Source organism: Mustela lutreola, chromosome 12 (genome assembly GCF_030435805.1).
Source record: "Mustela lutreola isolate mMusLut2 chromosome 12, mMusLut2.pri, whole genome shotgun sequence".
NCBI lineage: Eukaryota > Metazoa > Chordata > Mammalia > Carnivora > Mustelidae > Mustela > Mustela lutreola.
Window position 1 is genome coordinate 76,547,675 of NC_081301.1, and position 72,089 is coordinate 76,619,763.

Consider the following 72,089-nt stretch of genomic DNA (forward strand, 5'->3'; position numbering starts at 1 on the left):
TATTGAGCATGAAGCAGTGATGGATCTGGACAATGAGTGCTGCCCAATAGGTGGCCATGTGAGATTTCAAGAGTCAGAACATCGGTCTCCTGACTTTGTGAAAGCTCTGTGACATCATGGATCCTTAGGAGTCTTCCCTGTCCTCTCTGCTTCACAGAGGTGGTCTGATCATCACATGGATAATTTACATGAAAGTACTTTATACAGGAAGCTGGATTACTAACCAGCTTCACATCATTGGCCCGTTGCCCTCATCTATTGATTATTGGGGCTTTCAGAGTCCCAGTGTCCCGAGGCTGTCCAATAAGGGGACTCCTGTATTAATACCTATGTTTCTACTCTCATTACATAACTCATTCTACTATTTCTTCAGACGACAGATGGTAATAAATAGACATGGAGGAGACCCAGAAGCTGATCTCTATTTTAACAAGGTGACCAGATTTCCCCTCTACCCTGTTGCCTCTTAGAGCATGTTTTATGCAATTGCAGGATTTATTGCTGTCTGTCATAGCCGTAGTCGGGGGTTGCCATAGCAACAGATATGGGGGTGAAGGCTGCTGAGTACACTGTCAATTCATAAAGGTGGGGCATTGTGAAGGGGAATGAGGCTTCAGGTGGCCCCTCCTTTATCAGGCCTGCATGGCCTCCTCGCCTTGTTCTGGGCCTGGCTGCAGTTTTGTACGTCCTGTCTCCTGCAGCTCCCTCGGCCAGCATCTCGGTCTGTTATCACTAGACCCCTCCTGTGAGGTGTGTAATAGCACAACTGCTGAGATCAATTGCTGCTGTTCCTGTAGGTCCTGGAAGAATCTACTCCCTTGGCTTCCACAGCTCCTGTGACTTCTTCGTTGTTCACTTTCGCCTATGACTTCTCAGCAGTCCCTCCAGGAGAGCTGGCTTCACTGCCTGAGCCTTCTTCACCACCTGGCTCCAACTTCTCACCTGACCCAGTGATCCCTGTGGCTGATTTCTTTTTTTTTTTTTTAAATCTTTTTAAAAATTATTTCTTTTCAGCATAACAGAATTCATTCTTTTGCACCAACCCAGTGCTCCATGCAATACGTGCCCTCCTTAATACCCATCACTGGCTCCCCCAACCTCCCAACATCCGCCCCTTCAGAACACTCAGATTGTTTTTCAGAGTCCATATTCTCTCATGGTTCACCTCCCATTCCAATTTCCTCAACTCCCTTCCCCCTCCATCTCCCTACGTGCTCCATGTTATTTGTTATGCTCCACAAATAAGTGAAACCATATGTAAATGACTCGCTCTGCTTGACTTATTTCATACAGCCTAATCTCTTCCAGTCCCATCCATTTTACTACAAAAGTTAGGTATTCATCCTTTCTGTTGGAAGCATAATACTCCATAGTGTATATGGACCACATCTTCCTTATCCATTCATCTGTTGAAGGGCATCTTGGTTCTTTACACATTTTGGTGACCGTGGCAATTGCTGCTATAAATATTGGGGTACAGATGTCCCTTATTTTCACTACATCTGCATCGTTGGGGTAAATACCCAGGAGCACAATAGCAGGGTCATAGGGAAGCTCTATTTTTTATTTCTTCAGGAATAACCACTATTTTCCAAAGTGGCTGCACTAACTTGTATTCCCACCAATATTTTAAGAGGGTTCCCCTTTCTCCACATACTCTCCAACACCCTATGGCTGATGTCTTTACACCCTGACAACCAGGTGATTCTTTGCCACCAGAGAACTTTACTCCCTTGGATTGCAAAATCCAATGGACGATTTGCCAGCCGAAATCTGTCTTTCCAACTACTACCCCAAACCACCATGCCAATTCAGTGGACTGTAGTGTTCAACAGAGAGTGTGTCTCTAAAAACAATCATCTCTATGGACTCTACCCTTTCCCAAGAAGTCAGCTCAACAGAGATGTCCCAGACATTGAATCACACTCCGGCCTATGCTCGTCACCACACACGAACCCGGTCTGCTTCACCACAGCCACACTACAATTTGACGTTGACTCCATCTAAAATAATTTCCATCCCAAGGACGCCTGTTCCAGACAGCTCACCCCCAGAGAGCTATGGTGGGTTATCTACTTAAGTCCAAAGAATCACAGGCATTGAACCATCCAGCTTGTCAATTTTAGACCTCCCTTGGTGGCAAACTCGTGCCAAAGACTTCTTCCCTTCAACCCTGGCTCCACGTGATTTCCATCATGAGTTTAGGGGCCTCCATTCTTCCGAGGCTTCTTCCAGGGGAGACCCTGCAGCCAACCTTGTAGAGCCTGTTACCCTCTCACTTCTCAGCCCCGATGCCCTGGCACTTGGAGAGAAACAAGTCCAAAACAGGTGTGACTTCCTCAGATGGAAGGAAATAAAGCGTTCTTTTCCAAAGCAAAGAGTTGCTGATGAGCATGGTTTGGCATCCTCCCTTCCTTTCTGCAACAGCAAAGACCAATCAAAGGAGCTGCCTATGCAGCAGCAGCGCCCATATCCTGCAACCTTGGAGGAGGGCGATTAAAGCACACCCCCCGTCCAGCTCTTCTGGGGTCTCCCAAACTACGCATAGTGAGTCCTTCTATCCTGCTGCCGATGCCTCAGAACAAATCCCAAGTGCCTCCACAGAGCAGGAATGCCCAGTAGTTTCCCATCCACTTCCTACATCCTTGCCGAGAACCCACCTCAACTCATGGCTCAAACCCATCCCAACCCCTCCCTCATCACCAGCCCCAGAACAACCTTCCATCCCCACTCCCAAGACTGCCATCCGGTCCTCTACCCGACATCAAGATCTGTGCAGTGTGTTTTCACAGACCTCAGAATGAATCTGAGAGTCATGTCAACCGAAATGCAACATCTCGAATTGAAAGGGTTGCTCAGGGGCAGGACCATGTGTGGGGTTTACACACTGTGCTCTGTGCCAGCAAGGACCACGCTATAATCACTGTCACCAGTGCCCCAAGGCCCGAGCTGCTATCTCTATCCCTCACGCACAGTTTCCTCTCAGTGACGAGATCCGAGGAAAACAAAACAAAACAAAACAAAACAAAAAACAAAAGAACAACTAGAGAAGCATCTTCAAAAGAGGCCCATCCCTCCTTCCCAAGGGACCTGCCTTAAAGGTTCTACCAGTCTCTCGCAGTGTTGAGCGATCTGAATAATCTTCCAAAGCGTCCCGATCTCAGGACAATTGTGGAAGCTCAGGGAACTTTAATTTTTAACAGTGAGATCAAATTGCGTGTGTCTAAAAGGGCGTACATGGAGGACCCAGAAATGCTTCAGCTAAGACCAGTGACCTGCCATAGTACAAGGATGTCATGGAGAAGGATAACAATGATTTGGAGAAGGACCAAAATCGGGAGAAGGAAAATGATGACCGGAAGAAGGATCAGGGTCGCATCCCAGAGAATGGACCAGAAGATTATCTGTTGAAGGACCCAGTTGGCCCTTCAGATAATGAAATGGGGTAGGATTCTGAGAAAGCACCTAGGAGCCCGTCAGTGAAGAACTCCATGGTGTATGCGCAGACAGAGACAACTTGAAAATGCCCCGAAGATAGATTTAAGCAGAAAGTCTGAGGAAATTGACAAAGGCCAGGGGGCTGGGACTGTGCGGAATTCAGGGTACACTAAGAGACAGACAGCACCTGTTTCTGAGAAGTCCGCCAGACTGAAAAAAAAAAGAGAGAGAGAGAAGATTTCCACATCAGAGGTAGAAGACTAACCCTGAATACCTTTCAGAGTTTCCCTTTGTTGAATCTAATGCAGAAGAGGAGCTGGAAGACCCTATTTAAAGATTCCATAAGACGAGGGCATGGGGCCTTCCTCCTAGCGAAATCATACAGCTCTTCTAATCGCAAGAGTCCACATTCCATTCTAGCCTTTCCTGCCCAAACAACGTGACTTCTGGGGCAAATTGTAAACCTGGGAGCTTCAACTACGTTGATGCAAGCTTGAAATGGCTCCAAGAAGTAAATGCAGGAACAACAAACCCAGCCCCCATCCCCGATCGTCCTCTGCCTGCCACTTTATCTCTGGGCTAGGACGGACAGAAATCCCCGTGGGAATCAGCCTCTAACATTAACCATCAGTTGGTAGAACATGTTCCGAAAACTGAGAACGGCAGCCAGACTCTCCTAGCTGTCACACATGACACCGCAGGCAGCAGACAGCCGCCAGGCTGCCTACAAGGCAAGGTGCCTTCAGTCTTGAGCCAAAGGGTAAGGGTGAAAATTCCAGTAGGTACAAGAGGAGGGCAACAGGGCACAAAGATGAAGAATCCAGAATCTGTTGTAACCACAGAGTCCAGGGAGATACTCACGACCAAGGAATTGCATACACATCAATCTCAACCTAGGGTCTTGACAGCCAGCAAGCCAGTTAGCTCCCAAATTAGAAAGGGGAATAAGCATCAAGTCAAAACCACCATCCCAGCAAACATACCAATTCCGCAAGAGCCTAAACCACTGAATCTCAAAGAACTACTCTTGCACGAGTTAAAGGTTATGCTCGAGAACAGGGAGCCTAACCAGGCCCAATGCGAATGCGCTGGCCTGCCCCAAGCCGCAGATCATTTGACTAAAGAGGGTCTCACTGACTCATGCCCAGGGTGTCTCCAGTGGGGAAACGAGAGCTTCCCAGGTGCTGCGTGTCCATCCAGAGGACACAGGAATTACTATGGAACAACAGCAGGAGCCCTGGGTCCCTAAGCATGTCTTAAGGAAGTGCCAGAATAAGAACACCCCCACCGGCTGCCATGACCATGAGGCCTCTGGGTTCCAAGGTACAAGAGCGTGGTGGAGGGGATGCAGGACTGGGAACATGCCAACCGAGAACAGACAGTTTCCCTACTCTTCAGTAGGGAAAGGCGTTGAAGAAGAGGTTCCCTCCTCAAGGCGCGGTATTGAGGGTAACTGGGGACGAGAGCCTTCCCAGACCTTATCCCAGAAGGTTTATCTGCCTCCTGAAAGCCATTCACAGAAGGGTCTGCTGCCTCCTGAAAGCCTTTCAGGAAAAATAAATTAATAAATAAATAAAAATAAAAATAAAAAGTGAAGAATTTTGATGCTGGGTTACAATGCAAAAGGTGAGTAAACTCCCAGGAGAGGCATAGTCCCCTAGCATTGGGGGAAAGCAGAGGCCTACTTAAAGGCAGAGCTGCCTTTTCCAGGACGCCCGAAGCTCAGAAAATCATGACCGCCGTTGGGAAGTTCCAAGAGGAGAAATGGGGCGTTGGCATGCAATAGGCAGCACCTACCCTCAGCAGCCCATTCGGTCCTCCACCAAGTTGGGGAAAACTGAGCAGAAAGCACAAGTGCAGGCCCAGGCGCAGCCTGTCCCGGGGTATCCGGTCACCTACAGGCGTCCCGCCCATAAGGAGACCAGTACCAGGTCCTGCCAGCAAGAAGCCGTCTTTGCTGGCCAAGGCCTTACTGCAAGTAACAGACAGCTCAGAAACAAGGACACACAGCCCCAGAAAGCTGTGGCATTTCAGGACCAGCTACCGTGTCAGAGGTATCCCCGCTCCATGCCCCACAGGGAGCCTGCGCCCCACCCAAAGGACACCTGCGGGCATCAGGCTGCCCCTTAGCCTCGGGCCCCTCTCACGACTCCCAAAGGCACTCTGTGCAGAAATGTGTTCCCTACTCTTTCCACAGAAAACGTCTCCAGCATTTCCAGTGAGACGGATTTGGGGGGCACATCCTACCCCGAAATAATCCCTTGTGAGGAGTCAATATTTCTCTAATTACGTGTTGTCTGTTCTGTGTACTGTCTTGGGAGCATGGGTTTTGGGTAACTCGGTTCTGCCGTCTGTCCAAACAAAGTGTCTCTAAATAGCATCTTCTCTCGGGACCCGACCCTTTCCCACGAAGTCAGCCCCTTAACGCAGCTGTCCCAGACGGTGAATCCCACTGAGGCCTTTGCTCGTCATCACGCACCCCCAACCTGGTCTGCTTCACCACGGCCAGACTGCAGTTTGACTCTGACTCCATCTAAACCGATTTCCATCTCAAGGACGCCTGTTCCAGACAGCTCACCCCCAGAGAGCTTCTGTGGGTTGTGTACTTATGTCCCAACAATCACAGGCATTGACCCCTCCAGCTTGTCAATTTTAGACCTCCCTTGGTGGCAAACTCGTGCCAAAGACTTCTTCCCTTCAACCCTGGCTCCACGTGACTTCCATCATGAGTTTAGGGCCCTCCATTCTTCCGAGGCTTCTTCCAGGGGAGACCCTGCAGCCAACCTTGTAGAGCCTGTTACCCTCTCACTTCTCAGCCCCGATGCCCTGGCACTTGGAGAGAAACAAGTCCAAAACAGGTGTGACTTCCTCAGGTGGAAGGAAATAAAGCGTTCTTTTCCAAAGCAAAGAGTTGCTGATGAGCATGGTTTGGCATCCTCCCTTCCTTTCTGCAACAGCAAAGACCAATCAAAGGAGCTGCCTATGCAGCAGCAGCGCCCATATCCTGCAACCTTGGAGGAGGGCGATTAAAGCACACCCCCCGTCCAGCTCTTCTGGGGTCTCCCAAACTACGCATAGTGAGTCCTTCTATCCTGCTGCCGATGCCTCAGAACAAATCCCAAGTGCCTCCACAGAGCAGGAATGCCCAGTAGTTCCCCTTCCACTTCCTCCATCCTTGCCTGAGAACCCGCCTCAACTCCTGGCTCAAAACCAATCCCAACCCCTCCCTCATCACTAGCCCCAGGCCCACCTTCAATCCGCACTCCCAATCCTGCCATCTGGTCCTTTACCTGACCTTAAGTCATGTTGAGTGTTTTTTTTACAGACCTCAGAATGAATCTGAGCGTTATGTCAACTGAAATATAACATTTGGAATGGAACGTGTTGCACTAGGGGCAGGAATAAGTTTTGGGTTTACCCACTGTTTTTCAAAGATCCCAAGAGGATTACTGTCCTTCTGCTCATAACCATTCTCCCAAATCCTGTGCCACTAAGGCCCAAGTTGTAATCTGCCCCTCCCAGGTCGTGCTTTTATCTCTATCCGTCATGCACAGTCTCCTCTCAGTGACAAGAATCGGGGAAAAAAACAAACAAACTAGAGAGGTTCCTCAAAAGAGGCCCATCCAACACTGGTGGGTTCTTCCCTACAGGATCTATGGGTCTCTCGCAGTGGTGATTGGTCCGAGTACTCTTCTACAGCTACCTGAGTCTCAGGGCCATCATGGACGCTCAGGGAACTGTAATTTTAAAGAGTTAGGTCAAATTGAGTGTCTCTAGACGTTTGTATGTGTAGGATCTGGAAATGCCTCAGCTAGAGTACAGTGACCTGGCAAATTACCAAGATGACCTGGAGAAGGATAATAATGATTTGGAGAAGGACAAAAATCTGGAGAAGGAAAATGATGACTGGAAGAAGGATCAGGGATGCATCCCAGAGAATGGTCCAGAAGATAATATTTGAGTGTCCCAGTTCACTCTTCAGATAATGTAATGAGGTTGGATTCTGATAAAGAACTTAGGAGCCCATAAGTGAAGAACTCCACTGTGTTTTGGGGCACTTTCTACCTTAAAATAATCCATTTTGAGGAATAAATATTTCTCTAATAAAGTAATTTCTCTTCTGTCTACTGTGTTGGGAGCCTGGGGTTTGGGTAAATCAGTTACGCTGTTACCGATTTCTTCCTGCGGCTTCTAAAGGGTGACCAATTTCCTGGACCTCCTAGGACATATGTATCATGTGCTGTCCAAGACCCTCAAAAGCCCATTCCCTCTCTTATGCAGTGTGAAGAGTTGGGCTCTTTTCCTGTCCCATGGCTTATCCTTACTGAAAATATATAGTAGCTCACACCTCTCCCCTTATTGTGTTTTACACCCTTTACAGCAAGTCTTTTGTATCCAAGGAAGATCAAAGACAGGTATAGTTTTCAGAAAATAATGATTAAGCCACTGCTGTTTCTTCACTGTTATTGTGTTACAGTAGCTTAATCATTATTTAGAAGTCAGTGATCAGGGGATCCCACAGGTGGATTTACTCTGAATCAGAGCATTTTTTTGGGTGCAGGGTGTTGTTTGGGTTGATCTTGGGCTGGTTGGGATAGCATCAAAGAATACCCTAGATGATGCTGAAGAATCTGTCTTGTGAGTCATGTCAAAGTTGACACTGAGGTTTCCACCAGAAGTGCTTCCCTTCCCTGGGTGTTTCTTCAGGCTGCTGGACTGAAGGTGTTTCTTGCAGAACAAAAGCATCACTTAGCTGTTAGTGGTAGGAATGTTGACAAGGCAGATACCACCTTCCAGGATAAGAACCTTTGAAGAAATGAAAAGGTGAAAGAGAAACCTTGCTGGTAAAACAGAAGTTTATGTCTAATAATCCTCTTCTCAGGACCCTGTCCCACTCCCCTCCTTCCTCAGTCTGATCCAGGCACCACCACTTTGAAGCAGACTGGAACCTGGCACTGCATACTGATGACTTAAACCAAAAAGGAATGGCTCTGTTCCTTGAGTATGCAAGCAATACCTGCAGGCTGTCAGGCATGGCATCCCCTTTGGGGGAATGTGATCTTGGTGCCTGTCTTCCATCCAAATTCGATGACAATATATAAGATACAGCATTTACTATGGCTAGGATGGAGGTCTGCCACCTTTAATATTCATGGCTTTAGTGGAGCCATGGTAGCTCATCCCGTGCAACTTATGAACCAGAGGTGAGTTCTAGACTGTGTACGAGGATATAGATGTTTGGGGGCTTACCATGGAACCCCATGGAATGTTTTTTTTTTTTTCCAAGATGGCACACATTCCCACACTTACAATGGGGCTCTTGAGGGAAGGCAACTCCACCTCAGACTAGGACTCAGAATGCGGTGAGTGTGCTAGAGAACGCTTGAGGTAGTCTTCTGGACAGTCTCAGGACTGCTCAGGGCTAAAACAAAACAAAACAAAAAAACAAATGTCATGACTTCTCTCACTACCACATTTGTAGCTTCTTGTCCAGGTTATCATTGACCCTACACTATTTGAATGTTGGGGTCACTGAAAGCATGCAGACTTGACGTTGTGGAGGCCCTGAGGGGGACAATAGGTGGGAAGGGGCCCTGGGCAGGGAACCTGAAGAGGTGAGGGGGGAGGGTAAAGGAGGCTCTAACATCTACGTGGACAGATCAGCCAGTAACTCAGCCTGCCCGTTCCTACATAATTTCAGTTTAGAGTCCATTATGGCCAATCCAGTGTACTTCCCCCCACCCTGCAGAACTTATTACCAGGAATACTTCTGCCATCAGGAATACTATAGTCTGACATTTTGTCCCTCTGCCTCATGCCCCTGTCCTTCCAGCTTCTATTCCCCATTAATTTTTCTACTCCACATCATCCACTTTCCACTTCTTGCCTATCCAGCAAGGCCTTGTTCTTCCTTTCCTCACTGATGGCTTGTCAGGTAATCAGCATGTAAAAAACACCAGTCCAGCATAGGAAATAGAGTCCATAGTACTGTAGCAACGTTATCTGGTTATGTGTGGTAGCTGCAGTTGTGGTGAGCACAACACAGCATGCCTGACACTAATGTGATATTGTATCAGCCATCCGTTGATTAAAAATAAACAAAACAGGCTCTAGTACAAGTGGATGACCCTATCTAATCCCCTTCAGTCCTTCCTGTCTGGCAAAATCTTATATCTCTGTCTCTTTTAGAAATGCCTTTCTGTATGTAACTGATTACTGTTGGATTAAATCTCCCATGTCAAAACTGATGCCACATAAAATCCAGCCCCAGCACTACCTGGAAATCATTCATTCATTCCACAAATACTTATCCAAGACTGACTTACTAGAACAAAATAAATGGGGTTAGATCACTCTTTTCATAGTACATTCTCTCTTCAGTGTTCTCATATATAATTTTATTTTATTTTTAATTTCATCTGAAAGAGAGCAGGAGCACAATCAGGGCGACTGGCAGAGGTAGAGGAAGAAGCAGGCTTTCTGCCAAGCAAGGAGCAGGATTCAATCCCAGGACACCAGCATCATCACCCGAACTGAAGGCAGATTCTTAACTGACTGAGTCACCCAGGTGGCCCTCAGATCTAGTTCACATTTTCTTTACTTCCCTCAAACTTAGGCCATCTTCGCTTGCCCAGCATATGTGCTGGACCACAGCTTACAGAGGAGCAAGAAAGCAGTGATGGAGATCCTCACAAAACAAAACAAAACAAAACCCTTCCAAAAAAATCTCCCCATTCTTCATTTTCCTCTTCCTTCTTGTTATATGGAAAGAGGTTTCCTTCCCAATCTTAAAGGAAATATATTTTCTGAAATGTCTTTATTGAGAGAGAGCTAAGTTCTAGTCCTAATGGACTGATCTACCCTTGTCCGGTCTCCTTCTGACTCCTCTCTGTCCTTATGAGGCACCCAACATCTTTTTTTTTTATGATTTTTACTACAGAAATGATTAAACATGTCTAAGAGCACATAGAACAATATAACTTCCCACATATCCATTACCGAACTTGCTCTGTTATCATTGGGTGGGTTTGATACATTGTGATTTAAGTGCAAAACCCCCTTTTAAAACACCTTGCCATCCATCTCTGAGACATACGCTATGTGTCCACGTTGAAGCTCTCACATTTCTTTGGTATTTATTACCTGTGCTATGCACGTATTCACAACAGGTGTATGCAGCATTGGTGTTGAAAAGGCACTGGGCTTTAGAGGCTTTGGCAATCAGTTCTGCTCTGCCTTATACTCAACCCTAAGGAGCCATTTGAATGAATTCCTGAACTCCACACAAGAAGTAATCCTATGGAGCAAATTCAGGGCACAATTTCACTTTCCCTTAATCTCTCAGTAACTGTAATATGCAAAAAGTATAGAAGAACACTGTATATGTTGTTAAAGACTTGACACTATGGGTTTTCAAATATTTAGAAGGAAAATTTGTCCTGTTACTTTTCAAATAAACTACTGTGTTTCACCTATAATGGAGAAGATCAAACACTCCCCTCTTTCCAAAATGGCATTAAAAGTAAAAGATTAGATGAAAACTGCTCAATATCATTAACCAACAGAAAAATACAGATCGAAATCAATATTTGCCAAAATTTCATACCCACAAGGATGGCTAAAATCAAAAAGAATACAAATGTTAGTGGGAATGTGGAGAAATTAGAACTCCCACACAATGTTGGTGAGAATGAAAAATGGTACAGCTATTTTGGAAAACAGTGTGGCAGTTGCTCAAAATGTTAGACATAGGGTTAACATAGGACCCAGCAGTTCCACTTCTTGGTATATGCTCCCCAGAAATGAAAACATATGTCTATACAAAAACTTTTAAACAAATATTTGCAGCTATCTTATTAAAAGGTCAAAAGATGGAAACAATTCAAACATCTTTCAACTGAGAAATGGGTAACATATTCCCATAATATAATATTTTTTTGGAATAAAAAAGACCAATCCATGTCAAAACAAGGATGAACCTTGAAAACATGTTAAATGAAAGAAGCCAGTAACTAAGGACCACATATGATTCTATTCATATGAAATATCCAGAATAGGGAAATCTAGAAGCAGAAAGTAGTTCAACTTAGAGCTAGAGGGAGGAGAGGAGAGGAGAATAATAGCAAAGGTTGCAGATTTGTTTCTCTAAATTCATTACAACGTTTTAAAATTGACTGGTAAAGTATATACTGAAAATCAAGGAATTATACATGTTAAAAGGGTAAATTTTATGGTATGTGAACTGTATTTCAATAAAGCTGTTAAAAGAAAAGATTTAAAAGTGGTTAAAGATGACAAGAAGGGGAGCATAAAGGCCAAAGGATGTCAACACATTTTTGGAAGATGGAAATCCGGTGGAGGACTGGTAACTGACTAGCAGAGCAAACAAAGAGCTGGCAAATCAATTCACACTGCAAAATCCAGAAGAAGAGCAACCTGGTGGCACTGGAGAGAAAGGAAATTAGGTGTCCCATGTTAGTAAGCAATGTTGATGTTGAATTTTTGTTCTTTGTTTTTTGTTTTATATTGCATATAATTTCAAAAGAATTAGTGATCTGGAGGACAAACAGGGAGAGAGGATCAGAAGGAAGCCTGGAACAAACAGCTTAGAAACCACGAAAACAGAATCAGGGAAATAAATGATGCCATGAAGTGTTCCAACGTCAGGATTATTGGAATCCCTGAAGAGGAGGAGAAAGAAAGAAGTCTAAAAGATATAGTGGAACAAGTCCTTCATGAAAATTTTCCCAATCTCGCGAACGGAACCAGCGTTCATGTACTAGAGGCTGAACGGTCTCCACCCAAGATTCTACATTCCAAAAAAACGTCACGACACCTGATAGTCAAATTGAGGAATTATAAATGTAGGTATAATCTCTTGAAAACTGCCAGGGAAAAGAGGCTCCTTACTTACAGAGGGAAGCCCATCAGAATAACGTCAGACCTGTCCACAAAGACCTGGCAAGCCAGAAAAGGCTGACAAGATATATTCAGGGCACTAAATGAGAAGAACATGCAGCCAAGAATACTTTATCCAGCAAGACTGACATTCAAAATAGATGGAGAGATAAAGAGTTTCCAAGATGGGCAAGGCTTAAAAGACTATGCAACCACCAAGTGTACACTGCAGGAAATATTAAGGGGGGTTCTATAAAAGAGGAAAAATCCTAAGAATAGTATTGAACAGAAATATAGAGATAGTCTACAGAAATAAAGTCTTCGAAGATAACTCAATGTCAATAAAAACATATCTATCAATAATCACTCTCAATTTGAATGGCCTAAATGCGCCCATAAAATGGCACAGGGTTGCAGATTGGATAAAATGACAGGACCCATCCATATGTTGTCTACAAGAGACCCATTATGAACCTAAAGATACACCCAGACTGAAAGTGAAGGGATAGAGACGCATATTTCATGCCAACGGGCCTCAAAAGAAGGCAGGGATAGCGATTCTCATATCAGATAAATTAGACTTTAAATTAAAGACTGTAGTCAGAGATAGAAGGACACTACATAATCCTTAAAGTGACTATCCACCAAGATGATCTAACAATTGTAAATATCTATGCTCCCAATATAGGAGCATCCAATTAATTAAGAAAACTGTTAATCAAGATAAAGAGTCATATTGATATGAATACACTAATCGTAGGAGATCTTAACATGCCTCTCACAGAAACAGACATATCATCGAAGCAGAAAATCAATAAAGAAGCAAGAGCATTGAATGACACCTTGGACCAGATGGACCTCATAGATATATACAGAACATTCCACCCTAAAACAACAGAATACTCACTCTTCTCAAGTGCACATGGAACCTTCTCCAGAATAGACCACATACTGGGTCACAAATCAGGATTCAACCGATACCAAAAGACTGAGATTAGTCCCTGCATATTCTCAGATCGCAATGCTTTGAAACTGGAGCTCAATCACAAGTAAAAGTTCAGAAGGAACTCAAACACCTGGAAGCTAAAGGCCACCTTGCTTAAGAATGCTTGGATCGATGAGGAGATCAAAGAAGAACTGAAAACAATTCATGGAAACCAATGAGAATGAAGACACTTCGGTCCAAATCCTATGGGATACAGCAAAGTCAGTCCTAAGGGGGAAATACATAGCCATCCAAGCCTCCCTCAAAAAATTGAAAAAACCAGAATACACCAGCTGTCTCTACACCTTAAAGAACCGGAGAATCAACAACAAATCAAACCAACTCCACACATAAGAAGGGAAATCATCAAGATTAGAGCTGAGATCAATGAGGTAGAAACCAGAGATACAGTAGATCGCATCAATGAAACTAGAAGCTGGTATTTTGAAAGAATCAATACGATCTCCCTGATATGAGGAAGTGGTGATGCAACATGGAGGCTTAAGTGGGTAGAAGAAGAATAAATGAAACAAGATGGGATTGGGAGGGAGACAAACCATAAGTGACTCTTAATCTCACAAAACAAACTGAGGGTTGCCGGGGGGAGGGGGTTTGGGAGAAGGGGGTGGGATTATGGACATTGGGGAGGGTATGTGATTTGGTGAGTGCTGTGAAGTGTGTAAACCTGGTGATTCACAGACCTGTACCCCTGGGGATAAAAATATATGTTTATAAAAAATAAAAAATTAAAAAAAAAAAAGAATCAATACGATCAATAAACAATTGGCCACAGTAATCCAAAAGAAAAGAGAGAAAGCCCCAATTCATAAAATTATGAATGAAAAGGGAGAGATCACAACTAACACCAAGGAAGTAGAAACAATCATCAGAAGTTATTATCAACAGTTATATGCCAATAAGCTTAGCAACCTAGATGAAATGGATGAATTCCTAGAAAACTATAAACTACCAAAATTGAACCAGGAAGAAATCGACAACCTGAATAGACCAATATCTAGTAACGAGATTGAAGCAGTGATCAAAAACCTCCCAAAAAACAAGATCCTAGGACCTGAAGGATTCCCTGGGGAATTCTACCAAACTTTCAAAGAAGAAATAACACCTATTCTCCTGAAGATGTTTCAAAAAATTGAAGCAGAAGGAAGACTTCCAGACACTTTTCATGAAGCCAGCATTACCCTGATCCCCAAACCAGGCAAAGATCACACCAAAAAGGAGAATTTCAGACCAATATCACTGATGAATATGGATGCTAAGATTTTCAACAAGATCCTAACAAACAGGATCCAACATCACATTAAAAAAGATTATCCACCATGACGAGGTGGGATTCATCCCTGGGTTAAAAGGATGGTTCAACATTAGCAAATCAATCAATGTGATAGAACAAATCAGTAAGAGAAGAGAAAAGAACCACATGGTCCTCTCAATTGATGCAGATAAAGCATCTGACAAAATCCAGCATCTGTTCCCCATTAAAATGCTTCAAAGTATAGGGATAGAGGGAACATTCCTGAACCTCATGAAATCTATCTATGAAAGACCCACAGCAAATATCATCCTCAATGGGAAAAAGCTTGCAGCCTTCCCGTTGAGATCAGGAATAAGACAAGGATGCCCACTTTCACCACTCTTGTTCAACATAGTATTAGAAGTCCTAGCAACAGCAATCAGACAACAAAGAAAAATAAAAGGTATCCAAATTGATAATGAAGAAGTCAAACTCTCTCTCTGCAGATGACATGATTCTTTATATTGAAAACCCAAAAGAGTCCACCCCCAAACTACTAGAACTCATACAGCAAATCAGCAATGTGGCAGGATACAAAGTCAATGTACAGAAATCAGTGGCTTTCTTATACACTAACAATGAAAATACAGAAAGGAAAATTAGAGAATCGATTACATTTACTATAGTACCAAGAACCATAAGATACCTGGGAATAAACCTAACCAAAGAGGTAAAGGATCTGTACTTGAGGAACTACAGAACACTCATGAAAGAAATTGAACAAGACACAAAAAGATGGAAGACCATTCCATGCTCTTGGATCAAAAGAATAAACATTGTTAAAATGTCTATACTGCCTAGAGCAATCTATACTTTTAATGCCATTCCGATCAAAATTCCACTGGTATTCTTCAAAGAGCTGCAGCAAATAATCCAGAAATTTGTATGGAATCAGAAGAGACCCCAAATCATTAAGGAAATGTTGAAAATCAAAAATAAAGCTGGGGGCATCATGTTACCTGATTTCAAGCTTTATTACAAAGCTGTGATCACCATGACAGCATGCTACTGGCATAAAAAGAGACACATAGACCAGTGGAGCAGAGTAGAGAACCCAGATATGGACCCTCAATTCTATGGTCAATTAATCCTGGACAAAACAGGAAAAAATATACAGTGGAAAAAAGACAGTCTCTTCAATAAATGGTGCTGGGAAAACTGGACAGCTATACGCAGAAGAATAAAACTCGACTATTCTCTTACACCATACACAAAGATAAACTCAAAATGGATAAAAGACCTCAACGTGAGACAGGAATCCATCAGAATCCTAGAGCAGAATATAGGCAGTAATCTCTTCGATAACAGCCACAGCAACTTCTTTCAAGATATGTCTCCAAAGGCAAAGGAAACAAAAGCGAAGATGAACTTTTGGGACTTCATCAAAATCAAAAGCTTCTTCACAGCAAAGGAAACAGTCAAAAAAACAAAGAGGCAACCCACGGGATGGGAGAAGATATTTGCAAATGACAGTACAGACAAAAGGTTGATATCCAGGATCTATAAGGAACTCCTGAAACTCAACACACACAAAACAGGCAAACATATCAAAAAATGGGCAGAAGATATGAACAGACACTTCTCCAATCAAGACATACAAATGGCTATCAGACCCATGAAAAAATGTTCATCATCACTAGCCCTCAGGGAGATTCAAATTAAAACCACATTGAGATATCACCTTACACCAGTTAGAATGGCCCAAATCAACAAAATAGGAAACAACATGTGTTGGAGGGGATGTGGAGAAAGGGGAACCCTCTTCCACTGTTGGTGGGAATGCAAGTTGGTGCAGCCTCTTTGGAGAACAGTGTGGAGATTACTCAAGAAATTAAAAATAGAACTTCTCTATGACACTGCAATTGCACTTTTGGTTATTTACCCCAAAGATACAGATGTCGTGAAAAGAAAGGCCATCTGTACCCCAATGTTTATAGCAGCAATGGCCATGGTCGCCAAACTACGGAAAGAACCAAGATGCCCTTCAACAGACAAATGGATAAGGAAGATGTGGTCCATATACACTATGGAGTATTATGCCTCCATCAGAAATGATGAATACCCAACTTTTGTAGCAACATGGACAGGACTGGAAGAGATTATGCTGAGTGAAATAAGTCAAGCAGAGAGAGTCAATTATCATATGGTTTCACTTATTTGTGGAGCATAACAAATATCATGGAGGACAAGGGGTGTTAGAGAGGAGAAGGGAGTTGTGGGAAATTGGAAGAGGAGGTGAATCATGAGAGACTACAGACTCTGAAAAACAATCTGAGGGGTTTGAAGTGGTGGGGGGGTGGGAGGTTGGGGTACCGGTGGTGGGTATTATAGAGGGCACGGATTGCATGGAGCACTGGGTGTGGTGAAAAAATAATGAATACTGTTTTCCAAAAATTAATAAATTAATTTTTTTAAAAGCCTTTTTTTTTTTTTTTTTTTTTTTTTTTTTTTAGTGTGGGTGGTCTTTGCCAATTTTGTAAAACCTTGTTGAAATGTTAGCATGTTTCAAATGTGCAGATAAGATCACACGTTTCTTGTATTGGACAGAACTTGAGACAACTGTTTTACAGTTGGCATTGCACACAACTGGTGTTGGGGTATGGTGGAGGCTGTAGCTTCTCAAATCAAAGACAGAAATCTCAAAGGTTGGGTTAAATTCATTTTTAGAATGTATTTGAAAATAAAGTTGTGGAAAAGTTGCATAGATGGTAAAGCCATAGATGGTAAAGCCATATACCCTTTATCCAGATTTACCTATTAAGATTTTGACTGGTTTACAATCTCTCTCTCCTTTTCTCCTTCCCCTTCTCTACATATAGGAAAACATATATATGCATATGAAAATTATGCATACATTCTTAAATATTTGAGAGTACATTTTATGCATCACACACTTTCTCCCGGAATATTTCATAGTTTATTTCTTATGAAAAAGAATATTCTCTGATAGCACAGTTATCTTTTTTGGTAAATTTCACATTGATGTAAAACTTTTAACTATATTCCCACTCAAATCCATTTTTATCAATTTATCAAGTAATGTCTTTTCTGTGCATGTGCGCGTGTGTATGTGTGTATGTGTAAACCTCCTTACAGGATTTAGACTGGAATCACATACTACATCCAGTTGCTGTGTATCTTTAGTTTACTTTAATTGGGATCAGTTTCTTAACCTCTTTAAGAACAAGGCCAGGTTTGAAAAATCAATTCAATGGGCCATATTTATAACCCCTTCTCACCTGAAAATTTTTTTGAATGGAGCTTATCTTGCTCAGACTTTAAAGGACATTTTTATAATTGTGAGTCCTAGGGGCCTACTTAAAAACAATTCCAGAAATTCAAAGATATGTGGAGGGATTTTTCTTAACAGACATATGTCCTGCAGTCAAGGTAGGGTATGTGAAATGGGGCGGGTTAGAAGTCTACTTTCTTTTGGGAGAGACATTGGTGAAGCTGTGGACAGGTTAAGAGAGAAAAAGAAGGCTGTCTTTACTGGCAAACCCTCCTCATATGGGAGGGAAAGGATTGGATGTCTAGGGCCAAGACTGATTCATCAGCGAGGGAATGTAAGCAAGTCAAGTAAGGAAATGATACAGGGCTTAATTTCAACAGTTTATAATCTAAATAATGAAGCCATAAGGGTTCCAATTATTATATGACTAGGTAGCATGGGAAGAAGAAATAAATACATATAACCATCAACAAAAATGACATTATTATTTAACATTGGTAGAGATGACAATAAGGTATTTTGGTGAAAAGGTAGAAGCTATGTGGGAAAACAGTTTCCATGGAAGAAATAAACATAGGTGTCCTTCAAAAAACCAAAAGGTATTGCTAGGTGTAGTTACAGTTGTGCTCATTAGACATTAAGCTAGAGGAGCCCACTTTCCTAAATCAAGGTGAGCTTGGTCTGCTGTGATGCATTACCCTTGCTCTGTAAAATAAAGGAATCTTTAAAAATGTTGGGGGGAGAAGGGGGACTTGACAGAGAGGGAAGAGGGAGCAGCAGGGAGAGACACTATAGGTGTGGGAGAGAACCTGTAGGGCATGAATAGCCTAAGAGGGATTTGGGGAAATGAAAGAATTACTAAAAGCTTTTAAGTTGTTTGCCTCAGTTCCATGGGTATGTCATGTCCTTGTCTCCTTCTTTGTCATGCTTTCTGTTCCTTGGTACAGGCTATTCTGCTTTCCTGTGCTTTTTAGTGAACTTTTGAATACTTTTTGGTATTCATTACTTTGGGATACTTTTGAGGAGCTATGGGGGTGGGGCTGCTTCTGAGTCTATTTCTGGCTTCATACAGGGAAAGATGTATGAGGGAGAGCTCAGCTGAAGGCAGAGAATATCTTGAGGATGAATTCCCGCGGTAGAGCAATCCTTCAGAAACGAATTGAGGTCCAGAGTGAGATCACCAAGTAGAGAGAAGGGTCTCAGGTAATATCAGGGCAACAGGGGACCGAGAACATTTCACTAAGATAAATATATGATACGTGACCAGGTGGAGCAGGAAGATAGGCTGGAGGCATCTAACATACCAGGAAGGATGGACACATCTGCTGGGCTGGATAGTGGGGGAAGGGTTGCATGTGAGTTTCTCTATCCTGTGCTGTCCCCTCCCCAGCACTCAGGAAACTTTGGTGTCTGTTCTAATGCCCTGTGTTGTGAGCCTGGAGCTCTATTCTAGCACATGGATTCTCCATGCCCAGCTGCCTGAGGCAGCAGTGCATTTGCAATGGTGTGAATCATCTTCATCTGAGAAGCCTTACTGCACCATGGCTGAACTCCAATTACACTTGCTCAGTCTTGCCTTGCTGGGTCAGTTGGGGCTCCTTCTTCTGGTGCTGTGCTACCAAAAGAGGAAACCGTGTTTACCAGTACTTCAGAAACAGAGATGTCAATCAGGTAAGTAAAGTCTCTCAGAAATACTAAATCTTTCTTTTCAAATAGATGAATTCATAACAACTTCCAAATGATGCTTTTGCTGAATCTTACAAATTTTAAGTATTGTATTGTATTGTATTGTATTGTATTGTATTGTATTGTATTTTTTGTATTGTATTTTTTGAGTCTCTATGCTCAGTGTAGAGCCCAAGACAGGGCTTGAACTCATGACCCTGAGATCAAGACCTGGGCCGAGACCAAAAGCCAAATGCTTAACCGATTGAGCCACCTAAGTGCCCCTTCAGTTGTATTTTAATTTTCATCTAGTTTAAAATATATTTTTTCTTTTGAGTCTCCTTTCTTGGCCTGTGTATTAGTAGTGTGTCATTTAATCTAATCTAAACATGTTGGGATTTCCAGTTATCTTTCTGTAGTTGATTTCTAATTTAGGTCTACTATGGTCTGAAAACATACTTTGTGTGATTTCTATTTTATATTTGTTAAGGTGTGTTTTATGGCCCTGAATATAATCCATATTAGCGAATGTTCCATGTGAGCTTGAGAAGTATGTGTATTCTGTGGTTGGATGAGGTATTCTACAGATGTCAATTAGAGCAAGTTGATTGATGATGTTTGTTTGGGGTGACTATATCTTTACTGGTTTTCTGCCTGCCGAATCTGCCCATTTCTGATTAGGACTGTTGAAATCTCCAACAATAACAGTGGATTCATCCATTTTTTCTTGCAATTATACCAGTTTTTGCCTCACATATTTAGACACTATGTTCTTACATGTGTACCTGTTAAGTAGTGTTCTGTCTTCTTGGAGAATTGACATCTTTGGTGTTACGTAATGCTCTTCTTTACTTCTGATAATTTTCCATGTTGTGAAGTTTGTTTTGTCCAAAATAATAGAATTACTCCTATTTTCTTTTCGTTAGTGTTAGCATGGTACATTTTTCTCTGTCTTTTTGTTTTTATTCTGTCTGTATCATTATATTTTGAGTATTTTATAGACATAATTAGGTCTTGTTTTTAATGTGCTCTGACAGTCTCCTCTTTTAATTGGTGAATTTAGACTACTTCCGTTTAGTGATTTTATTTATTTTTTAAGATTTTATTTATTTATTTGACAGAGAGAGGGAGTACAAGTAGGCAGAGCAGCAGACAGAGAGCGAGAAGCAAGCTCTCCACTGAACAGGGAGCCCCATGCAGGGCTCAATCCCAGGACCTTTGAATCATGACATGTGCAGAAGGCAGCCACTTAACCTACTGAAACACCCAGGTGCCCCCAAGTGATTTTTAAATATAGTAGGATTAATATCTCTACCTTGTCCGTACTGTTTGCTATTCATTATACCTATTCTTCAGCTCTTTTTCTGCCTTTTATGGTTTTAAAAAAGTATTATATAGGGCGCCTGGGTGGCTCAGTGGGTTAAAGCCTCTGCCTTAGGCTCAGGTCATGATCCCAGGGTCCTGGGATCAAGCTCCGCATCGGGTTCTCTGCTCCGCAGGGAGCCTGCTTCCTCCCCTCTCTCTCTGCCTGCCTCTCTGCCTACTGTCTGTCAAATAAATAAATAAATAAAATCTTTAAAAATTATTTATTTATTTATTTAATAAATAAATAAAATCTTTTAAAAAAAGTATTATATATAATTCTATTTTCTCACTTTTGTTAGTCAATCTATTATTCTCTGTTTAAAAAATTTTAGTGGTTGCCCTAGAGTTTGTATTATATATTTACAACTACTCTAAGTCCACTTTCATATCCACTTCATAGATAGTGCAGGAGTGTCCAATTCCTCCTGTCCCTTGTACTACTGATGCCATTCATTTCACTTATCCATATACTATAATCACCCAACACACTATCATTATTATTATTAGGTAAATTGAGAATAAGATGAATGAAAGTTTTATTTGATCCTCATTCATTCCTTCTCTTCCTTTCCTTTATGTAGATCTGATTTATTTTCCTTCTCACCAAAGAACTTCTTTTAACATTTATGAAGGGCAGATCTGTTGCTGATGAACTCCCTTTTTTTATTTGTCTAAGTTTTTATTTCTTTTACTTTTGCAGGATAATACATTAGATACAAAGTTTTGGATTGGTGGCTCTTTCTTTCAACACTAAACATTTCACTCCAATCTCTTACTTTCACAGTTTATGATGATAGGTCATAATTCTCATGTTTTCTCCCTCTAGAGGTAGGGTTTTTATTTACCTCTGGATTATTTCAAAGTTTTATCTTTTGTTTTCATACAGTTTGGATATGATATGTCCAGGTATAGAATTTTTAAATATTTCCCTGCTTGGCATACTCTGAACTTCTGCAATGTATTGCTAACCTGTTATTAATTTTGGAAACTCCTTGGCCATTATTATGTTATTTTTTTCTTTTCTTTCTTTCTTTCTTTCTTTCTTTCTTTCTTTCTTTCTTTCTTTCTTTCTTTCTTTCTTTCTTCTTCTGGTATTCTAATTACATATCTGTTATACAGTTTGAAATACAGTTCTTGGATATTCTAGATTTTAGCATTAAGAAAATTCTTTTCCTCTTTTATTTCAGTTTGGAAAGTTTTTACTGGCATTTCTAAAGACTCACATATTCTTTCCTTGACTTTATGCAACCTACAGAGGAGTTAATCAAAGGCAGTCTTCATTTGTCATACTGCTCTGTTTTCCAACATTTCCTTTTGATTCTTTCATAGAATTTCCCTCTCTCAGTTTACATGCATCATCTAATTTCTTATATTGTCTATGTTTTCAAGTAGAGCCCTTACCATAATAATCATGGTTATTTTAGCTTCTGTGTAATGAGAATTCTGAAATGTGTCATATCTGAATGTACATCTGATGCTTTTTTGTCTTATCAGTTTGCTTTTCCCTGCCTTTTAGCATGCCCTGTAATTTTTCTTTGAAAGCCAAGCATGATGTATTGGGTAATGGGAACTGAAATAAAGAGACCTTTAATGTGAAGTCTTATGTTAATCTGGTTAGGTGTTGGCCTGTCTTTAATATTTACTGTAGCTACACATATCAGAAGTTGTAGTTTCCTCTACCGTCCTTGTTTTTGTCTCCCCTAGTGTCTTTGGGTTACCCTAAATCTCCCTAAATAAAACTTATACATTGCAGCTCTTTTTTTAGCTATGATCCTGTTCCTACACCAGAGCTGTCAATACTGTAGTAAGGTGTCAGGGGAGGGTAGATGATTAATCATTTGTCTTTTAATGGACTTATGTTCCTGGATTGTGATGTTCACTAGTATTTCAGAGATTTTTGATTTGTTTTCTTCCACTCTATAGATGAGAGAGGAAAGCTAGAGGTGGCTGCTGTAGTTGGGTAATTTACCTTCTCCCATGGGGCATAAAGCTCTGGTAGGCTTTTCCCTGCTGAGTAGGCTTCTGTTATGGAACACACTCTGGAAATATTTCACAATGTTTTCAAAATGGGTTACCTTTCTCCTTTCTGTCTGACACTAGACTCCCCTGTCAGAAACAAGTGCTTTTTTTTTTTTTTTTTTTTTTTTTTTTTTTTTTGGTAGCTCTTTACTATGAGAACCAGGTGGGGTTCCTGGTAATATAACCCATAAATAAATGGGAGGCCCCCATTAGATTGTGACCCCAGGAGTTTCTCACTCTCAAGCTAGCCCATATGCATCCTCCAGCAATTTGTCAAAGTGTCTGTTTAAGTTTTGTACCAGGAGAGCACTGTTGAGCCTCCAGTGCCTTCTGTTTCAAGTAAGTGAATCTTAGGTATGCTTTTCTGCACTGACACTCTCAGAACATTTGAGGTAGTGGTTTGCCACTGTGGTTCCAAGAAATGTCATTAATTTTTAGTCCGTTCAGCATTTTGCTGCTTTCACAGACTGAAGTGATGACTCCCAGGCTTTTAAAATGTTAGATCTGGAGCCAGAAGTTGTCCTTCAGAGAATGACTCTTTATTTTCTTATTCCTCTTCTCATATTTCTAAATGAGCTTGGTAGGGTCAGAGAAACACCTAAAATGGGAAGTCTAAGGAAAGAATAGACATTAGCTCCTCTAGGAAAAGCGATCTGACAGGGTGAAGGATTGAGGAAGTGCTAGCGTTTCTACTTATAATTCATAGTCTATTTGGGTATGGTGGTAGGTCTTGGGTAAAAGCCCAATAACAGGGATTCTGCAGTTCTGGATTGGGCTATTTGGAGAGTATGAGGTCTGTGTAAGAAAACAATTCCCAGGTCTTGATCATGAGTCACATTCCATGTCAAGCATCACCCAATCAAGCCTGCCTTCACGTTGGGCTGATCAGAAGAGTGCTGAGCCTCTGAGAAGAGACTGGGGTCTGAGCTATATCCTAGAATACAGGGTCTATCTAATGGAGCACTGATGTGACTCTCAGGCTTCAGATTCTATGTCTTGGTTGAACAAAGAACTCTGACTGAGAATATCAAGTGAGGACCTCCCAGATAAAATCCTCCTTTGTTTTTCAAAGTAAATATTAAAAATATTTTATCACCTTAAAAGTTGAGAAAGCAAGCAACACAAAGTTCTATAAATTAAAGTCCTGGTATTCTTGGATAAAGAATGTCTCCATTTCTGAGAGAAGAGTGAGAGATGAGTCCCCACCCCTCATTCTTTTCTTTTTGTTCTAACATCAGGGAAGAGCCAAGAGGAGGAAAGGTGGGACTCTGAAAGGTAAGGTTCTGCGTATTCCACCTGAGCTGGCCCTTCCTTTCCTTTCTATGAGGGCTCAGGCCCATGATCTCTGAGGACGCCAACTGCTAGATACATTACCTCTCAGAAAACAGAGGCCTCAGAGGAGAGGCTCATGGAAACACTGTCAGAGTGCAAAACCCTTCTCAGATTCCCTACTCTGACCATGACCAGGCTCAGTCATGACTGATGGATCTGGGCAATGGGTGTTGTGCAATAGGAGGCCATGTGAGACATTTAGAGTCAGAACTTTGGATGGCTTGTTCTCTGGCTATACATGATAGAGTCAGAACTTCTGAAAGACCTGTGACATTATGGGTACTCAACTTCTTTGAGGTAACCATTGACCTATGTTCCACATAAGGTGATTTTCAGTATTTTACATGGGATAGATATTATATACAAAAATTCATCTTGAATGATCAAATAATGTAAGTGTTATTATTATCATTGATCATTTGACCATGTATCCTAATTCTTGGAGCTCTCCAAGTCCAATCCACCAAGGATATCTTTAAAGGATACTCTATTCTGCCTCTTATAGGATCTCCTGCTTCTTTTTCATCATTCTCCTGGTTTCCCAGGGTAGAGAACTTGTCAGAAGTAGGCAAGACAAGAAAAGTACAGTCTGAATTGGGGTCTACCACTCAGGGTTCTTGAATCCATAAAATTCTAGATGTTGAGAGAAGCCAAAACATGGCCTCTCCCCCAATTTGACTTTCCCTTATCAGCCATGCATATTACTGGGGTGGATTCCAAAGCAGACTTTTTTTAAACCCCTTGAGGGAAGCTCTAAACCTTTTTTGGGAAATAGTGTGCGAACAACAAAGTCAGTCCCCACTGTGGATCATCCTCTCCCCACTATGTCATCTGTGAGCAGTGAAGGAAAGAGGGGCCTGAAGGCATCACACTCTGACACTGACCATAAGACTGAAGAGTGTATCCAGATAGCTGAGTCGTGCAGCCAGACTTTTCAGTCCCTTACACACAGCATCAGAGCTCAAGTGCGACCCAGTGAGACTGCACCAGACAACACATGTGGCCCAGAGGTACCCACAAGGCAAGCTGGGGCTGGACATGAGTCAATGCATGAGAATGTGAGTTCCAGTAAAAGAGTAGAAATGGAACAGGGCAAAGTGATGCTGGAGAATAATTTAGAACATTTTTCCATGTCCAACCTGTCCAGGGATATATTCAGCATCAAGGAGCTATGTACCCTTCAATCCCAATCTTGGGACACCTTGACAAGTAGTGAGTTGGGAAGGTCCAAATGGATAAATGTCAACATGAGTAAGGTAGAAACTGCCCTGACCATGGAACACCCCTTACCAAAAGTTTTGGTTCCCCAAGATTCTAAACTATCAGACCTGACAAGACATATCCTGAGTGAGTTAAAGTTTAAACTGGAGAGTTAGGAGCATAACCAGCCTCAAGGATGTCCCACTGACATGCCTCTTCCTTCAGATAGCTTGACTTCCAAGGCTTCACTGACTCAGTCACATAGTGTGTGCAGCAGGGACCTGGAAGCATCCCAGGTGCTGCATGTCCAACTGAAGGACAGCAGAATTAGCGCGGGCAGCAGGAGGAATCCTGGGACTCAAAGCTGACCTTCTGTAAGGGCCAGCCTACGATTTTCTCACAAAGTAAAAGTGCAATGAAAGTAAGACCTCAGGATTCCAGAGCAAAAAAATGCAAAAGTGGGAACTCAGGTGTAGGGACATCTGTAGGCAGAGAGGAGAGCCACCATGCACAGGACGGAAAATGAGAGAGTGCTTCCCCAACTCTGTCACAGAATGAACAGTTTCCCCTTGAAAGTTACTTCAGAAAAAAGATGAGGCAATTTTCTCAGTGGATCAATTCCAAGAAAAAAAGAATCTCAGGGCATAAAGAATGTCCCCTGCAAAAAGCCAAGTTCATGTCCATCTTACTGTAGCACCAAGACCCAATTGAAAGTGTGGCTACTTTTGGGAGTGATCGGCCTCCTGAAGCTCACAAGCTCACTACCATTGGGAATGTCCTAGAAGAGAAGCTGGGATGTATGTATTGATCTGAGGCCTCATAGTTAAACCAGCAGCAGGAGGAACTACAGGTCTGACAAGAGACCTCCCCCCTAACTACTGGGCTTTTTCTGACCCACAACAAAAGAAACTGGCAAGTATCAAGTCCTGCAGCCAAGAAGCTGCCTGTGCTAACCAGAACCATCTTACAAGTGTCCGCTATAACAGAGACAGGATCAGACATCCCCAGAAAGCTGAAGCCTTCAAGGATCAGCTATTAAGCTGGGGTCAATCCCCTTCTTCTCTGCCCTCTGGGGAGTTTGTGCCTCATCCAAGCCCCACCTGTGTGCATCAAGTATGCCAGGTCCTTTGGGCCACCAGGGGTGACCCTGATGAAAGTACTATGTTAAGCGATTTGACTCTTCTACTCAGGCAGAAAATGCTTCTCCAGCACTTCCAGGGAGGAAAATTGCTCTAAAGAAATCATTCAGTCCTTACTGAGGAAGCTTCACAATTTTCATGACAGTATATCCTCTGATGATAACAACCCTCAGCACAACCAAGAATATTAATCCTCCTCAATAAATATTTCTTCTAATAGAGAGTGGTATTCTCTGTGTGCTGCACTGGGACTGGGGCTGGGGCTTGTGCTTAGGTAAAGGAAGCAGTGTGTTCAACTCTTCATAGTTAACGCTTTTGGCTTCTACACATGCACCAGCTCCTTGTACAAAGCCTGACAGGGGCCTTCTCACTTTTATCCTGGGGTCCTTTATTTGGTTCTGCTCTGATGTCCTGTATTTAAAACATTTACATTTTTGGGGGTGCCTGGGTGGCTCAGCAGTTTAAGCCTCTGCCTTTGGCTCAGTTCATGATCTCAGAGTCCTGGGATCAAGCCCCACATCAGGCTCTCTTCTCAGCAGGGAGCCTGCTTCTGCCTCTCTCTCTCTGCCTGCCTCTCTGCCTACTTGTGATCTCTGTCAAAAAAAATAAATAAAAATCCTTAAATAAAATATTTACTTTTTTTTTCATAAAAAGTTTATACTTTTATGCTTACTCTGAAAACCTTCAGGCCTTTACAAATAGTGAGAAAACCCTTAAAGTCTAGAACTTGATTAAAACTGTCTTTCATATGCTCCCAAACTATTTGTCCAGTAGGATACTATGTCATCTAGGCCTCACCTCCTGGAGGTTACTCAGGCCCAATGATACCATTTCAACACAACATTTCACCCCAAGGTTACATTAACTGAGAGGGTACATTAATTATCTTGCTGTGTAATGGATATTCCAAAATTTAGTGGGTTAAAAAATACAAACTTATTGCCTCATGGCTTCAGTGGGTCAGAAATTTGGGTGAGGCCTACCTGTATTCTCTATTTCAAGGCTGCATTTAAGGTGTCAGCTGAGGCTACATTCTCATCTGGAGGTTTGACTGGGGAAGGACCAACTCCCATACTCATTCACATAGTTGCTGGCAGGATGCAGTTCCTCAAAGTCAGTTGGAATGAGATCCTCAGTACCTTGCTGGCTCTTGGCTGGAGATGGCTGGTTCCTTATCAAGTGGGCTTCTCCAGCATGGCAGCTTACTTCATCAAAGCAAGGAGAGAGTTTGCAAACAAGAGAGAAGTTACAATCTTTTGGAAACTAGTAATGGAAATGACATCCTGTCACCTTTCCTTTATTCTATTACTCAGAGGCAAATCACTAAATCCAGCCTATGCTTAAGGGGAGGTGTAATTACACAAGAGTGTGAACACCAGAAGTGGGGATGATTAGAATCTTCTCAGAAGACTTCCTAATGCATGGGTTTCTTCTTGGATACCCTACTCAGTTTGCTGAAGCAAAAGTGGCCAAAGGTGCCATGTGGATTTTTGTCCTCATTCATATCCAAGTCATTAAGGTCAAAACTGTTTAATGGCTAAATGAAGTGGCACCTGGTAAGTAACCATCAAAGAGACTGCAGCATCCAAAGGAAGGAAGGAAAGGTGATATAGGGAGGTAAAGTAGTTTGGGTTTATCCTAAATGGTTAAGTAAAATAAACCCTGAGAAACACCTGACTTACCAGTATTCAAACTGGGGGATGGGGAGGGAAGCTGGTGTAATATGGCTCATCCAGCTCTACCACAGTCTCTCTTTTTTGCCTTAGCTCCCAGACCATAGTTGTGTAGAAGTAACCTTCAGCTTCTGTAGACTTAGCCAATGTTATAGAGGAAGGGAACCCTACAGGTTGCAAGGTTTAATTTCTATTCTTGTTAATATATTTAATATAGCACATCCATCATCTCAAATTTAATTCTCATAGCTTGAACATCAGAGAGAATGGGTCACTCAACTATTGGAAAAGGTAGTACTAGAGATCTTAGAGCACATACTCGCATTTTCGGATATTTTCCACGTACCTATGTCTTGAAGGCTCTGATGTCTGGGAACTCTGTCACACTCAGGCACCCCTGTTCTTTCTGTGATCCCGGGAATCCTGAGACACACTGCCCCAGCTATGATTCTGCCTGCTTCGGCACCTCGGAGTCTTTCAGCCAGGGAAGTCCCTCACTGGAGCTGACTTCTGAAAGTTCTGATTTTGTGCTCTGCTACTCTATCACTAGCCTGTAGCCCGCTGACGGCGGGTTCCTCCCCCCCATGGATTATCTTCCCATATATCACCTCGGATTTTCTCCTTTCCACCTCCTACCTGGAAGAACATGGTCACTTTTCTGTTTGTAGAGTTGTAGGTGTTCTTTTCATCAATCGCCCCTTGATTTCACAGGTGTTTAGAATGATTTGATAGCTATCTAGCTGATTTCCTGCAACCAGACAAAAGTAGGATCTCTTACTCCTCAGCCATCTTGGGCTGCAATCTCAATGCAGATTTCTTAATCCCCTCTCATAGAAGGGCAACCTGAAGGACAGAGAATGTAATATATATTTAGTGGACTAGCATGAAAGAGGTAGCCAGGGATAGATAGCCCCCTTATACTGTGAAAAAGTATTTGGATGTAAATGACAGGAATTACAGCTTAACTGACAAAAAAAAAAAAAAAAAAAAAAAAAAAATCTGTTGACTTAGGCACCTGAAAAGGTCTGGGAACAAGGTTGGACTAAGGTATGAGGGTTCATAATGGGGCTCAATTGATGCCTTCAAGATTCACTTTCTATCCATTTCTTGGCATTCTGGACGGATTTACTGTCAGACAATTTTGAAGCTTTAAGTGTATCTTCCAAGTTTTAAGTGTAGCTAAAAGCAGTTGTCTCTCTCAGTAGTCCCTGCAGAAAATCTCACTGTGCCTTATTGGCTCCACTTTTGGCTCAGTTTTGCCCATCCTTCACCAATCACTGTTGTCAAAAGAATAAAATCATGTTTTGGCCAAGCCAGAGTTATAGATGCATTCTTAAAATAGGAGTGTTAGGGAAAGACAACTCCACCTGCCCGTAGACTGAGACTGAGAATAGGGTTAGTTCCCTAGAGGTCAATAAAGGGACTGTTTCCAGAAGGTGAATGAATGCTTGGTATCAAAAATAAAACAGATGTCTACTCCAGACCTCTTTCTCTGCCCCATTTCTGCTTTCTTATCCAGAGTTACGCCATGACTAAAGCTTGGAGTTGAAGGAAATGCTGATTCTGAGGAGACTTAGGGATAAGAAGAATCCCCAACATCCATGTGGATAGAGAATCCAATAATCTGGTCTCTCACTGTTCACCCCTTCTCATCTTTGAGCCCTTTACTTCCATTTCAGTTTAGTTATGGCCATGTCCTAGAACTTATCACCAGGAACACTTCTGCCATCTGAACAGTCTGACATTCCACCTGAGTTCATCCTTTCAGCTTATGCCCTCACTATGCCAATTCTTCAACTTAGTCAAGGAACTACAAGACACTTTATACATCTCCCTGTCCATCTGAAAACATTCTGAGAATGTTTTGTCTCATTTCCTCCCTCTCCAAGGAAAACCTGTTTGTCACTTAATTCCAAACCTAGAGCTCTTTTTAAAAAAAAATATATATATATTTTTAAAATTTCTTTTCAGTGTTACAACATTCTGTGTTTACACACCACAATCAATGCTCCATTCAATACGTGCCCTCCATAATACCCACCACCAGCCTCACCCAACCTCCCACCGCCTTCCTCTCCAAAACACTCAGTTAGTTCCCCAGAGTCCACAGTGTCTCATGGTTTGTCTCCCCCTCCAATTCCCCCCAGCTCCCTGCTCCTCCTCATCTAAGAACTCTACTTTTGACAGCTTTTCATTCGCCTTTCATCTGTCAAGCCGGGTAAAAGGTAGTTGTGTCTTTTGTAGATGGGTATTCTAATAAAGGGGTGATTCATGTAGGATAAAATCAATACAAGTAATTGTGTCGATGCCACCATAAATGTTCTATAGTTATTAGTCAGCTTCAACGATCCCTGAAAACAACCCATTAGTTCCTTCAGTGTTTAGTGTGCACTAGGCATTCTTCGAAGCATTAGGGGCACACCAGTGAAGGAAACAAAGCTCCCTGTCTTGGCCGACCTCATATGATTGTTCTTTAGTCAATTCTCTTACCTAAGTGTTCAAAATGATTTCATTTTTCTACAATTTCTCCTGTCTCCTCATTTGTTGAGCGGATGTGCTGGACCACGGCAGGGGAATAAGAAGTCACCAGAACTTTTCATCATTAAAAAACTTCAAAGAGTAACAAAATCAACATGTGAACACCTATCCCTTCTTTTCTCTTTCCTTCCTATTATACTGGAAGGTTTTCCTCGGGGATCTGTCCTTGCTTCCCAACTTACAGCACTTTTTTTCACTGTTTGAATAGTTGGCTTTATCGTCTACTTTTCTCGAAAACTGAGAACATATTTACCTCAATACAGTCTGGCACGCCCGCAGAGTTCATAAACTCCCAGACAGAAGAGCCAGTAACTGAAGGGATTTCTAAGGAGAGGTTCCTACCAGCCTGCGCTGGGGGCGGAGCCACGCACAGGGCAAGTCGCACCCGGGGGTGTGGCTACCTACAAGGGAAGCCACACTCTGGGGCGGGTCACATCCAGGAGGGGACTGCATCCAGGGGCGGGCTTCGTCTCGGGAAAGCTACACCCAGGGGCGGTATTACCCCAGGGTGAGCCACGCTCAGGGGCGGGACAAGTCCAGGTAGGCGCCCTCAGGACGGGGCCACTTTGAGGTTGAGCCACACTTGGGGTGGTGACTATGTCCAGGGCAAACCAGGGCAAACCGTGCCAAGCGCGGGATAACGTTCAGGGCAACGCATACGCGGGGGCGGACCACGTCCAGAGTGAGCCCATCTAGGTGCGGGGCTGAGGAGGCTGTGGCTTTTGGCTTCTTCATGGCGGCTGTGCTGTACCGTCTGACTGTTAAGCATTTCACCTTAGTCTTCTGGATCCTGTCTCCATCACTTCCGAAAGTCGAGTTTTGATTTGCCTCAAAGTCAGATTTTGACGGAGAACTTCTGGGTATCGGAACGACCTTCCCTTCTGCCCAGAAGGACCCTTCCCACAGTCTGCCTTTTCCATCCTGGCTGTTGGCTCTAGAGGCCTCTCAGAGAATGTGCCTCAGAGAATGTGCTGAGGCTTGGGGGTGGGGCCGCGCCTGGGCCACGGGAGCGCCCTTTGCGGAGGTCACTGGATGGAACTTGCTGAGGTGATCCTAGTAATGAATAGAGCGGCCATATGGACCCCTGTTAAGACTTCACCTTGTACCAGCTGCCTGCCCTTGTACAAGAAGCCTGGCTCAGATCTCATCTATTATTTGCAGAGATAATAATATCTGACAGGGGTGGCCCTGAGACGTGGAATGAAGTGAAACATTTAGAGTCGTGTTAAGGGTTGATGATACTGAAGGGTTTGGGGCGCCTGTGGTGACCTCGTGGACTTCCGGCCCCCGGAGAGCCTAGTGCCTTGCAAGTGCCTGCACTGGTCGGGACAGTGAGACGTCAAGATGTGAGTTCAGACACTCAATTAACAGTCATCATTTCTGATTCGCGGCAGAACCCGGAACTGGAAGGATGTTCGCAGTTCGCCAGTTTTCAAACAAGCCAACAAGAGCTTCAACCACGGGGACCTAGCGGTGAGTTCAGTAGGAATGGTTTGTGGGAACCTCAGGTATAGGTCAATCGAGGCATTATGGACAGGCTAGAGGCAGAGCCCTTTGTCACGCCTTGCCTGAACCAGGATAGCAGGACGCGCACCTCTCCAGCAGGCGGGACTACGTGTCTTTGACTAGACGGAAACACTCAGGTAGTTGTCTTACGTTGAGGGCATTGATGCATTCATGCCACTGTGTGTCCTGGTTCTGTGTTAGGAAGTGTCACCATGTTTATCATAGTAAGCGGTGGAGGAGAATCCCATTTGCAACTGTTTCCACTATTAGAAAGTATTAAATGTGAATTTGAAAGATATGTGAAGCTAAAATAAACCTCGTAGATTCCCACCTTCAGCAGAACAGTTACTGTTAACTGTGTGGTGCATCTTAGAGATTTTACTATGTCTTTTTAAAAAAATTAATCAATTTATTTGACAGAGATCACAAGCAGGCAGAGAGCAGGCAGAGAGAGAGGAAGGGAAGCAGGCTCCCTGCCAAGCAGAGAGCTGGATGTGGGGCTCCGTCACAGGACCCTGGGATCATGACCTGAGCTGAAGGCAGAAGCGTTAACCCACTGAGCCACCCAGGTGCCCCACTATGTCTATTTTTAACACTGCTTAAGTAATATATATTTTAACTGAAAACACTATCATAAACCTTTTTAAGTTATTATAAACTTTAATAATGTTTTTATGATACCATTCTTTTAAGTGGTAGAATATTCCACTGCTTTTTGTTGACATTTGGTTAGTTTCTAACTTCTGAAATTTTACTATTTTGGCTTGCCATGTTTGGTCATAATTGTACTTATTATAAACCCTTCTGTTCCAAACAGCATCAAGCTTTTCCTATGTCTGATTAACCCCATATTCTGCCCTAGGTCAAATGCTTTTTTCTTTCTCTTGCTTCCTTAGATGAGTTGTGTACTCATGTGGTTAGCTGATTCAGCAGTAGACTGTCCTCTGAGTGTCAAGCCAATGAAACCAAATGCTTGCTAAACATCCTCAGTATAAGATCTTACATAATGAACCTGTTGTCTTCCTTTATCTCTAACCTTCCCTTCCCCATACAGTTCCAGTTTCAGTAGCACCTGAAAATCCAAGCAAGAAACACAAGAGCCACTTTACATTCTTCCCTCTTTATTGTAGCTTGCACCTACTTTGTGGAGAAGCTGGAAAAATATGCCGTGCAGAGAAATCCTCAAACTCTCACAGTATAGGACATTCCCCAAAGAGATTATAGGATCCTTCAGGTCATGAGCTATATTTTGGTAATTAATTTTAATTATATTAGTAATAGATGTTCACATTCTCCTGAGTCAAAATTAAAACACTCTTATTAAAGTTAAATACCCCATTCCAAAACAAAGTGTCTCATTCCACATCAATCAATTAATTAATTTCTGTGCTACTTATATCAATATAGACTATTGGTTTCCTAGTTGATTCAGTTCAGTCTGCTACTGTCTATTTATTTTGGTGCCCAAGTTGTCATTTTTAGTGATTACCTCAGTCTGACTGCTGTGTTCTTTTGATTTATCTCAGTCATTTTTACTTTCTGATGTTTCAAGTTGATTGTATACTTTTCCCTGCATAATCCTTCAGTCCTTGATTTCTTTAATGGAAAATGGTATTTAGAAGCCAACGTCAGTTTGCTAGATGTGTTCATTATTATTAGGATGTTGCTGTTTGTTGGCTGTCTCAATAAATAGAGTTAAGGAATATGTATATATATGCAGACACACACACACACACATTCACACATTTAAATATTAATTTATTTTTCTCGTCTCTACATATGTTGAAAGTTGTGAGTTCACACCAGTACTTCTAGTTATAATCCAACATCGCAGGGTTCACTGTAGTTTTCTCCCTTTCCAGGGGAAAGGCTGTCTGCTTTTCCCCATTGAGAATGATATTCACTGTGGCTTTTTCATAGGTAGATTTTATGAAGTTGAGAAATGTTCCCTCTATCCCTGTACTTTGAAGAGTTTTAATCAGGAACGGATGCTGTATTTTGTCAAATGCTTTTTCTGCATCAACTGAGAGGGCCGTGTGGTTCTTTTCTTTTCTCTTATTGATTTGTTCTATAGATTGATTTGCGAATGTTGAACAACCTTTGCATCCCAGGGATAAATCCCACCTGGTCATGGTGGATGATCTTTTTATTGTATTGTTAGCTAGGATCCTGTTAGCTAGGATCTTGTTGAGAATCTTGGCACCCATATTCCATCAGGGATATTGGTCTGAAATTCTCCTTTTTGATGGGGTCTTTGCCTGATTTGGGGATCAAGGTAATGCTGGCTTCATAGAAAGAATCTGGAAATTTTCCCTCTGTTTCTATTTTTTTAAACAGCTTCGGGAGTGTAAGTGTTATTTCTTCTTTGAATGTTTGATAGAATTCCCCAGGGAATCTGTTAGGTTGTGGACTCTGTTTTTTGATCACTGCTTCAATCTCATTACTAGATATTGGTCTGTTCAGGTTGTCAATTTATTTCTGTTTCAGTTTTGGAAGTTTATAGGTTTCTAGGTCGAATCCATTTCTTCTAGGTTGCTTAATTTACTGGCATATAACTGTTGGTAATTTCTGATTATTGTTTCTATTTCCTTGGTGTTAGTCATGATCTCTCCCCTTTCATTCATAATTTTATTAATTTGGGTCCTCTCTCTTTTTGTTTGGATTAGTTTGGCCATTTGTTTATCGATCTTATTAATTTCTTTCAAAGGACCAGCTTCTAGTTTGTTGATGTGTTCTACTGTTTCTTTAGTTTCTAACTCATTGATCTATGCTCTAATCTTAATTATTTCCCTTCTTGTGCATGGGGTTGGCTTAATTTGTTGATTTTACAGTTCTTTAAGGTATAGAGAGAGTTGGTGTGTTCAAGATTTTTTAATTTTTTTGAGTGAGGCTTGGATGGCTATGTTTTTCCCTCTTAGGACTGCCTTTCCCATATCCCATAGGTTTTGGACCTCTTTGTTTCTTTGTTCTCATTGGTTTCCATGAGTTGTTTAAGTTCTTCTTTGATTTCATGGTTGATCCAGGCATTCATGAGCAGGGTCTTTAGCGTCCAAGTATTTGAATTCCTTCCAAATTTTTCTAGTGGATGAGTTACAGTTTCAAAGCATTGTGGTCTAAGAGAATGCAGGGAATTATCTCAATCTTTTGGTATCGGTTGAGCCCTGATTTGTGACCCAGTATGTAGTCTATCCTGGAGAAATTTCCACGTGCACTCAAGAAGAATGAGTATTCCCTTGTTTTAGGGTAGAATGTTCTGTATATATCTATGAGGTCCTCTGGTCCAATGTGCCTTTCAAAGGTTATGTTTCTTTGTTGATTTTTTGCTTAGATGATCTGTCTCTTGGTGAGAGTGGTGTGTTAAGATACCCTACAACTAAAAAGAAAAAAAGATCCCCTACAATTAATGTGTTCATATCAATATGACTCTTAATTTTGTTTAACGGTTGGCTTATGTAGTTGGCTACTCCCGTGTTAGGGGCATAGATATTTATAATTGTTAGATTGACTTGGTGGAGAGACCCGTTAAGAATGATATGGTGTCCTTCTGTATCTCTGACTACAGTCTTTAGCTTAAAATCTAACTTATCTGAAATGAGAATTGCTACCTCAGCTTTCTTTTGAGGCCCATTGGCATGAAAGATGGTTCTCCATCCCTTCACTCTCTTTTCTTTTATTTACTTATTTGACAGAGAGAGAGAGAGATCACAAGTAGGCAGAGGCAGGCAGAGAGAAAGGGGAAAAGCAGGCTCCCCGCTGAGCAGAGAGCCTGATGCAGGGCTCAATTCCAGGATGCTGAGATCATGAACTGAACTGAAGGCAGAGGCTTAACCCACTGAGCCACACAGGAGCCCCTCCATCCCTTCACTTTCAATCTGGATGTATCTTTAGGTTCAAAACGTGTCTCTTATAGACAGTGCATGGACAGGTCCTGTCTTTTTATCCCATCTGCAACCTTGTGCCTTTTTATGGGAGCATTTAAGCCAGTCACATTGAGAGTAGTTATTGAAAGTTAAGTTTTTATTGACATCATGTTTCCTGTGAAGTCCTTATTTCCATACATTATCTCTGTACCTTTCTGTTCTATGTCACTTTTGGCTCTTTCTTCTTTTATAGAATCCCTTTAATATTTCTCGTAGTGCCGGCTTGATGGTCACATAATCTTTTAGACCTTGCAGGTCTTGGAAGCTCTTTATCTCTCCATCCATTCTGAATGTCAGTCTTGCTGGATAAAGTATTCTTGGGTGCATGTTCTTCTCATTTAGTGCCCTGAATATGTCTTACTAGCCTTTTCTGGATGCCAGGTTTCTGTGGACAGGTCTGATTTTATTCTGATCTTCCTTCCTCTGTATGTAAGAAATCTCTTCCCCCAGCTGTCCTTAAGACCTTCTGTCTGAATCTCTGATTCGTAAACCTCACAATTAGGTGTCTGGAGATCTTTCTAGACTCATTGATCTCTGCCTCTATGACATGAACACTTGTTCCATTCCCCAGATGAGGGAAAATTTCCCCAGTATTTGTTCAATTGTATCTTCTAGTCTTCTCTTTCTCCACCCTCTTGGGGATCCCAATAAGTCTGACACTGGAACATTTCATGGCATCATTTATTTCACTAATTCTGTTTTCATGGCTTCTAAGTTGTTTGTTCCAGGCTTCCTCCTGACCCTGCTTTTCTATCAGTTTTTCTTCTACATCACTAATTAGATCATTTGCCTCAGTTACCATAGCTATTAGAATATTTAGATTAGATTGGATCTCCTTGGTAGTATTTTTAACTTCTTCCAGATCAGCTCTCCCTTCTACCCTTAGAGATTTTTATTGCCATGATTGGTCTTCTCCAACCTAGTCATTGCCTGGACAGTTTTTACCCTGAATTCCATTTCGTGCATATTGTTTATATCCATATCCAATAGTTCTGTGGCAGAGGTTGCAGTCTCTGAATTTTTTCTCTGTTTGGTGTTCATCCTCCTAGTCATTTTGGTGAGAGATGGTTATGAGGATGTATATATATCAACTATGATCCTGTCAAGGTACCCCTCTCCACTGATGATCTTCTGCTCCTGTAGAGAGCCAGAAGTGTATAATGTTACATCTCAGGCTGATTTCATGGGTGTTCAGAGTGTTCTGGTAGATATTTAGCTCAATTCAGGGGACCAGCTGAAACAGGGTCTCTTACTTTTCTGCCATCTTGCACCTCCCCTCTGAAATTCTGTTTCTGTTATTTTGTTTCTAGGTTTTCCCATCATGTAAATACTCACCTTTGCTTAAATTACTATGCCATTGGAAAAAATTAATTTTTTTTTTTAAGAGAGAGCATGAGCAGAGGGAGGGAAGGTCTCAGAGGGACAGGGAGGAAGAAAGACTTAATCAGGCTCCAGACCTAGTGCAGAACCAACACAGAACTTGATCTCATGACCCTGAGATCATGACCTGAGCTTAAATCAAGAGTCAGACACTTAATAGACTGAGCCACCCAAGTACCCTGAATATTTGTTAATCTTGAGGAGAAATTTTCTTTAACTTCTAGATTATGGTATTGTTCTTATCAGTACAAATGTCAGGATCAAATCATAATGGATCAAACTTGGGATGTTCAAACAAATGATAGCCTTGGCATATTCTTCCCCAAGGAGACAGATAGCAAAACCTGGAGTTTATTTCTTATCCCTCCATTCTCACCTCACTAACTTTCTTCCTTTTTAAGGATTTTTTGGGGGACTTTTTCTTTCACACTGGAATTTCTGCCATAGAGATTTATCATTTCCTCAGTATTGTTATCTATTAAAATCATCTCAATGTTGTGTTCTCATCAAAACCGTGAAATAGATATCTTTTTCATTTTACAGATTAGAAACTGAGACCTAAATGGTTAATTGCATTGCTCAGGGCCACACTCTAGATGTCATCTTAGGGATTTAATTCTTCAGACATGATACTGACTTACCTGAAATGTTACATGTAGTATAGATCTTTGCAGTTTTTAAGCAGCAGTATTGTCTTTTGGTTCCTGTGTTATTTTTTCTCTTTCTTTCTTTTCCAATTTCTTTGGACTCTCAACTTTTACCCTTGTTCATTTTTTTTTTTTAATTTATTGCTTCTTCTGTTTCTCTCATTAAACAGATTCTTTCTTTTATTGCTTATACTCTGCCTTAGCAGTTTGGCTTCCATAATTTCTTTTTTTTTTTTTTTAAGATTTTATTTATTTGACACAGAGAGAGTAGGCAGAGAGAGAGGAGGAAGCAGGCTCCCTGCTGAGCAGAGAGCCTGATGTGGGGCTCAATCCCAGGACCCTGAGATCATGATCTGAGCTGAAGGCAGAGGCTTTAACCCACTGAGCCACCCAGGTGCCCCTGGCTTCCGTAATTTCTGTAAAGAATTTTAGCTAAGTCAGCCTCAGAGTTTGAGTTTGGTCAAATTCCTGCTTTCTTTTTTCATCCTTTCTGAAATCCTCATTGGTCATCTTCTGAGTTTCCTCAAAATCTGGTGACTTTCTGCTTTCGGACCATGGGGTTAGCTTCTATTCCTGGTATAACATGTAGGTGGCTTCCCTTGTGGAAAGGATGTACTTTTTAGGATTCTGCTGTGGGCCTGTCCAGAGAGGCCACAATTCCTAAAAGAGGCTCCTTCCAGGAGCTTGTTTAATTCTCCTTCTAGGCTACCTAGTTTTTTTTTTTTTTTAATTTAATTAATTAATTTATTTGAGACAGAGAGTGAGTGAGAGCTAAAGAGCATGATCATTGGGGGTTGGGGAGGAGCAGACTCCCCACTGAGGAGGGAGCCCAACATGGGACTCCATCTTGGGACTTGGATCATAACCTGAGATGAAGGCAAATATTTAACCAACTGAGCCACCCAGGCTACCTAGCTTTTGAAATATATTCAAAATTTTATTTTATTTTATTTTTTACCAGGGTAATAAGCACGTGCTTTTAAAAGCAAATATTTTAAAAGACTTATAAAGAGAAACAGCAGTTCTTTCTTTCATCCCTTTCTACCCCCTCAATAACTCTGTCTTCTTTTTTGATATTTCTAAATAATAGGTACATACTGCTCTTTCCTGAATTATGAACATTGGGTATTGCATATTAATTTTTTTATATAATAGCCTTTATTTCTTTTCTTTATTTTTCTAATTTCTGTCCTTATTATTCTTATATAGTCTTCTACCACAATTTTTGGTTAAATCAGCTGTTAGTGTTTATGATATTATTACCTTGAAAATATTGTGCATTGCAGACTCAAGTAACATACTGTGACTTCTTTTATTCTGGGGTATTTTTTTCTGTAGTTAAACATTTCCTCTAATATTTGTTTAGCTCTCTAGGAATGTATGGCTCCCCCCCCACCAAAAAATAGTCCAATTTTTCTGTTCTAATCCTTAAAATACCTCTATATACCAAAACACCAATTAATTTATTGTTTTATTTTTTTTCTTCAGTAACCCTTGTAGGGACCAAAGGGAGGCAGCCCCAAGATGAGCCACTTTGGCATCAATATTATTTTGAGTTAAAAGCAATCCAAACCCTGCAGTTTCAGAAAAATCCGCCCCCTCCCCCAAATGCCTGTTTGTACCAGGAAAAGACCTATTAATAGAGATTCCTCTTTACCTAAGAAACTTACTTAAGTAAAAAGGCAACCTTTGTTTTCTAAACATCTCTTCACCTTCCTAGTAATGGTCTTTCTCTTCTTGTATCCTCATACCACCTTTTTCTCCTTAGATCATATAAGCATCATGTTGCCTCACTGTCTTTGGAATTTCCATGTCTATGTGGATTCCCCATAAGTAGGCTATTAAATTTTATTTTCTCCTGTTAATCATCTCTTGTCAATTTGATCCTTAGTCCAGCTAGAAGGACCATGAAAGGTAGAGTAAACTCTTTCTCCACAATAACCTCCTTCAACATGTCTCCAATTTACTCTAGTCTTTCACTTTCTCCTTCTTTCAGAAGGAGAGGTGTAATTCTGGGACTTTTTTTTTCCCCTTCCTGTGTTGGAATCCTATTTCCTGGATTTCATGTAGGTAATTTTCCCATATTCTATAGTATATCCAGCATTGTCATGAAAGAATATACTATAGTACTATACTATACTTTGATACTTTTTCATTCATAGTTCTTGGCTTTCAGTGGACCTGTGTAATTTGAAATGCATATCCTTCAGTTCTTGGAAATTTTCTTACATTATTTGGTAGATACCAGCCCTTTCTTTTCCCTTTTCTTTCTTCTTAGAAGTCTTCTCAATGAGAAGGTAAAATTCCTGAATTAATTCTCTAATTTCTGTTATTTTTCTCAATTTTTCCTGCTGTATTGTTTTATCATTTTATTTTAGTGAGGGATTTTTCTCAACTTTGTTTTCCAACATTTATAAAGTTAACCGGTTTCTTTCTTTCTTTCTTTCTTTCTTTCTTTCTTTTTTTTAGCATATTTTACTTATTCTTGTTCTTTAAATGTTTCTGCTTTTTTGTTTTACATAGCATGTGGTGGTTATTGTTTTATAGACATAACATTTCCATTTATTACTTTGAATATTTGAAAAATTTTAGAAGTGTCTCTCTCTTTTTTCTTTCTTTCTTTTTTTTTTTAAGATTTTATTTATTTATTTGACAGAGAGAGAGAGATCACAAATAAGCAGAGAGGCAGGCAGAGAGAGAGGGGGAAGCAGGCTCCCCACTGGGCAGAGAGCCTGATGTGGGGCTCAATCCCAGGACCCTGGGATCATGACCTGAGCCGAAAGCAGAGGTTTTAACCCACTGAGCCACCCAGGCACCCCTTTTCTTTCTTTTTTTAATCTTACATTTGTGTTGGAGCTTTTTCTCAGTTGCCTGGTGACTCATAGGTATCAGTGAATGAGAGGCATCAGAAAATAAAATTGACAGGCTACTATACTTTTTCATTTGTCAGAATTGACATTTGTCATTTACAGAAACTCAATTTAAGCTAGCTTAAGAAAAAAGGGAACTCTCTTGCCATACACAGAAATAAAACACAGATATGGCGGGATTCAGGAGCTCATACAGTGTTGTCACTGTGATCTCTCTTTATTTTGGGATGAGGGCACTTCCTTTTATACCACATGAAATAAGTGAAAGAAAAGAGGAAAGAGGAGTGCTGTTATCAAAAGAAGGTTATAAGGGAAAGGAATACTTGAAAGGGAAAAACCATAGCTATTTCCTAAAGCCCTTTCAGATGGCACATGTGAGACCCAGGATCCTAAAATGTAAGTTTATTTTATAGTTGAGTTATTATCACTCTTAATAAAGCAAAATCTATTCCCTTCCAGGACTGTGATGTGTTATTCTCTCACATACCTACTTCTCTCCCCTATCCAAATGTGTTTGAGATTATCCTTCTGAAAAACAGCATATTCTTGACCCAGAGATTCTTTAAGACAGCAGTTCTCATTCTTCAACAAGCATAAAATTCGTAGGGTTCTTTTTCAAATGTAGGTGCTGACTCAGCATGTTCTTGGTGGGGTATGAAACTTCTGTATTTTTGAAAGATGCCAGTTAATATTGATGCTACCAGTTCTTGGATCACACCTTGAATGGCAAAGCTTAAAGCATTTGGTTTAATTTTTCAAGTTGCCATTGCTTAGAAACTTTTCCAGAAAATCTGAAACCTGACTTTGGCTACAGTGTCTTACTTTCACAAACTTCAGGATCAAACCAAGTCCTTCATGTCTTAGTAGGTAGGCTAACTTTTTCAGAATGAGTAACTTCCGAACACCAGAGTAAAAAGAAAAAAAAAAAAAATGATGAGGAAAAGAAATGCCACAAGACTTTCTGGGCAGGATTTACATTTTCTGAATCTCCAGTACCTCAGGCTCTCTGTTCTTCTGTGTGAGCACAGACCTTGGAGGAAGTCTCTAGTCTATAAATGTGACTACAAATGGATGTGAGATTGGCCAAAATCAATCCCCTATCTAACAGATGCTAACTGGTTATTTTTACACAATCGGAAATCCATAAAGAAATTAAGAAAGCCCATAAGAATTAAATCCTAGGCTCAATAACTGATAAGTGAATTGTCCCATCATGAGGGCATGTGTGTTCACAAGTAGTGGGAAGTACATGTCATCCTGTAGCAGTGGTCCCCAATTGATATACTTTTGTTATTTAATAGTAGTACATCAGTTTCGCAGTACTATCACTCCTAAATTTAGCTATGCATATTTCTCTATGATAAGAATAGAAACTTGAATAATGGCAGCATGTATTTTTCGCTGAAGTCCCCTCAGTCTTTTCTATCTCCTTTTATATCTCTTAGAACTCATATTTAATAATTCCTCATGTCCCTGAAATCTTTAAATAATAAAAAATGAAAGCACTGCTGAGTGTAATCTGGCACCAGGAACAATCCCGGCTTTGGCGAGGGGTGTGGAGTGAGCACAGGCTTGGGGACAGGGGCACCCCTGTGTGCTAAACCTGGCTCTGACATTACTTCCTTCAGAAACCTGGGGCAAGTGCTCAGCTCAATTGCCCCCAGCTGAAATGGGCAAGAGACTGATAACAATCTTCCTTTCCCAGAGAGAATTAATTAACTGGCAGAGCAACTGTGGGGAGAGGTTCGGGGGAAGAAGGCCTATAAAATACTCAATAAATACATAGGAGTTCTGTGAGAATGTGTTCACTGGACCTCATCAACCCCAAAAGTGGCTTGCAAGTTTCTGTGCAATTAATAATTGCTAAAATCTTAAAGAGCAGTTGACACATTATATTGGAATCACAATAATGAGTATGTTTATATTTTTCATATGTATTTATATAAACCAGAGGGTTATTATGAATACCTGTGATATCCTTTCAGATTCCTAGATTTACAGATGGAAAAGAATTTTAAAAATTGACTAAATAATTTCATCCATTTTATAGGAAAAAAGTGGCGGCACAAGGAGATTGATTTAGCCAGAGACATAGAGTGTGACTGCTTTTATGCCAGAGGCAGGACAAGAAAAGGAAGAAAGAAAAATGAGCATTTGTTGAGGGTCTCCTAAATGCCAATATCCTGCTAGGATTCTTCACATAAAGGAATCCATTTAATGCTCACAGCAAACCTTTAGGATGTGATCTGTATAGGTTTTCTTGTCTAACCCAGCACGATTAGCAAAAGTAGGAGGTGGAGTGTATGTCTTAGTGGTTGAAAGGTCATGTTTTTTTTTTTTCTTTGTTTCATTATACCTAACTACCTCTCTAATATCGAATTGCCAGTGGTTGAAGATTCCAGGATAGTGTGGCAGGCGGCCTGGGGAATCTGGAACCAGTCCTCCTTGACATTTTCTGGGACCTTGAATGGAGAGAGTTCCTTTCTCCATAACAGGTCCCATGTTCTGCATTCCAGAAATAACACTAGTTCTGGTCTCTAGGCACAGTTTTGCAGCCTCCTGAGGCTCCCATATCACCTATAATTCCTTAGCTTATCTTTTCTTTACCTATTAAATTTTCCCAAAATTATTTTTGAAACTTTATAAAATGTATCTTTGAACTTCTCTTTATCTCGTTCAGTGTTGAATCTTTCCCAAGGTTTTAGAGGCCCTCTTCCCCCCAGAATACTTTAGAGTTAATTTTTTTCATTAGTAAAGAGTAACCATCACATGTTGTGGATTATGCATGACCCACATACTCTACAGATTAGAGAACAAATGACATGTTTTCCACAAATTATGTTGCAGTGTAGTTTATAGCCTACCAACATATCTATGAAAACATGTTATCAGAAAATTCAACATAAATTCAGAGCCTTCCCTACTTGAAAACCTACAATCCATTAATGTCACATTTTACTAATTCTAACTGGTAACCTCTCAGTCTTGCTGTAGACCCTTGTCAGTTTGTTATAGGAAATCAGTTTTCCATATAAGAGCCTTGCTTATATTTAAATGCTGAGAACATTTTAATTCTCCCTCTTAATCTCTTCCAGTGAAACCTCGTATGTGAAAACCATGTACTCCATGGTTTTCTTGGCTGTATATATTTCCAGCTTATTATTTAGAAAATTTATAAAATTATGTGATCAATAGTCTTGAAGTTGGGTCTCTTAAGAAAGACATGTTGGCAATGCTAAGCTTATTAAGAGCATAACACAGTCTTGAGAATGACATCAAAAAAGCTAGAATCCAGAACTTTCATAAACTTGGGACTTGATATATGTTAATCCAGTGATTCATGCATTAATCGCTTATGAAAATAGCTTCTTAAATAAAATTCCACTTGGATTTGCTATTTGTAATCCAAGGGAAAGTCCTTTGTGGTAACCTCAGTCAAGGTAGTGTCTTTTCAAAGTTTGCTATTTCTATGAGCTATTTCATCGTGGAGCCTCTTTAATCAAGGGAAGCAAAGGTTTATTGTGAATTACGGGGTGAATCTGAGCTATTTTTATAGTAATTCTGAATACTCAGAGAAATATCAGAATAGTCCCAATTTGGCTGTTAAGACAATTGAGAAATTCAGAATTCTCTGAAAGGGCTGCTAGAAAGCTCCATATTCACAAGTTAAATGTATATCTCATTCACTTCTTGCTTTGGTTATACTGATAGAACAAATGTATGAGAAAGGTTGTTTGGGGTTTTTATGCTTCTGGAGTATTCTATCATTTACCTATGGCTGTCTACCAGTCCAGCCCAAAATAATGGTTTAAAACCACCACTTCTTTATGATTTTGTGGCTTGGCAACTAGGGCAGGGCCCAGCTGAGTTGGCTTGGCTCTGCAACACCAGATATTGGATTAGGCTCAATCTTATATTTGGGCCATTTCTGGGACAGCTCAGGCTGCTCTCTGCATGCTCTCTTATTCTCTAAGAGGTTTGCCGAGGCTTTTCTGTAGTTCCAGAAGACCAAGCAGAAAAAGTGAGTCCCAGTGCACAAGCCTTTGTGGATCTTTTGCTTGCATCATATTTGCTGTTATATCATTGGCTAAACAAGTGAAATGGCTCAGCAAAGTCACTGTGGGAGAGGACTACTCAGGGAACAGATACAGAATCTTATGGAAAGGGGTAACAACAATAATCACTAACACAGAGATCCATAGAATCCTTTCATCTTTTAGGAAATGAATATTAGATCAGATCAGGTGTGGGCAAACTATGGCCTATGGGACAAATTCAGCCTGCTACCTGTTTTTGTAAATAAGAGTTTATGGAAACACAACTATGCCCATTCATTTATATATTGTTGAATGCTCTTTTGTGCCACACTGGCAGGGTTGAGTAATTGCTACAGAAACACAAAGTAAGGCACAAAAAGCCTAAAATATTAGTCTCTGGACCTTCACAGAAAATGTTTTCCAACCATGAAGTGGATAATTCACCTTTTTCTCTATCTCTAAACTGTAAAGCACTGGAGTACTTTTTAATAACTGAGTTCCAGAGGATGAAATTGAGGTGTCATTTGGGGAATCAAAAACTAGGATGAAAAAGGCTGTATTACTAGCCAATACCTGAAACAATGGTCCTTTCCCTATGAATAAATGATATGTAAAAAATTCTACCAAGATAAGCTGTGGGTAATTTGGGGAATAAGATTAAGCTACCAATCCTTTTCCTATGTGTATATTAGTGTGTGTATATATATGTATTTTAAATCTAACTGACTAGCACCTCAAGCCAGTTCATGAGAGAATCAGTTCTTTTCCCTGATACCCCATTTTGAAAAGTTTTCCAATGTTCACAAACTCACACTGGCATAGTTGAAGCTGGTCAAGTAATCTCATTATATTCTATTTCACATGATCAGAGAGCTGTGATAGAGAAGGTGAGAGATACACACACACACACACACACACACACACACTACAGGTGTTTGAATAATTAGATTTTTATTATTTTCTATGTTCTTAGTTCTAGTTGGTCATATTTCATATGCAAGAGAAATAATTTTACATGTCCATGCACCAAATATGATAATTTAATATCTGTAATATGTAATATATGATAGTATATAGAATGGTATGAATAATATATACATAGGCAGATAGAGAATATATTAACATAATGTTATCTGACCATGAACATATCCCCAGCCCCTTTTTTGTTTGTTTACCACCATCATTAGAAATATATCTGACGATAGTCTATGAGAAAAAAAAAAAATCTGGTTTTTGTAATGCATACTGTATATGTTGTTGAAAATGTCCATTGAATGTCACTTCAAGTGTCTTTGATTCAGCCTAATTTCTATCAAGCTTTGAGTCTTGGTCACATCCAATGTGCTTGACACTATGGATGTGTAGGTTAGTATTCTATACATAGTATTCTATACTGGGCTACTGTTTAATAATCAAGGGTCAACAGAAATCAGAAAGCAGAAAACATATTCTTTAAGTGTGACCTTCAACTTATGACTGTTTTGTTAATCTTGAAAACTGAATGGTTACCAATTTAAATTTTTCATTGATTTGGTGTTGTTGGGGTTATGATTAAATTTGTTAGGCTATGTAGAGTGTTTGTAAGGGTGTCAGGTACATAGTTTTGCTGTTATTGTTTTCTTTGCAAGGACTTGGGCTTGCTTCAGTAGCACATATACTAAAATTGTTTGCATGGACTTTAGTCTTGTTGGTTCATGTTGAGTATATTGTTTACTACATATACATATATTTGTGAATTTAATATGTGTACATATAGATAAATGCATACCCAATCCTATAGAACTATAAAAAAGAGAAGTAAGGCTAAAAGTTAAGTTTAAAAAGACAAAATGAGGTAAAAAAAAATGGAGAAACAGTATGGTTGGCATCTGTAGGATGTACAAGCAGGATGGAACACATGCAAGAACTAAAGTTGTAAATGTTGAATATATGTAGATCTCGCAATTCATCGCATATTGTGGGAGCTCTCTGGGAATGGACGTGGTGGCTTAAAAACAAATTTGGCAAAGTTGAGCATAGATTTTTTCTATCTGTGTTTAAAGAAGATTTCATTTTATGGAGCAGTTTTAGGCTTACAGAAAAATTACTCAGAGAGGGTTGCCATATACCCCTTATTATTTCTTCCCATCCCCACAGTTCCTACTATTATCAACATGTTGCATTAGGGTGATGCTTTTGATAAAATTGAACAACCATATTGATATATTATTATTAACTGAAGCCTCTAATTTACATTAGAGCTCACTCTTGGCTTTATACATTTTAAGGTTTTGGCACATGTATAATGTCATATATCCACCATTACAGTATTATACTGAATAGTTTCTCTGTCTTAAAATTGCCCTGTACTCCATTAATTCATTCCTCCCCTTCCCTCTGAACCCCTTGGCAAGTACAGATCATTTTACTGTCTCCAGAGTTTTGTCTTTTCTGGAATGTCATATAGTTGAAATCATTCAAAATATAGTCTTTTCAGACTGGCTTCTTTTACTTAGTAATATGCATTTAAGTTTCCTCCTCCCCCCAGTCCTCGCCATAATAGCTTGATAGTTCATTTGATTTCAGCACTTTAATAATATTCCATTGTATGGATATACCATATTTTGTTTATCTCTTCACCTATTAAGGGACATCTGGTTGTTTGAAAGATTTGGCAATTATGAATGAAGCTGCTATAAACATTAGGAGCAGGTTATTGTGTGGAAATAAGTTTTCGAATTATGTGGGTAAACACCTAGCAGTTTGGTTTCTGGAACTTGTGATAAGCCCGTGTTTAGCTTTGTAGGAAATTGCCAAATTGTCTTCTAAGGCAGCCAAACTATTTCGCATTCTCACTCAGTGAATGAGAGTCCCTGTTGTTTGATATCCTCACCAGTGTTCGGTGTTGTCAGTGTTTTGGATTTTAACCATTCTAATGGGCTTTAATTTGCAATTCACAAATGAATATGGTGTTGAGCTTCTTTCTATATGCTTATTCGCCATCTGTAGATCTTCTTGGTCAGGTGTCTGTTCGGATCTTTTCCTGTTTTTTAAATTGTGTTGTTATTTTCCTATTGTTGACTTTTAGGAGTTCTTTGTATATTTTGGACAAGTCCTTTATCACTTTATGTGTTTTGAAGATATTTTTTTCCAGTCTGTGGCTTGTCTTTCACTCTGTTAACAGTTTCCTTCACAGAGCCAGAGTTTAAAATTTTAAGAAATCCAACTTACTGTGATTTCTTTTTTAAGAGCATGATTTTGATGTTGTATCAGAAATGACATTGCAAAACTGAACAGCGAGATTTACTTCTGTGTTTTTTCATGGAAATTTTCTACCAGTTTTTTAGGGAAATTATCCTCACAATACAAAACTTTGACTCCCTTAATGCTTTCCTTTCATCATATAATGTCCCCCTACCCTTTCTTTACTTATCTAAAGAAATCCTAACCATTCTTCAAAGAGTGAGTTCAAGACTTGCATCCCTAAAATTTTCCCTGACTACTTCAGACCATTTTGATCTCATCCTTTGAACTCCTAAAGCTATGTAATCTGCACTGCATTGTTCTTTACTGTATTTTACTCTGTTTTGTGCCATTTAAAAAATTATTTCCACATGGTACTCATATCTTGCAGGCAAGAGCCGTTAGAAATTCTACATCCTTTATAATTACAAGCAACGGGGGGTTGAACCACATTAGATTCTCAACAACAACAACAAAAAAATGCCTAGATTCAGGAAGCTGCAAAGTGAAGTTGTTAAGGGTCTGAGTTTTGAAGTTATATTGATACGGTTTTTATTTCACCTAAACAGTGGATGTCTGGAATGATCTTTGGCAAACTAGTTACTGAACCTCTCTCACTTGAGTATATCTATCTATAAATAGAGGGATAAGAATAATATCTACCTAATATGGTTGAGGTAGGTATCAACAGGAGATAAATGCATATAAGGATCTTAGCATACACGCTGGCTCATGGTGTGTGCTGTTGTAGTTGTTATTATTATTATTATAGTATTCTTTCTATAAATAAAGTAAGCTAGAGTATCAATGAGTTGTTAGTTATAATAAAGATGCAAATGTGAAAATACTTTGTGACCCCATGGTCATAATTATTATTATATTATTGTGCTTAAAAGTACATGTTGTGCTTCAGGAGTCAAGATGGCGGAGAAGTAGCAGGCTGAGACTACTTCAGCTAGCTGGAGATCAGCTAGATAGCTTATCTAAAGATTGCAAACACCTGAAAATCCATCGGCAGATCGAAGAGAAGAAGAACAGCAATTCTGGAAACAGAAAAACAAACACTTTCTGAAAGGTAGGACCGGTGGAGAAGTGAATCCAAAGTGACGGGAAGATAGACCCCGGGGGAAGGGGCCAGCTCCCGGCAAGCGGCGGAGCAACGGAGCACAAAATCAGGACTTTTAAAAGTCTGTTCCACTGAGGGACATCGCTCCAGAGGCTAAACCAGGGCGAAGCCCACGCGGGGTCAGCGTGGCTTCAGGTCCTGCAGGGTCACAGAAGGATCAGGGGTATCTGAGTGTCGCAGAGCTTGCACGTATTGGAACAGGAAAGCCGGCTACAGAGACAGAGCCGACAGTAAGCTCGCAGCTCTGGGTTACCTTAAACCGGTCACAGGCTTGGTGAGCTCAGAGCGCGGCCGGAGGTCAGGCAGACGGGAGTAACTGGGCGCTGTTCTCTGAGGGCGCACTGAGGAGTGGGGCCTTGGGCTCTCGGCTCCTCCGGGCCAGAGACCAGGAGGCCGACATTTGTATTCCCGTCCTCCAGAATTCTACGGAAAGTGCTCAGGGAACAAAAGCTCCTGAAAGCAAAGCCAAGCGGATTACTCACCCGGGCCCCTAATAAGGGCAGTGCAATTCCGCCTGGGGCAAAGACACTTGAGAATCACAACAACAGGCCCCTTCCCCAGAAGATCAACAAGAAATCTAGCCAAGACTAAGTTCACCTACAAAGAAGTGCGGTTTCAATACCAAGGAGAGCAGCAGAATTCCAGAGGAGGAGAAAGCAAAGCACGGAACTCATGGCTTTCTCCCTGTGATTTTTTTTTTTTTCCTTTTTTCCCTGTGATTTTTTTTTAGTCTTGCAGTTAATTTAATTTTTTTCTTTTTCATTTTTTTTCGTCTTCTTCTGTTAAAATTTTTTTAAGCTTTTACCTTTTTCTTTTTTAACGTTTTTTAACTAGTTTATCTAATATATATATTTTTTCCTTTTTATATTGTTCTCTATTAGTTTTCCTTTTTTAAATTCTTTTCTTTTTTTTTTTTTCTTTCTTTCTTTTTGAACCTCTTTTTATCCCCTTTCTCCCCCCCATGATTTGGGATCTCTTCTAATTTGGTTAAACCATATTTTCTTGGGGTTGTTGCCACACTTTTAGTATTTTACTTGCTCTTTCATATACTATTATCTGGACAAAATGACAAGGCGGAAAAATTCACCACAAAAAAAAAGAACAAGAGGCAGTACCAAAGGCTAGGGACCTAATTAATACAGACATTGGCAATATGTCAGATCTAGAGTTCAGAATGACAATTCTCAAGGTTCTAGCGGGGCTCGAAAAAGGCATGGGAGATATTAGAGAAACCCTCTTGGGAGATATAAAAGCCCTTTCTGGAGAAATAAAAGAACTAAAATCTAACCAAGTTGAAATCAAAAAAGCTATTAATGAGGTGCAATCAGAAATGGAGGCTCTCACTTCTAGGATAAATGAGGCAGAAGAAAGAATTAGTGATATAGAAGACCAAATGACAGAGAATAAAGAAGCTGAGCAAAAGAGGAACAAACAGCTACTGGACCACTGGACCACGAGGGGAGAATTCGAGAGATAAGTGACACCATAAGACGAAACAACATTAGAATAATTGGGATTCCAGAAGAAGAAGAAAGAGAGAGGGGAGCAGAAGGTATACTGGAGAGAATTACTGGGGAGAATTTCCCCAATATGGCAAACGGAACGAGCATCAAAATTCAGGAGGTTCAGAGAACACTCCTCAAAATCAATAATAGGCCGACACCCCGTCACCTTATAGTAAAATTTACAAGTCTTAGTGACAAAGAAAAATCCTGAAAGCAGCCCGGGAAAAGAAGTCTGTAACATACAATGGTAAAAATATTAGATTGGCAGTTGACTTATCCACAGAGACCTGGCAGGCCAGAAAGAGCTGGCATGATATTTTCAGAGCACTAAACGAGAAAAACATGCAGCCAAGAATACTATATCCAGCTAGGCTATCATTGAAAATAGAAGGAGAGATTAAAAGCTTCTAGGACAAACAAAAACTGAAAGAATTTGCAAACACCAAACCAGCTCTACAGGAAATATTGAAAGGGGTCCTCTAAGCAAAGAGAGAGCCTACAAGTGGTAGATCAGTAAGGAACAGAGACCATATACAGTAACAGTCATGTTACAGGCAATACAATGGCACTAAATTCATATCTCTACATAGTTACCCTGAATGTTAATGGGCTAAATACCCCAATCAAAAGCCACAGGGTATCAGAATGGATAAAAAAAACAAAACCCATCTATATGTTGCCTCCAAGAAACTCATTTTAAGCCCGAAGACACCTCCAGATTTAAAGTGAGGGGGTGGAAAAGAATTTACCATGCTAATGGACATCAGAAGAAAGCAGGAGTGGCAATCCTTATATCAGATCAATTAGATTTTAAGCCAAAGACTATAATAAGAGATGAGGAAGGACACTATATCATACTCAAAGGGTTTGTCCAACAAGAAGATCTAACAATTTTAAATATCTATGCCCCCAACGTGGGAGCAGCCAACTGTATAAACCAATTAATAACAAAATCAAAGAAACACATCAACAATAATACAATAATAGTAGGGGACTATAACACTCCCCTCACTGAAATGGACAGATCATCCAAGCAAAAGATCAGCAAGGAAATAAAGGCCTTAAACGACACACTGGGACAGATGGACATCACAGATATATTCAGAACATTTCATTCCAAAGCTACAGAATACACATTCTTCTCTAGTGCACATGGAACATTCTCCAGAATACATCACATCCTTGGTCCTAAATCAGGACTCAACCGGTATCAAAAGATTGGCATCATTCCCTGCATATTTTCAGACCACAATGCTCTGAAGCTAGAATTCAACCACAGGAGGAAGTTTGGAAAGAACCCAAATACATGGAGACTAAACAGCATCCTTCTAAAGAATGAATGGGTCAACAAGGAAATTAAGAATTGAAAAAGAATCATGGAAACAAATGATAATGAAAATACAATGGTTCAAAATCCGTGGGACACAACAAAGGCAGTCCTGAGAGGAAAATATATAGCGGTACAAGCCTTTCTCAAGAAACAAGAAAGGTCTCAGATACACAACCTAACCCTCCACCTAAAGGAGCTGGAGAAAGAACAAGGAAGAAACCCTAAGCCCAGCAGGAGAAGAGAAATCATAAAGATCAGAGCAGAAATCAATGAAATAGAAACCAAAAAGACAATAGAGCAAATCAATGAAACTAGGAGCTGGTTCTTTGAAAGAATCAATAAAATTGATAAAGCCCTGGCCAGACTTATCAAAAAGAAAAGAGAAAGGACCCAAATAAATAAAATCATGAATGAAAGAGGAGAGATCACAACTAACACCAAAGAAATACAAACTATTATAAGAACATACTATGAGCAACTCTACGCCAACAAATTTGACAATCTGGAAGAAATGGATGCATTCCTAGAAACATATAAACTACCACAACTGAACCAGGAAGAAATAGAAAGCCTGAACAGACTCATAACCAGTAAGCAGATTGAAACAGTCATTAAAAATCTCCAACCAAACAAAAGCCCAGGGCCAGACGGCTTCCCGGGGAAATTCTACCAAACATTTAAAGAAGAACTAATTCCTATTATCCTGAAACTGTTCCAAGAAATAGAAATGGAAGGAAAACTTCCAAACTCATTTTATGAGGCCAGCATCACCTTGATCCCCAAACCAGACAAGGATCCCATCAAAAAAGAGAGCTATAGACCAATATCCTTGATGAACACAGATGCGAAAATACTAAAAAAAAAATACTAGCCAATAGGATTCAACAGTACATTAAAAGGATTATTCACCACGACCAAGTGGGATTTATTCCAGGGCTGCAAGGTTGGTTCAACATCCGCAAATCAGTCAATGTGATACAACACATCAATAAAAGAAAGAACAAGAACCATATGATACTCTCAATAGATGCTGAAAAAGCATTTGACAAAGTACAGCATCCCTTCCTGATCAAAACTCTTCAAAGTGTAGGGATAGAGGGCACATACATCAATATCATCAAAGCCATCTATGAAAAACCCACCGCAAATATCATTCTCAATGGAGAAAAACTGAAAGCTTTTCCGCTAAGGTCAGGAACATGGCAGGGATGTCCATTATCACCACTGCTTTTCAACATAGTACTAGAGGTCCTAGCCTCAGCAATCAGACAACAAAAGGAAATTAAAGGCATCCAAATCGGCAAAGAAGAAGTCAAATTATCACTCTTTGCAGAAGATATGATACTATATGTGGAAAACCCAAAAGACTCCACTCCAAAACTGCTAGAACTTATACAGGAATTCAGTAAAGTGTCAGGATATAAAATCAATGCACAGAAATCAGTTGCATTTCTCTATACCAACAGCAAGACAGAAGAAAGAGAAATTAAGGAGTCCATCCCATTTACAATTGCACCCAAAACCATAAGATACCTAGGAATAAACCTAACCAAAGAGGCACAGAATCTATACTCAGAAAACTATAAAGTACTCATGAAAGAAATTGAGGAAGACACAAAGAAATGGAAAAATGTTCCATGCTCCTGGATTGGAAGAATAAATATTGTGAAAATGTCTATGCTACCGAAAGCTGTCTACACATTTAATGCAATTCCTATCAAAGTACCATCCATCTTTTTTAAAGAAATGGAACAAATAATTCTAAAATTTATATGGAACCAGAAAAGACCTCGAATAGCCAAAGGGATATTGAGAAAGAAAGCCAACGTTGGTGGCATCACAATTCCGGACTTCAAGCTCTATTACAAAGCTGTCATCATCAAGAAAGCATGGTACTGGCACAAAAACAGACACATAGATCAATGGAACAGAATAGAGAGCCCAGAAATAGACCCTCAACTCTATGGTCAACTAATCTTTGACAAAGCAGGAAAGAATGTCCAATGGAAAAAAGACAGCCTCTTCAATAAATGGTGCTGGGAAATTTGGACAGCCACATGCAGAAAAATGAAATTGGACCATTTCCTTACACCACACATGAAAATAGACTCAAAATGGATGAAGGACCTCAATGTGCGAAAGGAATCCATCAAAATCCTTGAGGAGAACACAGGCAGCAACCTCTTTGACCTCAGCCGCAGCAACATCTTCCTAGGAACATCGCCAAAGGCAAGAGAAGCAAGGGCAAAAATGAACTATTGGGATTTCATCAAGATCAAAAGGTTTTGCACAGCAAAGGAAACAGTTAACAAAATCAAAAGACAACTGACAGAATGGGAGAAGATATTTGCAAACGACATATCAGATAAAGGACTAGTGTCCAGAATCTATAAAGAACTTAGCAAACTCAACACCCAAAGAACAAATAATCCAATCAAGAAATGGGCAGAGGACATGAACAGACATTTCTGCAAAGAAGACATCCAGATGGCCAACAGACACATGAAAAAGTGCTCCATATCACTCGGCATCAGAGAAATACAAATCAAAACCACAATGAGATATCACCTCACACCAGTCAGAATGGCTAAAATCAAGTCAGGAAATGACAGATGCTGGCGAGGATGCGGAGAAAGGGTATATAGCTACACTGTTGGTGGGAATGCAAGCTGGTGCAGCCACTCTGTAAAACAGCATGGAGGTTCCTCAGAATGTTGACAATAGAACTGCCCTATGACCCAGCAATTGCACTACTGGGTATTTACCCTAAAGATACAAACGTAGTGATCCAAAGGGGCACGTGCACCCGAATGTTTATAGCAGCAATGTCCACAATAGCCAAATTATGGATAGGACCTAGATGTCCATCAACAGATGAATGGATGAAGAAGATGTGGTATATATACACAATGGAATACTATGCAGCCACCAAAAGAAATGAAATCTTGCCCTTTGCGTCAAAATGACTTTTGAGTCAATTTTTAAGGTCTGTTTTGATGACTTTGAAAACAAAGTTTTACCAACCTTGACACATTTGGGAATTGTGGCTTTGAAAGAATTTGGACATAAATTACTCTTTTTTGGCGTTAACTGGCAAGTGTCATATATGAAGGTAGATATTCATCCCAGACACTAAGATAAGTGTTGTTGATTTCATTAAGAGGCAAGAATAGAATAGTTCTGTGGAAAGATAAAATAAATTCCTAATGTGAGTACAAGTTGCTTTCTTGATGCCATCATGATCCTCATAGCAAGAATGATTTATTATGTTGGATTATATCATCCAACTCTTTTTTTTTCCAAAGGAATAAATCACATGCTTCTATTACTATGATAATATGCAAGCAACTCTAACCACTGTTGAATGCTCTTTCAGCCACATCTTTTATACTGTGCCAATTAAGCAGAAGGTGTGGAATGTTGGCAGGGGGATTTAAATATCTCATCTAAAGGTCAACACCTAACAACAGGACAGCATTTATCCTGAACTGAACTGTAGAGTTAGCACTGTGTTTGAGCCCAGTTGCTGTTGGGAGACTTAAATATACAGTCCTCCAAATGAGAGCAGGTGGTGTGAACGGAGCTATACTGGTATACAAGATATATCCTAAAATAGCTTTAAGCTTCTCCATGACCTCATTTTGCCATGCTGGCTTGCTTACGAGTGTGTTTTGGGGTATGTTCTAGTGTTAGCCATTATAATTTATGGACTGACATAGTATCGTTAACACTGAGCATGGATTGTACTCAGTAGCCAAAGCATAACTTTTTTTCCATCTATATTTCCTGCAGCTGGCTAATGTTTTGTAACCAGGGCACCAACTCTGGAGACAGTTGGTAACTTTAGATGTTTGATTGGGTGTGCAATTGGCATTACATTCATGGTTAACCAAGGATAATATTAGAGTATGCATGACAGTTTCAAGATTTCATACTGTGAGACAGAACTAGTTTTAGCGCAAGATGAAACCAGATAGTTGTATTTATAGTAAGATTTTATTTAATAAATTATTTTAGGCAAGGTGAAAGTGACTGTGACTATTTAGACTTTGAATAGGTAAATGAGCTAGTAATTTTTAAATTAATTTTTTATCAAAGTAAGCCCTGCATTTAGTATGTTTATGAAGCTTAATAATGTTGTAAGACTTATAATGAAAAATAGCAGACCTTTACTTTGACCTCTTATTCTTCACTTTAAGTCCTGCTTCCAAGGGCAATGACTTTCTGTTCTTTTAGACATTTCTCTTGGTATTGCCACCATATTTCTAAGTAACACAATTATAATTTTAGTTCCTGATTCTTTAGTTTTAGAAATTATAAATTGAGTTTCTATTATGAAGGGGAGTATTTAGCCCTCTTAAACCCTTTTGCCCCCAGCACACATTCTCCTCCTCCTCTTTGTCATGGGTTTTGGTGAAAAAATCAGATGATTTTCAATGGGGGCAGGAATAGTCATTCTTAAATACTATTCATTGAAAGATTATAATAACCTAGGTTAAGGAGCATGAAGGCCTAATACTACCGTTGAGACCGAATGATACACAGAACATAAAGAAACAAGCTGCTTCCTAGACTTCAAAGGAATGTAGCAATAGTATAAAGACAGGTGCCCACAAAAGGAAAGCAGACCTAGACACTCTCCTGGAGAGGGAACTGGCAGGTCTTATAGTCCCTCACCTAGGTGACCCCACCACTTTTGTTTTAGTTTTATAATATCTGCTGAACATAAAGTTTTCTTTCTTCTTTTTTTTTAAGATTTTATTTATCTATTTGACAGAGAGAGATCACAAGTAGGCAGAGAGGCAGGCAGAGAGAGAGGAGGAAGCAGGGTCCCTGCTGAGCAGAGAGCCCGATGCAGGACTTGATCCTAGGACCCTGAGATCATGACCTGAGCCGAAGGCAGCGGCTTAACCCACTGAGCCACCCAGGCGCCCTGAACATAAAGTTTTCTGCTCAGAATGGTCCCTGACCATTTATTTATGACTCAGTTTGGGTCCATGGGGCAACTTCTCCAATGACACCAAGTGGGGAGGAGTGGTGAAGTCAGCTCTTGACTGAACTTTGGGCAGTAGGTGAAGGCTGGCACAGACTGGAGCTATTGCAACCTTGGACAACATTTTGTTATTGCTAACTAGGGAGTTAGCTGAAGAGTTGAAATTAAGTATTACACATGCTTATAAGTTTGCAGTAATCCATAGCAGAGATCAAAGTGGATGTATCATTCCATGCATTACAAGCACTGCCGCCCCCCATGCACACAATTTTAAGGTGTATCTTGTATGTATATCAAAAAAGTCCTTGGAACAGCCTTATGCTGTCTTACAGTGCCCTCATTAGCACCTAACACAATACCCATCACATGCTAAGAAATAAATAACAGTGGTTTGTTTAAGTCTCAGCTGTTTGTGTATAACTGTAGAGTACAGTTTAACTTACTGTAGAAAAGCAGGTATTACTCAGGCCCCATCCTTTTATGAGGGCTCTTGTTTAACAGGTGTGTCCACTGGCAATGCTAGACTCTTGATGACAATTGCCCTTTGCTTCATCTGATCAAGTTAACAATACCTTAAGGGCTCTTTCACTTGGGATATTATGGTCATTCTCACATTTGAGAACGAGTGAACACACAGGAGTGAGTTATATATATAGTTTATGAAATACCTGATTTTAGCAAATATGTACTGTATAAGAAGCTACATATAATACACAAAATGGCTTGGTTATTTAATTAATACCTACTCTTAAGGGAAAACTAGATTACATTAAGAGAAATACCTCTATTTGATCTGTTCAGATTTTTTAAATCTTTTTCTAATATTATTTGCTATTTTTGGTTTATGCCCTGTATTGGTCTACATCCTGCATTTGTTTATAATTATAAAAAATTTAGATATAAAGCATTGATCATTATAATTTACCTATGCTTTAGGTGTATATTTTATTTAGTAATTAAAAGAAATTAAATGTTCAGTTGAAACACTAGAAAACAAAGAAGAGCCAGATGATCAAACAAAAAACCCATAATATTCCTGCCCTGGAAAAAGTTCTTTTAACACATTGCTGTATGTACTTTCATACACATCCTGTGTATGCGCAGGTATTTGTGTGTGTGGATTAAAAGTTGAAATCATACCATTTGTAGCTTGCTTTCTTTTACTTAGAATTTTCCTATATCAAAACTGTTCCTTAATAATATTACTGGTGGTGGTTACATTATGATTTGCATGAATATGTAACCATTTTAAATAGTAAATCCATATACTGAGACTTTGGTATGTTTCTAATTACTTTTGGTCATTGAATCTATAGATTTTGCTATCCTTGTTCCTCTGTATTACTGCACAGCTTTGGGCAAAGATGGAGATGTAGAGGTTTGCCATTTTCTAATGTAAAGGCTGCAAAATAGGTTATGATTCCTAGATACCCTGACATGCGTGCCCTGCCCCTTCTCTTTGCCTTCTCTTGCTCTTGGCTTGCTCTCTCACTCTCCTACCATAAGGTGGTAGGAGGGCTATAAAATCTCCCAGGATTCACTTGGAAAGAATAGAACTTCCTGTTTAGGTTCAGCTAGGAGGCCCTCCTCTACATAGGTTTTGTTAGCTTTTGAATCAACAATTCAATGTGCCCATTTGGGATTGGGTGTTGTAACCATTTCAAGCCCAGTCAGTATATTGCTTGCATACTTCTAAAACTAGCTTCCATGGGCTGAAACCTCTCCTTATCAACAGTGGTTTGTAGCGAAAGTACAAGATAAAGCCTGCAAGATTCCTGGGCTGGGGGATGCTGTGGAAACAGGACAGTGTGTTGAACAATCGGCCTGCCAGGACCTGGACCTTTGCAAGCTAATTACTGCTTCTCAGCCTCTATTTTGTCATCTGTAAAATGAGTATAGTCATACCCAATTTTAAGGGTTTTTGGAGATTGAAAGTGAAAATACATTTATTGCAAATTTAGCACAAAGTATGGAGCTAAAGCATTAATATGATAACATATTGTTCTGGTGAAACTGCAGATGACAAGAATATGCTGATGATGTGTTGAGAAGCACAACCAGACCGACAAAGCCAGATGGAACCCTAAAACAGATCTTCCATAGTCTTTATCTGCCTACCCTCCTCCATACATCTTGGAAAAAGCAGCCCTTTTTGATTCTCGTATTTTCTCTGTCCTGAGAACCAGTATGATACTGATGAAAAGGAAAAAAAAAATTCTAACAACGTGAAAACTGAGTGCTCTGAGTGCTCTGAGAGCTTTTCCACTAGATTAGTGTTCCTTTATCCTACTTCCTACTGTCCCTTGGCCCCCTACCAGCCTCAGTTTTACTTTGTTATTGACAATAAAGGCTTTGTTCATGGACAAAGCAAATATGAGTGTGGTCTTAAGTTATTTGTTTAACCCTCTCTTAAAGTTATTGCTCTTTGCAACCCAGGGCATTTCTGGTATTTGAACAGGAAAAATTCTGAGCAAATGAGTCAAACAGTACATTGTCTTAAAATGGATCCTTTGTTACAATGGGTGAGCTAACCAGCATAGAGAAGCAATACAGGTGTGATTGTATTCCTGACCAAGGTCACCAGACTTAATTACTCAGAAGTGTCATCAGCAAATGTTCTAAATGAAGATACTCTTAGTATAAATCTAAGTAGTAATTTCAAGTGGTAAAATGTTTCAAATCTCATAAAAGGAGCATAAATATACCTTATGCATTGATTATTCAGGGGACCTTTATAACGTATACACATAGCACATAAAGTAATCAAATATGTTATAAATTTGTCCTAGCTCAAATTAATATGCATGCTATGACAAATATTAACATTTAAGTGACAACTTTATTTTTTTTCGAAGATCAATTTCTTTTTTTTTTTTTTTTAAGATTTTATTTATTTATTTGACAGACTGAGAGAGATCACAAGTCGGCGGAGAGTCAGGCAGAGAAAGAGAGAGAGAAGCAGGCTCCTGCTGAGCAAAGAGCCTGATGCGGGGCTCGATCCCAGGACACTGAGATCATGACCTGAGCCGAAGGCAGAGGCTTAATCCACTGAGCCACCCAGGTGCCCCTAAGTGACAACTTTATATTTAAGTTCATTTGGAGGCATTATTTGATTGGTCAAAATAGTCTTAAAAGCTATCAAAGGAAGTTTGATAACTTCTAAAATAAATAAGTTTTTGATTTAGCAATTAGAAGCATTTGGAATCATTTCATTGACCTTAAGCCTGCTCTCAAATTTGATGTGTTGATATGTTAATTTTTTTAAAAGAGTCATTGAGGTATCTAAATATTTCAAGGGCTCTCCAAGGATTTTCACTGTGAGAGTTTGAAGAGCCACAGACTCTTAAATATGGCCCTCCTGTTTACCATTTTTCCCTCTTCTCAGCAACTATAAGGGCTGAATAGAATAAGAAGTCACAAAAAGGCCCCTGAAGCAGTAGGGAAGATGGGATTGGGGAAAGACAGTCAAATCTCTTTGCCTTTCTGGTGGGAAGTATTATTGGCTCATGTATGTATATAGATATGTAACTATAGGAAACTTGAAGACTGAGACATACATATATACATACATGTGATTTATCCCATGGTATGTTATTTGTACATGTGTATATGTGTGTATGTATATATTTCACATTATATACGCACATTTAAATTTAACACATTATGTGATACATATATGACATAATAGATACATATATCTATACACACACACATATGTATCTCGCAACCTCGGAGTTTCAGATCTTTTCAGACCCCATCTAGTGGAGTTATTGTCTTTTTTCAGATTTAATTGTCTAGTTCAGCACTGTGTTGCAGAAACTTTATAAGCAGATGTCACTAAAAAGTAAAGAAAGTATTACAGACAGACTAGTTAATAATCCCTGTTCTATCACCTGTTTACTCTGTGAACTTGAGGATATTATTAATCTATTGAGCAGGAATTTCTTCATCTATGAAACGTAATTCTTAATACTAACTCTTTAAGGTTGGAGTGAGAATTACATGACATAATACATTAGCATATAGCTAATGACTTTTAAGTTGAAACTGGTCATGGTAGGCAAATGTCCTCTAAGGGCAGTAGTTACAGTTATTTTTTCTATTATGAGTAAGTTCACTACTAATAATAGTGGGATTTATCATATAGAATATTGACTAAAAGGGACTCATTTTATTATAAGTATTTACTTAGGTTACTCAAATTCCTTGAATTTGTGCATGCAGCATAATTACTATTTATTTATTAATATATTTCTAATCTGGGTCCTATTAGAGTTTTTTTCCCTAGGCAATTATTATTATTATTATTATTATTATTATTTTGAAAGAGGGAGAGAACATGCACATGGAGTAGGGGGTGCTGAGGGAGAGGGAAAGAGAGAGAGAGAAACTTAAGCAGGCTGCACACCCAATGTGGAGCCAGAAGTGGGGTTCCATCTCAGGATTCTGAGATTATGGCCCTGAGATCATGACCTGAACTGAAATCAAGAGTTGGACCCTCCACAGACTGAGCCACCCAAGTGCACCCTTAGGCAATTATTTTAATCCACGTTGGAAAGGATAAGCAAAGTCAATGTAGATAAGAGGAAAGGAATTAGATCATTAGAGTCTAATCTTTGTAGCTTTTGCTGATAACCAGCCTTCAGTAGCTTTGTGGAAAGGCCAGGAAGTTTTAAGTAACTAACTAACTAACTAAAGATTTTCTGGAGGTTGCCCAGGGAGGCTCTGTGAAGAACTGTAGTTTCACTTGTTCTGGTGTTTATTAAAACCCCACAAAATCCATATTCCCACTCTGATCTTGACTAAAGACATGACTTTGTCACCAAATTAATCAAGCAGCTGTTTTTGTCCACTTGGGTGCATCTTGCAGGCAGTTGAGAAGGTGGAAGAGGAAAGATTTGGTGACACTTCTGTTTTGAAAGTATAATATCAGCTATATGTTGGAAAGAAAGTACAATATACAACTTGCCATTACCAGTCTGTGTCCATATAATTATAAAAGCTTCAGAACCTGGAATTCTATTTGACTTCAAACATGTTAAAGGCTCAAGTCATTCAAGTCATTCAACCTGGTATAATATTTTCTGAGGATTTGGTCGGATCATTTTCTTGCCTCAAATATTTAATTGAACCAGTTGTGGGTAATGAGGTCTGGTCTTTGACAACTCATAAGTAGTTTTCACACTGACTTATCCTTAATCATTAGTTTTATGTCATCTTTGGCCTCCTGCACAGGCAGATGGGAAATTAGTGGGACAGTTCATGAAAATACTGGCCTGCAAAAAAAGTCTTGACTGTTTCAACACCAGCTGCTTTCCAAAAACACTTCACCTAGGCCCCATGTCAATGTAAATATTAGAAGACTTGGAAGAATTTGCAATCTTTTAGCCTATAGTTAAATTATTATTTTAACCCTTCCTTTTCCTGAGTACCACTGATGGATAATTTTAGTTCATTTAGTATGTTTTTCTTGTTGTTTTCTTAAAGAATCTCCACTTAACTGGAAAAGCAAATTGATACAGCACACAACCTAAGTCAATGACAACAAAATCCACTGGGTAATCCATTGGCCTAGTTTGTTGAGGTGTGGCTTTATTAATTTTTTTTTTCTTCAGAAAAAAACTCAGCACTATTGCTTGGGTATAGAGTCCTGTAAAAGCCCGTAGGCTTGCTGTGAGGAGGATTTTTCTTTTATAGAGGAAAGGAGATTATAGGAAAGAATATCGGTTAGAGAAAAAGAATAGTTGGAGAAATCTTTTAAAAGAATTTGCATATGAATAATCCCCAAGGATGGTAGTTAGGTATAAGAGTATTGCAACTTCTCCAAAATGGAAGTGAATCCAAAAAAGGGAAATGTAATTTTTATAAGTTGTGTTTGAGAGAAAGTAAAATACAAAAGGAAAGATGAAGAGTCTGATTCCTTTATAAATGTTAGATAGTTGGATAGTAAACACATCAGTAGCAATTCTGTGTTTTGTGTTTCTTCAGTCATACATAGTGCTGTTCTGGATGCATAGTGTTTCTCTCTGAATACTGTCAGTCCCAGTTCAAAACTTTATATCTCAGATTGCTTATCACACATTGGTTTTGTATTAAAATTATGTCACACACTCCATGCAATTTAGAGAAAGATTTTCATTGTGGAATAAACTTGAAAACAAAACAAAACAAAATATTTCTATGAAAAGCAATTTGCTTTGCCAGGTTTTGCCTGTATTCCCAGTACAATTACTGTAGATTATGTGAGTTTGAAAATGAGCTTTCTTCCTTGCAACCCACTCTGTTTTATTCTCTCATGAAGTCAAAATCCTCTGTTTGCACAGTACGCCTGTTGCCATGGAGATTAATGTGATGTTACAAATTTGCTATTATTTATGACTTCATTGTAGGATGGATCTGAATAAGAAATTAATTGCTGATTTCTTCACAAATATTTGGTGAGTCATATGAAAACAGGTGACGGCAATCGGCTTTCATTTCTTTCTTTTTTTTTAATTTATTTTTTATTTTCAGCATAACAGTATTCATTATTTTTGCACTATACCCAGTGCTCCATGCAATCCGTGCCCTCTATAATACCCATCACCTGGTACCCCAACCTCCCACCCCCCGCTCCTTCAAAACCCTCAGATTGTTTTTCAGAGTCCATAGTCTCTCATGATTCACCTCCCCTTCCAATTTACCCCAACTCCCTTCTCCTCTCTAACTTCCCATGTCCTCCATGCTATTTGTTATGCTCCACAAATAAGTGAAACCATATGATAATTGACTCTCTCTGCTTGAGAGTGAAATAAGTCAGCTTTCATTTCTTAATTGGGAGATGGAAGTGCTTTCCCTGGTGAAAAATACAAATATCTAAGAAATAATAATTGCAAAAAAAATGTTCAAATAAATAAGTCTGAAGAGAAGTTGAAACATGTGAAACACTAGGATAACATTTATTTATTATTTACAAAATATCCGCTGAGACATACAGGGTAAGTTCCTTGAGAAACATAGCTTGTCAGCGTCATTCTCTCAACAAGTTTCTCCTTGGTGCTGCCATGTTTACTTTCTCAGCACAGAAAGGCTAAACAGTGAGCACTCTGGTGCATAAGCCCCTCAACCATTGCAATATTGAATTCTGATCTTTAATAAACCAACATTGATTTACTTTACTGCTTCTGTTTGCTTAGTTAAGCTCCATTGACATAGGAAAAGGCACACATAATTTAATCAAATTGCTTTTTTTTATTTGATTTTTTTATTAGTGTGCAAAGCAGGCTCTAAGCATTCAGAATTTATTTTTACCACTAAGATATCTTTCTTCTCTCTTGGAAGAAAAGTTTGAGATTATAGTTAATTTCATCCCTCACTTTCAATATGTACAAAAACAAAACAAAGATAAAATACAACCAATGATTTTATTTTTGGGTATTAAATTTAATGTCTTTCTTGACGTCAGTGTTTATTTGAAGTATAAGTGTAACATCTAATCAGTATTGAGCTTTGAGATTTCCAGATTTCAGATGCCAATAAACAAGTCAGTACCTTCAACATTTTAAGTTAGTCAATGTTTTTCTTTTGTTACAAATAAATTTTTCCTGATCATCTAGGTTAGCCAATTAATAAATGACAAAAACAGACTTGGAAAGGTGACTGATTGGTCAAAGGTCAGGAGGCTGATTGACAGTTTGGGGATAAGCCCTAGGATGCCGAGATTTCAACTGTAGATTATCAATGCCACTAGAAAACTACTCTTATGTCTCCTCTTGAGTTTATTGCATATTAGAGTTAGAACTCCTTTTCATAAATATAAAGGTTGATCATATTTTTCATATCTAACTTGTTTTTTAGATGTTTGGGGTAATTAGAGTTTCCAAAGGAAGGTCCTAGTTATTTCTATGGGAAGGAAGTCAATGAATTATTTTGGAGTATGAGCGGGATTCATGAAATAGCTTGTGATATTGCACTTGTAGAGGACTAGGAGCTCACAGTGTTATTGGAGAATGACAAGGTTGAAAAGCTGTGAACTTTGTTTTTCTGCACCATACACTTATTTCTTCTGACTCCCTAGTGCAAGGTTTAAAAATAGAGGAGTATTACTATTTTTTCATTTTATTTTATTATATTTCTTTTTTTTTTTAAGATTTTATTTATTTGTCAGAGAGACAGAGAGAGTACAGGCAGACAGAGAGGCAGGCAGAGGCAGAGGGAGATGCAGGCTCCCTCTGCAAAGAGCCCAATGTGGGACTCGATCCCACGATTCTGGGATCATGACCTGAGCCGAAGGCAGCCGCTTAACCGACTGAGCCACCCAGGCGTCCCTATTTTATTATATTTCTTTTCGTGTTCCAGAATTCATTGTTTATGCACCACACCCAGTGCTCCATGCAATATTTGCCCTCCATAATATGCCATAATGTGGCACATATGTGCCAATATGTGCCCACCACCAGGCTCACCCAATGCCCCCCCCTTCCCTCCAAACCCTGTTTGTTTCTCAGAATCCACAGTCTCTCATGGTTTGTCTCCCCCTCCAATGAAATCAGTCTAAGTATTATTACAAATTTTTATGTATATAATTTTTGTACCATACTGAACTAGAAATACTTCTCTATTACTAGAAAGTATTGTTTTCTTATCTCCCAAAGTTTAAAGAGTGGGGAAGAATTTTTCTGTCTTCTGTTTCACGCACATAAAGAAGCATTTTTTTCTCTAGGCAGATGGTAGCCATCTCCTTACTATGAGGAGAACCAAGCTTGAGTGGAGGAAAGGAAGCCTATGTGGAAGAATGGAGAGAGAGAATCTGTCTGGGACCCTGAAGAATATTTTGAAGTGCTAAGTTGAATAGTCCTAGTACCTGATCTACTTTGGGAAATCTTTTATATAGGGTAGTAAAAGTTCTCAATACTGTACTGGACCAATTTCTGTACCTCCCAGATCTGTTCAGCCTTGTCTGCCTGTGTCAACTATTGCCCTGATTCTTGGCCAGAGTAAGGGCCAAACTGTGGCAAAGATTCTGTTGTTTTCCATGTCTGGAACTCCAGTATGCAGGTTCAGCCCCACTGGACCCACTAAACTGCTCTGACTTTCCTCCCCTGTAGCTGCCTAGAGGGGCTACTAACACAACCCACATATAGGAGGTGCTAGACAAAAGATGAAAAGGAGCTAAAGATCACTGTGGACTACATAGAGATGTAGTCCCCAATCTGAGGACTATTTGGAGATGTAGGGTTCCATGCAGCAAATATCCTGCGTGATTAAGCAAACTGGTTGTGTTTTTATAAGGCTGTGGTCTGCTGGGTAATGTACTACCTTGTAATGATTGTCCTTCTGTGCTTCATTCCATTTTCCCCTCACTCTTACTTCCCTGGAATAATTCTCCTAACTCCCACAAAGGTTAAAAAGGAAAATTGCCTTAGGTTCTATCTTCTAGGAAACCCAGGCTAAAGATTTCCTTAGAACCCTGATACCAAGAGAGGCCATAGAAAGCAGACCCTCAGGATGTTGGATTGCATGACTAACAGAGAGTAATAGAGACCTGCTAATTACTGTTGATGTGAGGAGTGACAATCATCTCTCTGGTATGCATGACTTCACAATTACTAAAGTTTTCATTGGTGATGAATTAAGATGAGGTACAGATAAAAGCAAGTCACTGGAAATGATTGTACTTTATTGGAATGACAGAAAAATAATATAAGAATTGTGGCATGAGGTGGATGATTTTAATGGCATTGGAGGGCTTCTAAAAAGAACATGATATATATAGATGAAATAATTATTTACATAAGGTATGCTGTGAATGCCAGAAGACTTCTATAGCAGCCCTAAAGAAGACTAAAAAACAGAATAAAACAGAACAAAACAAAACAAAAATCAAGCTTAGGATCTGATTATAAAGGTGACACACACCTGTAAAGGAGACAAAAATAAACATCTGTCAGATCTTCCATGTCAAAATCAGAGTCCTGAACAGGAAAGATTAAGACATGAGACTAGAATTTAAGTGGATAAGCTGAAGAAACTTGAACCCTTCCATTCCCCTGACTCTTGCTGGCCATCAGAAACAATCACCTTTCTCTTTCTAGTGGAGAATGGCCCCAAAGTGTCTGTAGACTGCAATGTTTTTATATAAAACGGCTATCTAGCAAGACGATGTCTGTTCTCACTCTCCATCACTGCTGCTCCCATTTAAGTGATACACAAAGTCATTTCTTTAGCTAATATTTACAAGGAAGGAATGAGGGTGAGGGATGGGAAGTAGATCGCAGTGAGTTCTCTATACCCATTGAAACTCTGGCTTCCCATACCAATAGCTCTCAGAGGAGGAAATAACACAGTCTAGAAATGAGAGAGAGTTAATTCAACATGGACTAAACTTTAACCAGTTAGAGACAGGAAATGGTAAACAAATTCCTGGCCCATTTTCCCCCAGGTGGATTTTTAAGATACAGTGGTTTCATATAGCAAATATCCTGTGCAACTGAGCAAACCAACTGTGTTTTCTTGAAAAGTTGTGGCCATCTGGGTGTTACACCTGCAGAGGTAGGGGAAAGAATATGAAGCTAGATGGGGAAAAGTCATTGTCATGAGATTCACCTTTGACTTGGAACTCCGTGCTCTCGGATACCTGGAGCTGGTTGAGGTAATTTGTTGGGATGTTTCTTTGAATCTTGTAAGTAAGATAGTTCCTGAATCTAATAATGGCTGCATTAAACAGAGTTAACTTACTGGAGCTTTCTTGGCATGATATGAAGAAAAGAATCAGAAAACTCAGAAAAGTGAGAATATATTTCTTTATTATTTTATAGTATCTGATAATCCATCACATGACTATGTACCTTGGAAATGGGGCAGAGGACATTACCTCCACTTAGGCAATAAAGAATGTACTAGGATGGAGGGTACCAGAATTTTGAGATGTCTAGTGATGGTGTCCTCTGCAGGGTAGGCATGTTGGATGGAGAATGCTGCCATGGCCCTGGGCTCCCTAATATCAATGGGAATTATAAGATTCTAAAACAAAATAGTCCAATTGGCAATGTCACATGCAGAGTATATGTACTTACTGTATATGTACTTACTGTAATGGACAGCAAAAGCAGAGTGACCATCATAGTGCTTTCACCCACAAGAAATCTTTGGTAATGAATAATTGACCATGGTGGTGTCCTTGACATGGATAGTGACTAGAATACTACACAATTTTTATAATAATAGTAATGGTAATAATAATAATCCTGAAAATGTTGAGTACAAGGCCGACACCCACCACCACAATAATAAACTGTGGCTCTTCATTCTATTTTCAGATTGATATTAATTTGCTGACTCATAGGTCATTGACTCAAGGGAAAAGTAGGCCTCTTTTAAAAGGACTCTACAATTGTGCCAAAAGTATATATGCAAAAACATTTCTTTGATTATTCCCCAAAAAGTACCTCTCCCTGGGGAAAGATGATACTAGACCTCTAATGGATTCTCAAGTGTGAAGTTTGTGGGGACACTGATACCAGGACACCGGAAATGTTATTACTTTCTGATTACAGTCAAGACTTATAGAAATCTCATGATAAATGGCATTATGTGGATCCAGTGGGTTTGAGGATCCATTCTATGATTATTTCCTCAGTCCAAGAGGGTATAATTATGTATACTATACATAGAAACTGGTAGAACGTGAACATTGGTTTCCTGATCTGTAAAGTAAGACCCATTATGGTAGAAAGCATTGTTGAAGCCCCTTGTCCCAACAACTGGCACACAGCCACAGCAATAAATCAGAAATAATACTGCTTTTGGAAAGAATTGTGGAAATTAGTACCACTATCAAAGGTTTGAAGGATGTAGCAGTGGTGCTCCTTGTTTTGTTTCCTTCCTGAACTCTACAAAAAGCTCATGACAACAGATAAGGGACTACCGTAAATTTAACCAGGTAGTGCCCTAATTGAAGCTGCCTTGCTAAATGTGGTCTCTTCTCTGAAACAGATCAACACTGCCTCTATTATATAGTATGTGGCTGTTGATTTGGTGACTACTTTGTTTTGAATTGCAGTCAGTACGAAGAATTACATAAGTTCATCTTTATATTGTAAGGACAGTGACAAACTGGCACTGTTGGTCCTTAGGTCTTACTAACTCTCCTGCTGCCTGTTATAAGGGGCTTTGATCATTTATCAGTCACTGTCCCTTCATGAGACAGAAATCATAGCAATTACTTAAAAGCAATTACTTAAAACATATATTAATATAGAAAATTGTTAATCTGGTATAAGAGACCTGAAAGGAAGAAAGGAACAAAAAGACAGAAAGGAAAGAAAGTAGTAACTACAGGAAGCATTTATTCCTCCTAGTGTTGGGTGTAAAAGGGAAGATATTGGAATTACTAAAATCTAGAGACTTGAATAAGGGCCCTGGTGAAGGTGGGACTCAGCTCCTGTGGAGGGTCCTGCTTGGCTGGTATAAGTGCCGTATGAGCTCAGTGGATGGATGCTGTAGAGCTGGGATTTAGACCATGAGGAAGGGACCCCAACTGAAGTGCTGTTAATTCTGAAATAGCATATGTACTTGTGTGGAAAAAGTGTAAAGTGGAACCAGTTCCTGCTACTGGAATCAACTAGGAAAAGGTGAACCATGGGCTTGGGCGTAAAGCATGAGGCACCATAGAACCACTCCAAAAGAGAGTCTCAACAGTGTTCTGAGAAAGTAAACCAGCATCTCTCTTTGGCACCCTCCATGGTTGCACACTAAGATCACCTACAGAGGAAACATTGTGTCAGAGATGGAGGTTATTATTCATGGATCCAATAGCTCGGGCTCTTTTCCACCTGAGATTCTCTAGTTGCTGCCACTGCTGATGGCCACACTGACAGTAAAAGAAAATGCTGCTCTGTGGGTGAAGTCCTTTGAAATACCTTTGTACAGAGTTGTTTTCTATTAATATACCCCTTATTTTGGGCTGGTCTTAGGCTTTGCCTTCTTTTCCCAGAGCTCTACTTAGTCATGCCTTTGTTTTCCCCCCTCTTTCTAGCTCCCTCTTGCTTCCTTCTTCCTTTGTTTCCTTTCTTCCTTTCTGGTGTATCTTTCACTATATATTTATTTTCAACTTTCCTATCCCTTTTATAAAACTCATAAATTTGGATCTTGGCAGTAGGTTTTTTTTTTTTTTTTTTAAGATTTTATTTATTTGACAGAGAGAAATCACAAGTAGATGCAGAGGCAGGCAGAGAGAGAGGGAAGCAGGCTCCCCACTGAGCAGAGAGCCCAATGCAGGACTTGATCCCAGGACCCTGAGATCATGACCCGAGCCGAAGGTAGCGGCTTAACCCACTGAGCCACCCAGGCGCCCCTGGCAGTAGGTTTAATAGTCACTCTCTACACTGGTTGTGTAATTTATGTCTTCTAGTGCTGTTAATCATTACATTGGATCCACATAGTGGAGAACTTTTCAATGTAACTCTCAGAATGTGTTAGGGACAATTAAAATGCAAAAATTATTAGTATTCATGGAGAAGGAGTTCCTAGAAAGTGAGTATCAGCAAAGGATCCATGAACCAGAGACAACAGTAAAGCACAGTAAAGCAGTTGATTAGTTATAGTGATTTCCTTCTAGTTTGTGGTTCATAATTCATTTTCTTTATAATATTGCTGGATGAATAGCAATTATTAATTTTAATGTAGTTAATTTTATAAATTTCTTTCCTTTATGGTTTTTTCAGTCTGTGTTCTATTTAAGAAAATCATCACCCTAAGTTTCTAAAGATACACTTTTTTATGGTTTTCTGAAAGGATTTATAGTTTTATCTTTTACATTTAATTATTTAATTCACTTATAATTTATTTTAATTTTAATTTAAGCCAAGGATCTGATTTTTTCCCTATAGATTACCAATTGTTTTAGTGACATTTATTGAAAGTTCCTCTTTCCTCCCAATTATTTATAATACCAGCTCCTTTCTGGAATATCTGGTCTTTCCCATTGATTTGTTTGATTAATCTTGCACTAATAACAAATGTTTAATTTTTACTTTATTATTACATATTATTATACATTTATTATAATTATTATAATTTATTATAATTCTAGATACCTGGGGAGTTCTAGTCCTTTCACCATGTTTTTCTTCTTCAGTAGTATTTCTAAAAGTTCTCTCTTTCTTTAATAAATCACCTTAGTCATTTTATGAGCTTACTTTTTTTAAATAAAGATTTTATTTATTTATTTATTTGACAGAGGGAGAGAGAGAGATAGATTGCAAGTAGGCAGAGAGGCAGGCAGAGAGAGGTGGAGGTTGAGGAAGTAGGCTCCCTGCTGAGCAGAGAACCCAATGTGGGGCTCCATCCCAGGACCCAAGATCATGACCTGAGCCGAAGGCAGAGTCTTGACCCACTGAGCCACCCAGGGGCCCTGAGATTACTTTCTTATATGTCATTCTTCTCTCTTATTTCTTTAAATGTATTGAACATATTGGTTTTATAGTATGATGAGCCTGATATTTTCCATTTCTAAGTTTTGTTCTTTCTGCTGGCTTTCCTTTTTGTGCCTTCCTTCCTTGTATCTGTTGAGATATTTTTGCCTCTGAGCTCCTGTTCAGTGGAACTCCATTTACATCAATTCTAAGAGGTGTTTTTGAAGATATGTTAAATCCAGAGGATTTCTTCTGCCAGATGCCCAGGTAGACCAGTAAATCAGGACAAAATTATTGTAAATCTTGGCCTAAGGTCTTTGGGATTGTCCTGAAATATGGCTGATTCATGATTATGAATTCTCAA

At 39.8% G+C, this 72,089-nt stretch overlaps 2 long non-coding RNA genes across 2 annotated transcripts; one reads left to right on the forward strand and one right to left on the reverse strand.

Moving 5' to 3' along the window:
* Positions 1-5,051: 5,051 nt before the first annotated feature.
* LOC131813103 (uncharacterized) lies at positions 5,052-31,246 on the reverse strand. The gene is made up of 5 exons (XR_009346601.1): positions 31,050-31,246; positions 28,895-29,006; positions 27,569-27,790; positions 8,749-8,860; positions 5,052-8,244 (listed from the first exon to the last, which is right to left on the reverse strand). It is a non-coding gene; the product is annotated as an uncharacterized LOC131813103 (long non-coding RNA).
* Positions 31,247-31,255: 9 nt separating this feature from the next.
* On the forward strand, positions 31,256-32,865 carry LOC131813104 (uncharacterized). The gene is made up of 3 exons (XR_009346602.1): positions 31,256-31,336; positions 32,191-32,269; positions 32,723-32,865. It is a non-coding gene; the product is annotated as an uncharacterized LOC131813104 (long non-coding RNA).
* Positions 32,866-72,089: the final 39,224 nt, after the last annotated feature.